Source organism: Petromyzon marinus, chromosome 19 (assembly GCF_048934315.1).
Source record: "Petromyzon marinus isolate PM22_M1 ecotype Great Lakes invasive population chromosome 19, UKy_Petmar_22M1.pri1.0, whole genome shotgun sequence".
Lineage (NCBI taxonomy): Eukaryota > Metazoa > Chordata > Hyperoartia > Petromyzontiformes > Petromyzontidae > Petromyzon > Petromyzon marinus.
This window is the reverse complement of record NC_133685.1, coordinates 2989289-3061377: the sequence shown is the minus strand read 5'-3', so window position 1 is coordinate 3061377 and position 72089 is coordinate 2989289. Positions and strand designations below refer to the sequence as shown.

The 72089-nt window shown below is 53.5% G+C and overlaps 1 protein-coding gene and 1 pseudogene across 2 annotated transcripts; both read right to left on the bottom strand.

Moving 5' to 3' along the window:
* The window catches only part of LOC116943791 (contactin-associated protein-like 2), a 168393-nt pseudogene extending 136759 nt beyond the window's left edge, over nucleotides 1–31634 (bottom strand).
* A 2423-nt stretch (nucleotides 31635–34057) lies between these two features.
* LOC116943760 (uncharacterized) lies at nucleotides 34058–68879 on the bottom strand. Of its 2 annotated transcripts, none has more exons than XM_032956962.2 (14): nucleotides 68580–68879; nucleotides 63300–63380; nucleotides 62913–62967; nucleotides 59595–59689; nucleotides 56863–56958; nucleotides 55007–55114; nucleotides 53274–53359; nucleotides 52603–52678; nucleotides 51937–52031; nucleotides 46793–47207; nucleotides 45949–46092; nucleotides 39686–40591; nucleotides 38526–38627; nucleotides 34058–37118 (listed from the first exon to the last, which is right to left on the bottom strand). In XM_032956962.2, exons 1-14 carry the CDS (start codon nucleotides 68652–68654, stop codon nucleotides 37008–37010), a joined length of 2445 nt encoding a protein of 814 aa, XP_032812853.2. In that variant the 5' UTR covers nucleotides 68655–68879; the 3' UTR covers nucleotides 34058–37007. The 2 variants fall into 2 exon arrangements, with proteins under 2 accessions (XP_032812853.2, XP_032812854.2); XM_032956963.2 differs by having other exon boundaries at nucleotides 39686–40588.
* Between the last annotated feature and the right edge of the window lie 3210 nt (nucleotides 68880–72089).

Here is a 72089-nt window from a genome sequence, read left to right as displayed (position 1 = left end):
CCCACCCACCCCACCCACCTTACTCACCTCACCCACCCGAACACCTTACTCACCCCACCCACCCCACCCACCTTACTCACCTCACCCACCTTACTCACCTCACCCACCCGAACACCTTACTCACCTCACCCACCTTACTCACCCCACTCACCCCATCCACCCGAACCTGCGCCGTATCATTCACCCCACGCATTCATTCGCTCGATTATTTTCCCGCCCCCCCACCACCGTTTTTCACTCCGCCCCACCTCACTCATCCGTTCGCTCGCAGCTCTCGCGAAAGAGACTTGCATCCTGCTCCCTCGGGTTCTTAACGCCGCGGTTTAAAAAAAAGCGACATCAACTTGTACATCCGAGAGCGAGGAAGAGGCTAAGGAGGCAGAATGAGCAAATCCGTCCAGATTCGTGTAGCCCGTGGGGACCAGGGTAGAAATCGGAATCAACTCAAGGGTGCAAACACTCTCAGCAAACACCGAGTGAATTGTTTCATTTCACGGGGCCGCTCATTTCAAACGGTCATCTGCACCTACGTCGCGGGTGGCCAGCAACCACGCCCGGCCGCCTTTGTCACCCCCCCCCCATTAGCGACGTTTACACATCGCGCCAGGTACACTCAGTTGAGGCCGAGTCGATCTAGGGGAGTCCCAGGACCGTTTCAGACACGCGCGCCGTTATAACGCGCGACACGCGCCCCGTTATAACGCGGTTTCCGAGCGGTCGACGGCGAACTACTTTCTTGAGCTGCGCGCGAGGCGGAATGATACAGCGACGCGGAACGACGGAGAAACGTGGCGGCGTGCCCTCAGCTGTTTGTGCCGCTATGGGGTAACCGCAGGCTGTTTTTATAACCGGTCTTATAAATACAGGCAATATTCAAAGGGACCCCCCCTTGTAAGTAAAAAAACCCATATAAAATATAACAGGCGCTGTTTGGAATTGGGTTTCCTGGGCTTCATGAGGTTATCTCGGGATCCATCTCACTCTGAACCTTGACCTTACCCCTCCCAGCTGAGACTCAAATATACCTCTGGGGGCAGAAGGTCACGAAACCCACCAGCACGGGGGTCAAGGCTTTTTATGAAAGAAATGACACACGCAGTTATGTAGACACGAACGCGTGTATGCTGTGCTCCTGCACCAGAGCGAATCGAGAGCGAAGCCTTCAACCGTTTGGGGCAAGTGTCATCAAGCGAGCGCCCAATAAGGGCGGCACCAGCTAACGAAGGGGCGGCCAGCATCGCGCCCGGACGTCTTTGTCTCTCCAGTGCTGATGTTTACACACCGCACCAGGTAGTCGTCGTTTTTTAAGGCTGAGTCGACCTATCGAAGGCCCATGACCGGGTTCAAATATTCGCCTGGGCGGGGATTCGAACTCAGGACGCCCCCGCGTTTGTAGCACGGTGCGCTAACTACTGCGCCACCGCTCCCCACCGTAAAACACGCACTCACCTACATACACCGTCAATGCACAAAGGCAAAGATCTGTGTGTCAATGTTACACATACTCATACACACACTACAGACACACTGACTTGCACACACACACACAATACAGACACACTGACTTACACACACACACAATACAGACACACTGACTTACACACACACAATACAGAGACTGACTTACACACACACAATACAGACACACTGACTTACACACACACACACACAATACAGACACACTGACTTACACACACACACACACAATACAGACACACTGACTTACACACACACACACACAATACAGACACTGACTTACACACACACACAATACAGACACACTGACTTACACACACACACAATACAGACACACTGACTTACACACACACACAATACAGACACACTGACTTACACACACAATACAGACACACTGACTTACACACACACACACACAATACAGACACACTCACACACACACAATACAGACACAACAACAACCGCCATTCGCCACTAAGTGGCGGTGACGTCACCACGACGCTTGTGCCAGGCTATGTGCACCTTGAGGCCACGTGAAGTGTCGAACGCCCGCGTGCAGGAGGTCACGGGGCAGACCCAAGTGCCACGGGTCGACTGACTAAGATGACTGAGATGACTGGCTGATGCACCACCTGTGCCCCCTACTGTGCCAACCTGCTGTGCTTTAGCCACCCGGCGCTCCGCTCGTTGTTGTGAGCGTCGCTCCTCCGCCCTCCGTTGTTGTTGGAGGGCGACTACCTCCAACTGCCCAGTAGCGTCCTTCACGAGCCTCCTCCACAGAGGCCGATCTTGACACCGCTGGTACCAGTCATCGGCAAGTCCACTCAGCTCCACGTCCTCCTGCACCACATCACTCCATCTCTTCTCTAGCCCGTGCCGCGCCCGTTTAGCCCCCTCGATCCGGCCGAACAAAAGCTGTTTCGGCATGCATTGACTGGGCATGCGGGCACATGACCCAGCCAACGCAGCCTTGCCCGCCGGAGGAACTCACCGATGGGACCTTGCCCAGATCTTTCAAGGATTTGTGAGCTCCTCACACAATCCGTCCTGGTTAAACCCAAGATGGATCGTAGGCAGGCTAGCCTAGCCAGGCACAGACACACTCACTTACACACACACAATACAGACACACTGACTTACACACACACACAATACAGACACACTGACTTACACACACACACACACAATACAGACACACTGACTTACACACACACCATGCAGACACACTGACTTACACACACACCATGCAGACACACTGACTTACACACACACAATACAGACACACTGACTTACACACACACACCATGCAGACACACTGACTTACACACACACAATACAGACACACCGACTTACACACACACACAATACAGACACACTGACTTACACACACACACAATACAGACACACTGACTTACACACACACACAATACAGACACACTGACTTACACACACACACACAATACAGACACACTGACTTACACACACACACAATACAGACACACTGACTTACACACACACACAATACAGACACACTGACTTACACACACACACAATACAGACACACTGACTTACACACACACAATACAGACACACTGACTTACACACACACACAATACAGACACACTGACTTACACACACACACAATACAGACACACTGACTTACACACACACACAATACAGACACACTGACTTACACACACACAATACATACACACTGACTTACACACACACCATGCAGACATGCACACTGACGAACGTACAGACAATGCAAGCACGCTGACACCCATATACAATTATATATAAATACACACATGCATACAACCACTGCTCAGCCTTATATTAACGCAGCTTCAATTATGCGATGCAAATTACATTCTGAAAGCGTCTTATATTGCAAAAGATGATTTGCAATTATAAAATTCCCATCATATACAGGCTACACCCATGTTGACGTTGTTGCCTCCCAAGCTCAGGCTGTTTCGTCTCATCCACATTCTTTAAGCACCACCACACTGCAGCTCACATCCACTCACCCTCCCACTCACCCTCCCACTCACCCTCCCACTCACCCTCCCACTCACCCTCCCACTCACCCTCCCACTCACCCTCCCACTGACACACCTCACCTCACCCACCCACTCACACGTGCATCTACTCACGCACCTTTTCACCCACTCACCTATCCATTCACCCAGCCACTCACCCTCCCACACCGTCTCAATCACGAACCCACCCACGCATTCATCCACTCACTCACCTACTCACCCACTCACCTTCTCACTTACCCACTCACTCTCTCACCCACCCACGCACTCTCTCACCTCACTCACTCACCCACTCACTCTCTCACCTACCCACTCACCCACCCACCCCCTCAACCTCTCACACCGCCTCACTCACGAACCCACCCACGCATTCATCCACTCACTCACCTACTCACCCACTCACTCTCTCACCCACCCACTCACTCTCTCACCAACCCACTCACCCACCCACTCACTCTCTCTCTCACCCACCCACTCACTCTCTCTCTCACCCACCCACTCACTCTCTCTCTCACCCACCCACTCACTCTCTCTCTCACCCACCCACTCACTCTCTCTCTCACCCACCCACTCACTCTCTCTCTCACCCACCCACTCACTCTCTCTCTCACCCACCCACTCACTCTCTCTCTCACCCACCCACTCACTCTCTCTCTCACCCACCCACTCACTCTCTCACCCACCCACCCACTCACCCACTCTCACTCTCTCACCCACCCACTCACTCTCACTCTCACCCACCTACTCACCCACCCACCCACTCACTCTCTCACCCACCCACTCATTCACCCACTCACTCTCTCACCTTCTCACTCACCCACTCACTCTCTCACCCACCCACCCACTCACTCTCTCACCGACCCACTCACTCTCTCACCCACCCACTCACTCACCTACTCACCCACTCACTCTCTCACCCACCCACCCACTCACTCACCTACTCACCCACTCACCCACTCTCACTCTCTCACCCACCCACTCACTCTCACTCTCACCCACCTACTCACCCACCCACCCACTCACTCTCTCACCCACCCACTCATTCACCCACTCACTCTCTCACCTTCTCACTCACCCACTCACTCTCTCACCCACCCACCCACTCACTCTCTCACCGACCCACTCACTCTCTCACCCACCCACTCACTCACCTACTCACCCACTCACTCTCTCACCCACCCACTCACTCTCTCACCCACCCACTCACTCGCTCACCACACTGCAGGTCTCCTCGCTTTTCTTTCTGCGTATTCCCTCGCACTGTCCACTCTGGAAGTTCCTCCCTCCCATCGTCGCCTCGTGCTCCACGTCCTAACAATGACCTTGCTCCATCGAAGGAACCTATTACCGCATCTCTAATCCAACATACCTTCGAGCGTGCTGTTTGTTGCTGGCCGCTTGGCACTTGGCCCACTGTGTCCGTCCACTGGGGGTTAACACCCTCACAAAAAAAGACACAGATCCCCCGTATAGCCTTAACAGACTGTAGGGGCAAGTGCTGTAAGCGAGCACCTGTGAATGCCGGCACGGCACACGAGGGGGTAGGTGGCCAGCACCACGTCCGACCGCCTTTGTCTCCCCAGTGGCGATATTTACACACCGCACCAGGTACTCATTTGAGGCTGAGTCGACCTAGGGGAGGCCCATGACCGGTTCAGATAATCGTCACCGATGTTGGCCGTGAACGAGCATTGAACCCGGGTCGCCGGGTTCATAGCGCGGCGCTACCCGCTACACAGCATCCTCAATGTCTCGGAGCCGCAATGCGTCACTCACGGAGGGTTTTGTTGACCAAAACTTTCACCGACGGCTGAAAGTTCCTTGAACTGAGCAAGCAGCTCGGGGAGTAGAGACGACGATGATGGGGAGGAAGGAATTGCAGTATCGAGCAGTGCGAGGGAAGGAGCAGAAATGTGTTGTGACCTGCAGTGTGGTGATTGGGTGAGTGCGTGGGCGGGTGAGTGAGTGGTTGGGTGAGTGTGTGAATGTCTGTGCGAGTGGATGGGTGAGTGGATGGGCGAGTGGTGAGGTGAGTGGTTGGGTGAGTGGGTTGATGTCTGTGCGAGTGGGTGGGTGGTTGGGTGAGTGTGTGAGTGGGTGGGTGGGTGAGTGGTTGGGTGAGTGGGTGGGTGAGTGGTTGGGTTAGTGGGTGAATGTCTGTGCGAGTGGGTGGGTGATTGGGTGGGTATCTGTGTGAGTGGATGGGTGAGTGGTGAGGTGAGTGGTTGGGTTAGTGGGTGAATGTCTGTGTGAGTGGGTATGTGGTTGGGTGGGTATCTGTGTGAGTGGATGGGTGAGTGGTGAGGTGAGTGGTTGGGTGAGTGGGTGGATTTCTGTGTGAGTGGGTGAGTGAGTGTCTGTTTGAGTGGGTTGGTGGGTATCTGTGTGAGTGGGTGGGTGGGCTGGTGAGTGAGTGGTGAGGTTAGTGGTGAGGTGAGTGGTTGGGTGAGTGGGTGAATGTCTGTGTGGGTGGGTTGGTGGTTGGGTGAGTATCTGTGTGAGTGGGTGGGTGAGTGTCTGTTTGAGTGGGTTGGTGGGTATCTGTGCGAGTGGGTGGGCGGGTGAGTGAGTGGTGAGGTTAGTGGTGAGGTGAGTGGATGGGTGGGCGATTTGTGATTTCTATCGCAGTGGAATTGTTCGGAGTTCGAAGAGGCTATGGCACCGCTCTGGTACGGATCTGGCACGGCTGATTGGTTTCACTCATAGGGCAGGCTCAGCCTCAAGCTCCCCATTGCTTCGAGTCTCAGGCTGAACATTCTCACACGACGCACGCGATCCATAGCATCAGCGGAGCATGACGCTAAAGCTGATAGAAAGCGGGCACACGCAAACATACTAATGCACACTCCTGCACAAGGACAAAGGCCCCCCGTATAGCCTTTAACAGATCGTTGGGGGCAAGTGCTCGTAGTGAGAACGAGGGAGTGGGTTGCCAGCACCACGACCAGCTCGTTTGAGGCCGAGTCGACCTAGGGGAGGCCGAGGACGGGTTCAGATAATCGTCGCCGGTGTTGGTGGCCGTGAGCGAGAAGCGAGCTCAGGGCGCAGCGCCCTAACCACTACACGAACGTCATCACAGCGCTCGTACCAGGCTAGGTGCATTTTGCGGCCACGTGAAGTGTCGAAGGCTCCATCTTCTTTGGTTCTTTCGGTAAAGTCACGTAGAATGGGAATAAAATAATAAATTGATAAAATTAAATAACACAATAATAGTGTCGAAGGCTTGCTTAGAGGAGGTCACGGGACAGATCCAAGTGCCAGGAATTTACTGACTGAGATGACCGGCAGATGCACCCAACTGTGCTCCCCATGGTGACAACCGCTCGTTGCTGTGAGCGTCGCTCCTCTGCTGCCCTCCGTTGCTGCTGGAGGGGCGACTGCCTCCAACTGCCCAGTAGCAGCAGCGTCCTTCACGAGCCTCCTCCTACACAGAGGCCGATGTTGACAACCGCTGGAATCGTACACCTTTAACCCTCATCCACACAGACAGCCCCCGGGGGGGGGCGAGGGGGGTGGAGGGGGTGGGGTGGCTGTGTCCGTGATGCCAATGTGGCATCTCGTTCCGCGGCGCGTTTAGCGGCCACTCATCTTCACGGGCAGCGGAGGTGCCTTTGGACCGGAGCGGAACAGGCGAAGTTGTTGCGGCTGAATGGAACGCAGGAGTTGTGGTTGCGAGGGTTGTTGTGGTTGGTGGTGGGAGCTGGGGGAGAGGTGCTCACTGGTGGTGTCGGTGGACTTGGAGATGGCGGTGGTGGCGGTGCTACTGATAATTTGGTGGTGATTGGTTAGCGAGCACCTATGAAGGCCGGCACGGTACACGAGGGGGTGGGTGGCCAGCACCACACTGGGCCGCCTTTGTCTCCCCAGTGGCGATGTTTACACCGCACCAGGTACCCATTTGAGGCTGAATCGACCTAAGGGAGGCCCAGGACAGGTTCAAATAAGCGTCACCGGTGTTGGCCGTGAGCGGGAATCGAGGTTTGTAGTGCAGCGTAGCGCTAACCGCTGCACCACCGCTCCCCACTACCACCACGACAAGCATCATCTGGCTGTTACCCCGGTAAGCGCGTCGAACACGGCGGGTGTCGCGACCAATGTGATTCGTAATTATTGTGTGGGTGTGTGTCGATAAACCTGCTCCACCTGACGCAGTAAGGGTGCCGCGGCGGCTATGAGATGTTAACTCCCTCGCCTGCTGCACAGGAGGTCGTGGGTTCGATCCCGACCCTGACGCCTCAACAATCTCGAACGCACGCGCGCTGGACTTCCTGCACGCCGTGCGTAGCCAATGGCGGCGAAAATTATCGATGGTGCACCTAGCCTGGCACAAGCGCCGCGGTGACCGTCACCGCCACTCCCCGGCTGGTCGTTGTAGCAGTTGTGTTGTGGTGTAGTGGGGTGCGTGTGGTGGTGTAGTGGGTTAGCGCGCTCACGTTCACAAAAACGCCAGTGGTGAACATCTGAACCGGTCCTTGACCTCGCCTAGGTCGACTCGGCCTAAGACGAGTACCTGGGTGTGAGGTGTCAACATCGCCACCGGTGACACAAAGACCCCAGCAATAAAGATACAATTGAGATTTATTTTTTGTTAAAAAAAAAATACGACCCCCAAAATGCATCGATGACATCCATGCAGTCGCGGATTTGTCTTCAGTCATACATTCCAAATGCAATCGTGTCTGTGCGCGCCTCCCTTTCAGACACACAGAGAGTGAAGAGTGTGAACGTGAAACATCGCCGATCTCGTCAAGAAGAATAAACCACCATCACGCGAACCTCCTCCGGTTATCCTCGCCGCAGCAGCGGCGGCGGCGGCTTTTGGCTGCGAGCCATCGAGCAGAAACGGCGGCGGTCACCGCATCGCGCGGCGCTCTTCAGACGCGCTTCTGCGGCCGTCTGGAACGCTCTTCCCTTCCGATGTTAGGAAACCACCCGGTGCGCTATGGCCCTTTTGAAATCTCATATCGAATACTCATTTATTTAGAAACGCTTTTTTTGCGGTGAGTTTATTGTCCTTCACCCGGCCCACCTCCGATTAGCGAAGGTTGGCTACGTCCCGGTGCGAAAGAAGTTCAACACGCGTGCACACCAACGCGGCTTTACTTCCGCACCAAGCGACGCAACACCTCTGGTAGAGAAACCCAAAAAATACAACGCGTGGTGATCAAAGGCGCCTCGCAGCCACCTCGCATCTCAGAGTCCCAACCCTAATGAGTGCGCTGCTCTTAATGAGATCAAAGCCGAGTCTGAATGTTTGAAAAGACTGAAAGTTGTTGGCTCCGCCACAGCAGACCGCCAGAGGCGCAAGCATTCTCCTCGTCCATTTGCGGAGGAGCGGATGATGGTTTGCGGTCAAAAGAATGTACTCCTTGAAGGAAGTAATCAATTGACGTCTCTCATCCTCCTTCGACCGCGACTAACACCCACGCGTAATTTATCCCCCCCCTCCCTCCCTCCCCCCACTCTCTATTCCGCTACGCATCGCAGCAGGTACTCATTTGAGGCCGAGTGGACCTAGGGGAGGCCCCGGACCGGTTCAGCTAATCGAACTCGGGTCGCCGTCACCGCTGCTCCACCGCTCCCCACCTAACATCGACTTTCACTCTCACACGCACGCTGTGTGCGCTGAACTTATTTCGCGCCGTGAGGAGCCGAGAGAGAGAGAGGGGGAGGGGGGGTGGGGTAAGACAGAGATCTTACAACGCTCAAGCCCCAGCGTACCGCCTGGACCACGCGGCCTTGCTCCGATGTCTCTGAAACTCCGTGCCAACGCCTGTACACATCTCCAACGCACCACCATTTGTCAATAAGTTCCAACTCAATACCCACTGATTGGAAGTTGTCCCATGTCAGTCCTTGAAAATGACCCATTCGATTACCCGCACCCCGCCTGCCCCCCCCCCCCCCACCACCGTCTCTCTAATCGCTTCCGTATCTCGTCTAAAACGTGAGAAAATCCTGCTTCGGAAAGATTTCATCGACGAATTTGGGGCGCCGTGGAAAAAACAACGGAGCGTCGATCTTGCCGTCACAGCCGAGCGTATTCCGCGAACACAGCCAAAGCCCTCCCGTGCAGCCTCCTGCACGGACGTGTTTGGGGGCAAGTGCGTGTCGCCGTGGTACAATCGCCGCCTCGCCGAGTCAGCTGTGGAAAAAGCGTGCGTGTGTGTGTGTATATATAGAGACACCTCGACAATGAGGTCATCTTCTTGCTCAGCGGTCCTCGCGGATTTGGCGAAAGGCATTTCGATAGCGGCGATCCGACGCAAGCCAGCAGCTGGATGTGCAACGCGTTTTGATTCGTCTTGTTCGTTTGTCATTTTGGTCACCCAAGGGGGGTTTGACTCTCGCAAATGAGACTCGTCCTGGACTGTGGAGTTCTCGCCTGGTTCAAAGCAAACCTCACACTCTCCGTGCCTGCACTTGAATAAAAAAAAAACATTGCCTATCCGAAGTGGCTACGGCAGGGGAAATCACCTTCAGCCACACTCCTACTCGCGATGATGTCCCGCAAATGTCTCCAGCGGCACTCACTCCAACACAACAGAGACAAAGATCCCCCGTATAGCCTTAACATGCTGTAGGGGCAAGTGCTGTTAGCGAGCACCTCTGAAAGTCGGCACAGTACACGAGGGGATGGGTGGCCGGCACCACGCCCGACCGCCTTTGTCTCCCGAGTGGCGATGTTCACACAAAGGATCAGGTACTAATTTTATGCCGAGTCGACCTAAGGGAGGCCCAGGACTGGTTCAGATAATCGTCACTGATGTTGGCCGTGAGCGGGAATCGCGCCGTGCGCTATCCACTGCGCCACCGCTCCCACCTTACATATATTTTCACTCTCATTTCTTTCGCATCATACGTAGCCAACCGTGCTAATCGGAGGTGCGATGATGTCCCTACAGGCACTCACCCCGACCACACGCCCAAAGTCACACATACACTCACAACTCACACATTCACACTTACACTCACACACTATTACACATACACTGACAACTCACGCATTCACACACTCACAGCTCAAACATTCACACTTATACTCACACACTATTACACTCTCGTAGTCGCGATGGTGTCTCTAAAGGCACTCCAACACAGGGAGGCCAGAGACTCCGCAGAAAACCCACACAAGAGATTCACCTTTATCTGGCGGGCGGTGGCAGCGCATCAATCAGGGGCAATCCGGCGTGAAGTCTCCGAGAGAATTCATTAGCCCAGTTCTATTTTTTGCGTGCGGTGGCCGGGTAGGTCAGTGTGTTTGTGTGTGTGTGCATGTGTGCGTGTGTGTACCTGGATATGTGGCCGTGTAGGTGGGTTGGTTGGGGTGCGGAGTGGTTAGGTCAGCGCGTGCGCGTGTGCGTGTGGCTATGTGGATGAGTGGGTCGGTGGTTGGGTGAGTGGCTGGGTCAGTGAGCGCGTGCGTGTGTGGGTATGTGGATGAGTGAATGGGTGAGTGGATGGGTGTATTGTTGGGTGAGGGGGTGAGTGAGTTAGCGAGTGGGTGAGTGGCCGGGTCAGTGAGTGTGCATGTGTGAATACGTGGATTAGTGGGTGGAAGGGTTGGATGGGTGAGTGAGTGACAGAGTGGGTGATCGGATGAGTGAGTGATTGAGTGAGTGGATGATTGGGTGAGTGAGTGAGTTGGTGGGTGATCGGATGAGTGAGTGGGTGGGTGGATGATTGGGTGGGTGAGTGAGTGAGTGAGTGGGTGGGTGGGTGAATTATTTGGTGGGTGAGTGAGTGAATGGGTAGGTGGGTGATCAGGTGAGTGAGTGGGTAGGTGGGTGATCGGGTGAGTGAGTGGGTAGGTGGGTGATCGGGTGAGTGAGTGGGTGAGTAGGTGCGTGATTGGGTGATTGGATGAGTGAGTGGTGATCGGGTGAATGAGTGAGTGAGTCGGTGGGTGGATTATTGGGTGAGTGAGTGGGTAGGTGGGTGATCGGGTGAGTGAGTGGATAGGTGGGTGATCGGGTGAGTGAGTGGGTAGGTGATTGATCGGGTGAGTAGGTGAGTTAGTGGTAGAATGGCTGGCCGGCTCTGAGTTTGCACGGCTGAATTCGCGTCTCTGTGGCTGAATGCTGGCTGAGATGACGCAGCCCAAGGTATTCATTAGCAGCTATCTCGCTCCGGCCACGGTTGGCTGACGAGCACCTCACACGGAGTGGCGTCCCGAGAAAAGGAAAGGTGCCAGATACCTTTATGGAAGTCAGCCGGGACTATCGCCCATCTCTGAGTCATCCCAGCCGGGGTGAGGAGTCCCGGGGGGGCGGGGGAGGAGCACGGGGTGGGAGCTCTGAGAGGAGGATGGGAGATGAGGGGTGGGGATGGCAGAGCGGGGGAGGGGGCTAGCGAGGGCTTGTGGCTGACAGTAGCTGGGGACGTGTGGCTCGGCTCCAAGGGATGATGGAAATTAGTGTCGCTGCGTAAGCTGGGTTATCGAGACCAGTGGAGCGGTGAATCGCAATTTTGTGTGTGTGTGTGAGGGGCAGCATTTTGCTGAGACGGTCGTAGCCACCCGTTTTGGCGAGGGCCCCTTCGGTGTAGCGGCGTTACAATTCACCCGCCACTCCTCACCCCCCCACAACAGCCCAGCCCAGCCCAGCCACCCAATCACTCCCCCACCAGTGGAGGCTCCTTTCCGCCGGCTGTGGCGTGAGCAAAGGCATTTTCAGTGCTGCACTTTTACCTTTGTGTCTACAGTGTGTGGATCCAGTACGGGTGCGGATCCAGCACGGGTGTGGATCCAGCACGGGTGTGGATCCAGTACGGGTGCGGATCCAGCACGGGTGTTGATCCAGCACGGGTGTGGATCCAGCACGGGTGTTGATCCAGCACGGGTGTGGATCCAGCACGGGTGTGGATCCAGCACGGGTGTGGATCCAGAACGGGTGCGGATCCAGCACGGGTGTGGATCCAGTACGGGTGCGGATCCAGCACGGGTGTTGATCCAGCACGGGTGTTGATCCAGCACGGGTGTGGATCCAGCACGGGTGTTGATCCAGCACGGGTGTGGATCCAGCACGGGTGTGGATCCAGCACGGGTGTGGATCCAGAACGGGTGTGGATCTAGCATGGGTATTAATCCAGCACGGGTGTGGATCCAGCACGGGTGTGGATCAAGCACGGGTGTGGATCCAGCACGGGTGTGGATTTAGAACGGGTGTGGATCTACCACGGGTGTTAATCCAGCACGGGTGTGGATCCACCACGGGTGTGGATCCACCACGGGTGTGGATCCAGTACGGGTGCGGATCCAGCACGGGTGTTGATCCAGCACGGGTGTTGATACAGCACGGGTGTTGATCCAGCACGGGTGTGGATCCAGAACGGGTGTGGATCTAGCACGGGTATTAATCCAGCAGGGGTGTGGATCGAGCACGGGTGTTGATCCAGCACGGGTGTGGATCCAGCACGGGTGTTGATCCAGCACGGGTGTGGATCCAGCACGGGTGTGGATCCAGCATGGGTGTGGATCTAGCACGGGTGTTAATCCAGCACGGGTGTGGATCCAGCACGGGTGTGGATCCAGAACGGGTGTGGATGCAGCACGGGTGTGGATCCAGCACGGGTGTGGATCCAGCACGGGTGTGGATCCAGCACGGGTGTTGATCCAGCACGGGTGTGGATCCAGAACGGGTGTGGATCCAGCACGGGTGTGGATCCAGCACGGGTGTGGATCCAGCACGGGTGTGGATCCAGAACGGGTGTGGATTCTTAACGGGTGTGGATCTAGCACGGGTGTTGATCCAGCACGGGTGTGGATCCAGAACGGGTGTGGATCCAGAACGGGTGTGGATGCAGCACGGGTGTGAATGCAGCACGGGTGTGGATCCAGCACGGGTGTGGATCTAGCACGGGTGTTAATCCAGCACGGGTGTGGATCCAGCACGGTTGTGGATCCAGCACGGGTGTGGATCTAGCACGGGTGTTAATCCAGCACGGGTGTTGATCCAGCACGGGTGTGGATCCAGAACGGGTGTGGATCCAGCACGGGTGTTGATCCAGCACGGGTGTGGATCCAGCACAGGTGTGGATCCAGAACGGGTGTGCATCTAGCACGGGTATTAATCCAGCAGGGGTGTGGATCCAGCACGGGTGTTGATCCAGCACGGGTGTGGATCCAGCACGGGTGTGGATCCAGCACGGGTGTGGATCTAGCACGGGTGTTGATCCAGCACGGGTGTGGATCCAGCACGGGTGTGGATCCAGAACGGGTGTGGATGCAGCACGGGTGTGGATCCAGCACGGGTGTGGATCCAGCACGGGTGTGGATCCAGCACGGGTGTTGATCCAGCACGGGTATGGATCCAGAACGGGTGTGGATCCAGCACGGGTGTGGATCCAGAACGGGTGTGGATCTAGCACGGGTGTTGATCCAGCACGGGTGTGGATCCAGAACGGGTGTGGATCCAGAACGGGTGTGGATGCAGCACGGGTGTGGATCCAGAACGGGTGTGGATGCAGCACGGGTGTAGATCCAGCACGGGTGTGGATCCAGCACGGGTGTGGATCCAACACGGGTGTTAATCCAGCACGGGTGTTGATCCAGCACGGGTGTGGATCCAGAACGGGTGTAGATCTAGCACGGGTGTTAATCCAGCACGAGTGTGGATCCAGCACGGGTGTTGATCTAGCACGGGTCTGGATCCAGAACGGGTGTGGATCCAGCATGGGTGTGGATCCCGAACGGGTGTGGATCCAGCACGAGTGTGGATCCAGCACGGGTGTTGATCCAGCACGGGTGTGGATCCAGAACGGGTGTGGATCCAGCACCGGTGTGGATCCAGCACCGGTGTGGATCTAGCACGGGTGTTAATCCAGCACGGGTGTTGATCCAGCACGGGTGTGGATCCAGCACGGGTGTGGATCCAGCACGGGTCCAGTACGGCAGTTGGTGTAACGGCTCTGAGTGGGTGGGGGTGGGGGCGAGGGGTCTCAAAATTCATCCACCGTGGAACAAAATTGGAAATCAATGAGAAGGCGGCTCCAGAGCTCCACAGCAGCCGGCTCCGATTGCACCCAAAACCCGGGGCATGACGCCCCCCCCCCCCCCCCCCCATTTAAAAGCGAATGGCTACAATGTGATGTGCGCTACGTCCGCTAAATGAATTTTGCATCCCACGTGCAAGCGCGTGCCCACGTTGTCTTCTCTCATTGCCGCGCGCGGGCACCTAAGAGCGGTGGCGGCCGTGGTTGGCGCCGCGCCGTGACCCCGTGGCGGTGACCCCGTGGCGGTGACCCCGTGGCGGTGACCCCGTGGCGGTGACCCCGTGGCGGTGACCCCGTGGCGGTGACCCCGTGGCGGTGACCCCGTGGCGGTGACCCCGTGGCGGTGACCCCGTGGCGGTGACCCGGCTTTGATTTGACCGCCCAGGCACTGTGATAGCAGGCAGCGGTGCCGACGAGGGAGTTATAATAACCCCCCCCCCCCGCTCCTCCCCCCACACCAAACAAACATCCCCCCGTAGAGCCTTTAACAGATCGTCGGGACAAGTGCTGTTAGCGAGTTCCTCCTATGAGCATGGTTGGCTACGTACGGTGCGAAAGAAGTTCAACGTGCGTACGTACCTATGAAGGCCGACAAGCCACGCGAGGAGGTGGGGAGGGGGGGCAGCACCACGTCCGGCCGCCTTTGTCGTCTCCCGAATGGTGATGTTTTTTTTATGTACGTCGTAACAGGTACTCGTTTGAGGCCGAGTTGACCTAGGGGAAGCCCGGTACTGGTTTAGATAATAGTCACCGGTGTTGGCCGTGGGCGGGCTAACCGCTACACTGCCGTTCCCCACACCACCGGGAGGCAATCATCCAGCAGGGGATTGTCGCACCGGGCTGCACGTGCGTGCGCGTCACACAGGGTAAAGGTGCAGCCCGGAAAATTCCGAGCACACGGCGCCGCTGATGGGAAAAGGGCGCTCGAGTAGCCACACGTTACCCCACCACACGTTACCCCACCACACGTTACCCCACCACACGTTACCCCACCACACGTTACCCCACCACACGTTACCCCACCACACGATACCACACGTTACCCCACCTACACGTTACCCCACCACACGTTACCCACCCACACGTTACCCACCCACACGTTACCTCACCACACGTTACCCCACCACACGTTACCCCACCACACGATACCACACGTTACCCCACCCACACGTTACCTCACCACACGTTACCCCACCACACGTTACCCCACCACACGCTACCCCACCACACGTTACCCCACCACACGATACCACACGTTACCCCACCCACACGTTACCCCACCACACGTTACCCCACCACACGTTACCCCACCACACGTTACCCCACCACACGTTACCCCACCACACGTTACCCCACCACACGTTACCCCACCACACGTTACCCCACCACACGCTACCCCACCACACGCTACCCCACCACACGCTACCACCACACGCTACCCCACCACACGTTACCCCACCACACGGTATCCCACCACACGTTACCCCACCACACGTTACCCCACCACACGTTACCCCACCACGCGTTACCCCACCACACGATACCACACGTTACCCCACCCACACGTTACCCCACCACACGTTACCCACCCACACGTTACCCACCCACACGTTACCTCACCACACGTTACCCCACCACACGTTACCCCACCACACGTTACCCCACCACACGTTACCCCACCACACGATACCACACGTTACCCCACCACACGTTACCCACCCACACGTTACCCACCCACACGTTACCTCACCACACGTTACCCCACCACACGTTACCCCACCACACGTTACCCCACCACACGTTACCCACCCACACGTTACCTCACCACACGTTACCCCACCACACGTTACCCCACCCACAAGCTACCGGGCTGGAGCCCCGAATTCTCGCGGGTGAACAATGGTGGAGGGAGGGGTAAGATAAATAATTTAATAAACGTTCCCGTTCGGTTCGGCTATCAACAACCATCAACCACCATCAACCATCAACAACCACCATCAACCATCAACAACCATCAACAACCATCAACCATCAACAACCATCAACAACCATCAACAACCATCAACCACCATCAACCATCATCAACCATCAACAACCATAACAACCATAAACAACATCAACACACAACCATCAAACAACCAAACAACCATCAACAACCATCAACAACCATCACAACCATCAACCACCAACACCACAACCATCAAACAACACCACCACAACCATCACACCCATCACAACCACAACCACCATCCACCACCAACACCATCAACAACCAACAACCATCAACAACCATCAACCATCAACAACCATCAACCACCAACAACCATCAACCACCATCAACAACCAACAACCATCAACAACCATCAACCATCAACAACCATCAACAACCATCAACAACCATCAACCATCAACAACCATCAACAACAAACAACCATCAACCATCAACAACCATCAACCACCATCAACCACCATCAACAACCATCAACCACCATCAACAACCATTAACCATCAACCACCATCAACCACCATCAACAACCATCAACAATCATCAACAACCATCAACCACCATCAACCATCAACCATTAACCATCAACAACCATCAACCACCATCAACCACCATTAACCATCAACCACCATCAACCACCATCAACAACCATCAACAATCATCAACAACCATCAACCACCATCAACCATCAACCATTAACCATCAACCACCATCAACAACCATCAACCACCATCAACAACCATTAACCATCAACCACCATCAACAACTATCAACAATCATCAACAACCATCAACCACCATCAACCATCAACCATTAACCATCAACAACCATCAACAACCATCAACCACCAACAACCATCAACCATCAACCACCATCAACAACCAACAACCATCAACAACCATCAACCATCAACAACCATCAACAACCATCAACCACCATCAACCAACAACCATCAACAACCATCAACCACCATCAACCATCAACAACCATCAACAACCAACAACCATCAACAACCATCAACAACCATCAACCATCAACAACCATCAACCATCAACAACCATCAACAACCATTAACCATCAACCACCATCAACAACCATCAACCACCATCAACAACCATCAACAACCATCAACCATTAACCATCAACAACCATCAACAACCATCAACAACCATCAACCACCAACAACCATCAACCACGAACAACCATCAACAACCATCAACCACCATCAACAACCAACAACCATCAACCATCAACAACCATCAACCACCATCAACAACCAACAACCATCAACCATCAACAACCAACAACCAACAACCATCAACAACCATCAACAACCATCAACAACCATCAACCACCATCAACAACCATTAACCATCAACCACCATCAACAACCATCAACCATCAACAACCATTAACCATCAACAACCATCAACAACCATCAACAACCATCAACCACCAACAACCAACAACCATCAACCATCAACAACCATCAACAACCATCAACAACCATCAACCATCAACAACCATCAACCATCAAGAACCAACCACCATCAACCATCAACAACCATCAACCATCAACCACCATCAACAATCAACAACCATCAACAACCATCAACAACCATCAACCATCAACAACCATCAACCATCAACAACCATCAACAATCAACAACCATCAACAATCATCAACCATCAACAACCATCAACCATCATCAACCATCAACAACCATCAACAACCATCAACCATCAACAACCATCAACCATCAACAACCATCAACCATCAACAACCATCAACCATCAACAACCATCAACAACCATCAACTCGAACGTCGACCCCGCGACTTGGAGTTCACAAATCCCGTGCGCTAGTAATTTTATAACCCCCGCCACCACTACCACCACCACCACTTTGTCGGCATCTCAAGAATGACTGCACACCTGCACGTTAACCTATTATCTTTGTGTCTCTATTGTTTAATTATTTTTTCAGTCATAGACTACATTCTTTTATTTTTTAAATCATATTCATCACCGCTCGACACAATAAACTCTGCACACCCCGAGTCTAGCAACTCCCAACCTCCATAATAACGGGGGGGGGAGGGGGGGGGGGAGCTTCTGGGTTTAAATTAAAAACCTTTTTTGTGGAAAATTTTGGTCGCCAAAGCCTACGCTTTACACTAACCCCACCTCTAGAAATCTCCGTTCCGCCCCCCGACGCCACCCCCACTACCACCACCCCCGCAGCCCAAGAGCAGCCCTCTCGCTCCATCTCTGGGAGACAGAGCGGGTGGGGGCGTGGAGAGGGAGGTGGGTGATGGGGGTAGGTGTGTGATGGGGGTAGGTGTGTGAATAAACGCGATGTTGTGATCCCCACTGGGCGCACGGAATGGCAGGCGAGGGGAACTTTCGCTCGCTCGCTCGCTCGCCGCCGCCGCTGCTGGTGCTAGGGATGTGATTTGCATAAATTTCCGGCCCATTGAGAGCCATTACCGCCGTTGCGAGCGGAAGAAACCAGGAGGGAGGTTTTCGGCCATCAGGCAGCCGCTAATGACAAAAGCCCGGGGTCTGACAGAAGTTCAATTGAATGTTTTTTTTCTTCTATAAAAATAAGAAAAAATATATACCTCCATATTTATTTGAGAAGTTAAATATAATGAGGTGGTCTGTTGGTTCAGGGGTGGGTGGGAAGGGTGGGAAGGGTGGGGGGGAGTAGCGTCGTGATGAGCCGGTGTCGCTGAGCAGTCTGGACTTGATTCCAGGTCTTGGCTGCCCAACTGAAATTATACCAGTGTTGTCGAACGACTGACACATTCACAGAGACCCACAGGCTCAAATTTCCCGCAACTCCAATGAGCACGGTTGGCTACGTACGGTGCGAAAGAAGTTCAGCATACATACGTAGAGACACATATACAGTACTCGCATATATACCCATAGACTCATATATAGAGACCCACAGACTCGCATAGAGACCCACAGACTCACATAGACACCCACAGACTCACATAGAGACTCACAGACACACGTAGAGACTCACAGACTCACATAGACACCCACATACTTACATAGAGACTCACAGACACACATAGAGACTCACAGACTCACATAGAAACTCACAGGGTAAATCTTTTTGCAGATGACACGATACTGATTACTGCTGGCCGCTCTCCGGATGACGTGATTGCTAAGCTCCAGGGTGATTTCAACAAACTTCAACATCAGCTAGTTGCTCTTAAACTAGTCCTAAATACCTCCAAAACCAAGGTGCTATGCTTCTCACCGGGACTAAAGCAGGAAGTTAATTTCCCAAATTACATTCCTTAAATAATTATCAAATAGAGCAAGTCAAGTTCTATCAGTATCTTGGGGTCATCCTGGATGACCCCAAAACTGAATTTTGAAGATCACATTGATTATATTGGTAAAAAGACAAAAATAAAAAATGGTTTTCTGTATCGACACAAGCACTGCTTCCCCCCTATGTTCCGTTTGGAATTGATAAAAGCTACCATACTGCCTCTACTTGATTACTGTGATATCGTGTATAAATCTGCCCCAAGTACTGTACTGAAGAAGCTTGATTCCATCTATCACTCGCCCTTAAGATTTGCATTGAACTGTCCATATAGGACTCACCACTGTGATCTCTACATTGGGTGAAACTTAACGTATCTTAATGTTCGACGGCTTGTACACCAGATCTTATTTATTCACGATGTACTTACAAAAAAATCCGCAGACTACCTGCTGGATCTCCTCTCTGTTTCAAAGAATAAATTTGACCTCAGGTCTTCGCTCATCTACCAGCTTCACATTCCCTATTTCCGTACAAAAACCGGAGGGAGGGCCTTTGCTATTGATGCCCCCAGGGTCTGGAATGCTATTGCCAATAAACTGCAACTTGAATCACTACCTATTAGATCTTCACTCAAAACTGCTCTAGAGGAGTTGTACACCCCTAGCTGCCACTGCTATTCAGTGGCCTAAAATAAAATGAAATGTTTCGCTTTTTAGTGTGCTGATCTTAAAGGTGCATTGAAAAATGTGATACTCCGACTGATGCTCCTGTTGTTTGTGGAGTTACTCATGCAGCCAGCTGTGGCTCTAGGGTTTGGTGTTACATGTTATTTATGTAGTTTATTGTTAAAAAATTCGGTCACAGTTCCTATGATCACTGTTACATTGCATTTATGGCTTTATTTCGGTGATTTCTGAAAGTTTTTTGGTTTGGCCATGTTTTTGTTTATTGTAGTACGGAGTTAGACTGATGGCCTTAATCTAAGTTTTCTTGTTGTTGTTTGACTTGCATCCCACTGGGATTTTTGCACACAGCGTTGGTGTAGGGTGCTATTTCAGGAATAATTTTGATGTTTTTTTCCTGGATTTTCTGTTTGCACATGCACAAAGTCACTTTAAGATGTTTTCTTGTTCATGTTTTTGTTTGTTGTGGTTGCACCCGATTCAAGAGCCGAATGGCTCACAGGGCTATACCAAATAAATGAAACTATGAAAACAGACACATATAGAGACCCACAGACTCACATATAGACTCACAGACATACATAGAGACTCACAGACTCACATAGAGACCCACAGACTAACATAGAGACCCACAGACTAACATAGAGACTCACAGACTCACATAGAGACCCACAGACTCGCACAAAGGATCCACATACTCCCATAGAGGCCCAATGTGTCCACTCACACAGGGACTCAAAGACTGAGTTGCGATGAAACCGGATTCTGGAGTGGAGAGCGAGCGAGCGAACGAGTTGACGGTCTCAGGCTGGCCGCCAGTGTGTGCACAATGAACACTCAGCCTTCAAAAGGTCGGGCAGACGAATGTGCGTGGCTGCCGTATGCGGCCCTGTGCGCGGTGCACGGTGCAGAATGTGCAGTGGTATTTTGCCGCTCACAGCCTCCGAGCACGCGGGGGAGGTGGGGGGGGTGCGTGTGTGGTGGACATCGCCACGAGGCAGTCACAGGCGACCGGGCGTGCGGTGCTGGTCACCAACCGGGCCCCCCTCGTGTGCCGTGCCGGCCTTCGTAGGTTGCTCACCAACAGCGCTTGCCCCCGACATTCTTTTATGGCCATACTGGGGATATTTGTCTTTGGTTGCGGTCTGGAGGGAGGGCACCTGCCATCTGACAGACGTTCAGGACACTCACGACATTCCCCGAAGAATTTTACGTGATGACGCTTCGTCGCAACATCGCTCATGATCGATCCACTGCTGAATGAAGGCCTCCCCAATCCATCACCGTCGTGCACAGTTCTGCGATGCAACCAACCCACCGAGCGGCTGCACAGAAGCCGATCTCATCACTCCGTCTGCACGGTGGACGTGTCTCTGTAGGGCGCGTTCCCTCCTTTGGCCGCCACTCCGCAGTTATTCTCGCGAGGACGACATGTGCTAACCCGAGCCCACTTAATTCACTTCACGATCAAGACTGCATCCCTTTGCCTGCGTACAGAGCTGTCCCCTGGGGTACGGCGAATCGGGGCGACCGCCTCGGGCCCCGCGCGTTGGGGGGGGGGCGCGCTTTGACGTCGGGGAGCCCACACGGTGCGATTTGCCCCGGGCCCCGTACCCCGCCCCCCCCCCCCCGACCTGTGTATGCTCTCAAATCCACGGTGTTTCCCTTTCTGTCTCTCACATATATAATTATTTATCACGTAGAATTCCCTATTGCATCGTCTCTCTAACCCAATTTCATATATATATGACCTTGTTCAATTCAAGAAACATATTTACTCTTATCCATCTCTCTCTCTCTCTCTCTCGATGAATCCCACGTTATTTCTCAAGGACGTGGGCGATCGTGGCCATCCCTTCCATTCCGCTCACTCCGTGTTGTTTACTCGACGATTTTGCATCTAGAGGCTCCTCTCGGTGTGCAACCGAACTGCTCAAATTGCCTTCTGCGGTCGCTTAATTCGCCGCGTTCACCTCCTCCCCGTGCCAGAGCCGGAATTGATTTTATCCGTCGCGATTTTAACGGCGCTTGCTCGCCACTGGCCTCCTTAGTGTAATATCCGGGGGGGGGGGGGCTTTGGGGACCACGTGTGCTCAGCAACTGCGATAAATATTTAAAAAATAATAAAGTTTAACAATTTTTTTTTTTTTAATGGAGAGAAGAATCAAAAAAAAACGTTTAATAAAAACACATTTTACGATATGGGGGAGGGGAGGGTGGTGGGAGTAGGTGCGCTATGCTCCTATCGCGTTCATTATTATACGTTCATTGCCCCGGGTCTGTGGCTGGGATTTTTCGGTCCGCTCGCGCGTGACCGAAACGTTGAGATGTAAAAGTCACGGCGCGTGGTGCCGGCGAAGGCGTCCCGTAGAGTGAACGGCGGCCTCTCCCGCCACTCGCTCGGAGATTACATTGCGGCCAAGATTACATCCGCACAGTCGCTCAGCTGACAAATGAGTTGCGTGTCGGGTCGAGCCTCGCTTCCACCTTACACCAAAGACAAAGGTCGCCCGTGTAGCCTCCACAGATTGTTGGGGCAAGTGCCGTTAGCGGGCAGCGGCCTACGAGGGCCGACACGGCGCACGAGGCGGTGGGTGGCCAACACCGCGCCCGGCCCCCTTTGTCTCCCCGGTGGCGATGTTCACGCACCGCACGAGGCACTCATTTGAGGCCGAGTCGACCTAGGGGAGGCCCAGGACCGGTTCAAATAATCGTCATCGGTGTTGGTGGCCGTGAGCGGGAATCGAACTCTGGTCGCCGGGTTCGTAGCGTAGCGTAGCTCTAACCGTCGCACTATCGCTCCACGCCTTACCTCCCCCCCATCACCCTGCCAACCCCCCACTGAGCGAACGCGCCTCGATCTCGTCCAATCCCACAAGCGAGCGGGGTTGGGAAGCCGGGTAGTTGGTGCGGTGTGACTCTGGATATTGAGGTGACTTGCGCAGGGCAATTGGCCGAAGCATTGCCTAAGAGAGACATTTCAGTCTTCAGCCACACACACACAAGTGTTGTTATTGACGAACGTGTTTAGTGCTGTTGTTTGTTGTTAATTATGCTTGTTTGCAACCGCCAACGCAGCAGCAGCCAATACCAAACAACCGCCATTCGCCACCAAGTGACAGTGGCGTCACCAGGGCGCCTGTGCCAGGCTAGGTGCACTTTGAGGCAACGTGAAGTGTCAAAGGCTCGCTGGCAGGAGGAGGTCTCGGGACAGACCCAGGTGCCATGGGTTGGCTGACTGAGATGACTGGTAGATGCACCAGCTGTACTCACTACTGCGCCAACTTGCTGTATTTTAGCCGCCCGGCGCTCTGCTCGTTGTTGTGAGCGTCGCTCCTCTGCCCTCTGTTGTTGTTGGAAGGCGACTACCTACAACTGCCCAGTAGCGTCCAACTACAGCGGTAGCAAGAGCAGCCATCACCAATATTCTACAGCTTTTCCTTCCAAAATTCTACAGTTTGGAAGCAAAAGCGATTTCAGCACCACGGACAGCAGCCCACACAGCCTACACCACCGCCACAACAATAACGCGCTCGCCTGCGTTGACGCAGCAGTGCGGTTCACCGACACGCACCGCGAGCATCGCTACAATTCAGGATGCAGAACGACAACTGGCACACCCACAGCGGTTTTCAGAATCGGTTAACAGTCAGGATTCAGTTGTTTGGTTTTTACTAGTTGCCGGCATTTCACATGAAAATATGTGTTAACACATCGTAATTACAAGAGGCGCCGTATTCTCCAGATAATAAGACGCACTACCCCCCCCCCCCCCCCCCCCATGTATTCTTAAGCACGCGTTTGGGGTGCGCCTTATAATCCGGTAGGTGTTCGTATGTGTTTTTACACAAAGATTCAGCACAATCGAAGATCGATTCCTGAGTGTAATCGCGACACCAAATCTTGACTATTTCATCGACTCAGCATTGGAGTGATTCGTTATAGTCGCAGTAAATAATACATACCCTGCTGCTGTACATTGCTGTAGCTACACAGAGACCTCCTCCAGCCTCACCTCCCTATAGCCTCGTCTCCCTGTAGCCTCACCTCCCTGTAGCCTCACCTCCCCCTAACCTCACCTCCCCCTAACCTCACCTCCCCCTAACCTCACCTCCCTCTAACCTCACCTCCCCCTAACCTCACCTCCCCCTAGCCTCACCTCCCCCTAACCTCACCTCCCTCTAACCTCACCTCCCTCTAGCCTCACCTCCCTCTAGCCTCACCTCCCTCTAACCTCACCTCCCCCTAACCTCACCTCCCTGTAGCCTCACCTCCCTCTAGCCTCACCTCCCCCTAACCTCACCTCCCTCTAACCTCACCTCCCTCTAGCCTCACCTCCCCCTAACCTCACCTCCCTCTAACCTCACCTCCCCCTAACCTCACCTCCCCCTAGCCTCACCTCCCCCTAACCTCACCTCCCTCTAACCTCACCTCCCCCTAACCTCACCTCCCCCTAACCTCACCTCCCCCTAACCTCACCTCCCCCTAACCTCACCTCCCTCTAACCTCACCTCCCTCTAACCTCACCTCCCCCTAACCTCACCTCCCTCTAGCCTCACCTCCCCCTAACCTCACCTCCCCCTAACCTCACCTCCCCCTAACCTCACCTCCCCCTAACCTCACCTCCCCCTAACCTCACCTCCCCCTAACCTCACCTCCCCCTAGCCTCGCCAAGTTACGCGGCGAGGAATTGCGTTGCCAAAGATTAATACATTCATCCTGCGATGCAAATTGCTTTTAGCTCTTCGTTTTGATTTTAATTTGCGTTCGCTTCTTGTGCGTAACGTTGGTCGTGACCCGGGGTCACTCGTGCAAATTTAGACTTTACCCGCGCCTCTTGAGGTCTCAACCGATTCAAGTCGCCGAGAACAGAACCATGGAAGATGCAACGCAGACTCAAAAGTCCGATTCACGAATACAAAGGAGGTGGAGGAGGAGGGGAAGGAGGAGGGGGGAGGAGCAGGGAGGAGGGGGAGGAGGGAGAGGAGGGTGGGGAGGAGGAGGCGTCACGGCAGCGATCCACTACTCCGCTCCTCCCGACTCCGCAATCGTCTGGTTGCACCACCTCAAAGTAAAACGATAGCCGTTTCTCATCATAAAAAAAACATTCGCCAATGCAAAGACCTGGTTAAACAACATACACTCGGAAATCACTGACTGTCGAGGCAAGTGCGATTAGCGAGCACCTATTAAGGCCGAAAACGGCACGCGAGGGGGTTGGTGTCCAGCCATCACGCCCGCCCGCCTTTGTCTCCCGAGTGGCGATGTTTACACACCGCACCAAAGTGCTCATTTGAGGCCGAGTCGATCGAGGGGGGGGATGATCAAACCCGGCTCAGACGGACGCCACCGCTGTTGGCCGTGAGCGGGAATGGAACCCGTGTCGCCCGGGGATCGTAGCGCAGCGCTCGCCCGCGACGCCTCCGTCCCATTGGTGGATGCTGATGCTGTGGGCAGCACCACGGTGCGGTTTGGATGAAGAACGGGGGGGGGGGAGGGAGGAACGGGGGGGGGGGGGGGCGGAGAGGGCTCTGCTCTCATTATTCCCGGGACTGCACAGTTGTCATCCCCGGAGGTAGATAAATGTATATCCCCCTCTCCTGCCGAATAAAAGATGTTGAATTGACAATGCCAGGGTTCGGGGTTGGTTAGCGCTCGAGTGGGAGACGGCTTAGGGATATCACCCCGCTGCAGGGTTGCGGGGACCGAGCGGGGGAGATTTGCCCAGACAGGGCAGCGCAGCGCGTGTTGTCAAGATTCTTGAATCTATCTGTGAGGAGCTGTGGGTGTCCTGTACGCGCTTGGTTTAATCCGGGTTCTGTAGGGTTCCTTGCCACGCGGGGCCGACAGCTCTTTGTCGGCTGCAAGCCACGCATCCCAATGAGCAGGATCCTCCTCGGAGGGAGCCTTGAGACTCACTGAGACCCCCCCTCCCCCCCACAAGGTAGAATGTATTATTACTTCAAAGTGCGTATAAAACATGAAAACAACATCACCGGTTTAAAAATTCAACAAGCATCAATTTCTTATTGCATTAAGGCATCGTCACGCCCTGGGGGATTTCACCATCATTCACCAGGCTGGTCAGTGCGGGTTGGCGATAACCTTCTAGTTTGAACCCCCCCCCCCCCCCCCTCCACGGGAAATTCAACAAATCGCATCCCGTGCAGCACCACGCCCGGCCGCTTTTGTATCCTCAATGCTGATGCTTGCTCGCGGCATTCTGGCAAAATTCTGGGAAAATCGCCCGATGCTGCTGTAATAAACCAGCGAAACGTCGTGCTCAAAATGTAAATCCCGTGGATTTACTCTCCAATACACTGAAGTAGTAACCGATTGGCACGGTTTGTTTACGTGACAACCCTTTACTGGTTGGCTGTGGCGGGTGGTGGCGGGTTCACGACACATTTATATTTATGCGATCTAACCCCAAAAATGTATTATTAATAATATTGGTCGCCAAAGCCTCTTACGTGTCAAAGTGACACGGTAACGAGTACTCATTTAAGGGCTGGGTGGACCTTGTGGAATCCCAGGACCGGTGCAAATAATCGCCACCGTTGTTATCCGCCGGGAATTGAACCGCTAGTCGTAGCCCAGTGCGCTAACCGCAGCGCCACCGCTCCCCAACATATATACCGACACGCATTCATACAAATTAAAGGCCTCCCCCCAGAGCCACACAGACTGCTTTGGGCGAATGTCACACGAGGGGTTGAGTGGCTAGCACCACACCCGGCCGCCTTTGTCTCCCCAGTAGCGATATTTTACACACCGCACCGGTTAGTCATTTGAGGCTGAGTCGACCTCGGGGAGGTCCAGGACCACACACACACACACGTGCGAACACAATGGCACTGACGCGCACGCACACACTCTCTGTGCCGCGCACACAACGTGGGTTCACAATCATGAATGATTACAAATCAATGGCAGACGCCTGCGTGATCGCGCGCCCGTGATGAACGCAGTGCAACTCGTTATGACGACACCCCCCACTCCTCACTCACCCCGCAAACAACCAGAGGCGAGGCGGGGGGAGGGGGGGGGTGTGCTTCGTTCCACAACCCCCACCCCCAGTATAGCCTTTAACAGACTGTTGGGGGCAAGTGCTTTTCGCGAGTAGCACCTATGAAAGCCGACACGGGCACACGCGGGGGTGGGTGGCCAGCGCCACGCCCGGCCGCCTTTGTCTCCCGAGTGGCTATGTTTTATTTTTACGCATCGCACCAGGTACTCATTTGAGGCTGAGTCGATCTAGGGGAGACCCAGGACCGGTTCAAATGTTTAGCCACTTTTATTGGTCGCGAGCGGGAATCGAACTCGGGATCTCGCCGGGTTCGTAGCGCAGCGCGCGAAAGCGTCGGGCCACCGCTCCCCAGCACTTTGTATCGCAACCACGGCGACCACCGCCAGAGCCACCAATTACCACCAAATTATCAGTAGCACCGCCACCACCGCCATCTCCAAGTCCACCGACACCACCAGTGAGCACCTCTCCCACGGCTCCCACCACCAACCACAACAACCCTCGCAACCACAACTCCTGCGTTCCATTCAGCCGCAACAACTTCGCCTGTTCCGCGCCGGTCCAAAGGCACCTCCGCTGCCCGTGAAGATGAGTGGCCGCTAAACGCGCCGCGGAACGAGATGCCACATTGGCATCATGGACACAGCCACCCCACCCCCTCCGCCCCCCCCCCTCGCCCCCCCGGGGGCTGTCTGTGTGGATGAGGGTTAAAGGTGCACGATACCAGCGGTTGTCAACATCGGCCTCTGTGTAGGAGGAGGCTCGTGAAGGACGCTGCTGCTACTGGGCAGTTGGAGGCTGTCGCCCCTCCAGCAACAACGGAGGGCAGCAGAGGAGCGACGCTCACAACAACGAGCGGGGCGCCGGTGCGGATAAAACACAGCTAAGTTGGCACAGTAGGAGGCACGGGTGGTGCATCGGCCAGTCATCTCAGTCACCTCAGTCAGTCAACCCATGGCACCTGCTGGGTCTGTCGTGTGGCCTCCTGCCAGCGGGCGTTCGATACTTCACGTGGCCTTAAAGTGCACATAGCCTGGCACAAGCGCCGTGGTGATATTACCGCAACTTAGTGGCGAATGGCGGTGGTGGTGCACGGTGCTGTGTGCTGCGAGGGTGGGGGGTGGGGGGTTAGGGGGCTGGGGGGGTTAGGGGACTGGGGAGGAGTACGGTGGCTAGGAGATGTTAACTCCCTCGCCTGATATGCAGGAGGTCATGGGTTTGATCCCGACTCTGACGCCTGCTGTGTATATGGAGTTTGTGTCTCTCTCGCTCTCTCCCCGTGGTTCATTGTCTGGCCCTCCGGTTTTTCTCTCCACATTTCGAACCGACATCACGCGGTTAGAGTATCTGGTTACTGCTATACATTTCCACATGATATGCAGACTTCGATGAACGAGCATTTGTGGCCAAGTTGCTTCTGAAAAAAGAGATCTATAGCTCAGTGGGCTTTACCTGGTAAAAAAAAATAAAAAAAATAGTTTAGTTTATATAGTTTAGGTGATGAGAGGGGTGTGGGAGTGCAGGATTATTCAACATCATCAGCAGCAACATCAGCAGCAGTATCATCATCAGCAGCAGCAGCAGCAGAAACCGCGGGAGGAATTGACCGCCCAGATAAAAGCATGAGCACAGCGGGTTCATCGCGAGTCCACTCGATTGACCATTGACCCCGGTGGGCTACTAACCCGTCAGGTGACCCATTGATATAACAAGTTAGACCACCACCACCTCCTCCCATTGGCTAAGTCATCAATGTACATCGTACAAGATTCACCACCACACCATTAAAATACAATTCGTACATCACATAAATTAAAGCATTACACAGCCAGATAAGCCATAACCTGTGCAATATTTTGGTTCATTAATCCACTGCTGAATGAAGTACCTAGCCCCGTGCCGTGCGGGACGTGGGGGTTGTTATGTTTTTGTCATACTTCACCATTTTGGTCAGTACGGCTCGGTGAAGAATCGGAGCACAAAATGATTGATTTTGCTACACTAACCCTCTGCTGCCCATAAAGTACACCTGCAGCAGCCGATAGCACCTGCGATCCACGGGTAGTCGCCTGTGCAAGCCCGATCCAATCACCTGGAATTTATTCGTAAGCTCCACGGGATCTCAGAAGATAAGCAAGTGTTTGAGCCTGTACATTATAATTCAGTGAGGCCACGGGCCACTAAATTAAGGTACTGATTTATGTTCGGGATAAGCCACCAAACTATAGGAATCGACGTGTGGCTTCAGTTTAAGTAACCCCCCAAACTCGGACCCAAACAACTCACCATCCAGCCACGTTTAACCAAACATTCAAGCGCTCACCCACCCAACCGGCCATCCAACCATTCACCAAACCAACCGCTCAGACAATGAATCACTCAAATAAGCAGCCAACTACACTCAACCAACCCGATAACCTACCAGCCAACTACTCACCCACCCAACCAGTAAAACAACCCCACCCCTCACCCACCCAACCAACCACTCACCCAACCAACCAACCTCTCATCCACCCAAACAACCAACCACTCATCCACCCAACCAACCAACCACTCACCCACTCAACCACTCACCCACCAAACCAACCACTCACCCACCAAACCAACCACTCACCCACCAAACCAACCACTCACCCAACCACTCACCCAACCAACCACTCACCCATCCACCCAACATTCACCCACCAAACCAACTACTCACCCACCAAACTAACCACTCACCCACCCACTCAACCACTCACCCACCCAACCAGTAAAACAACCCACCCCTCACCCAACCAACCAACCACTCACCCAACCAACCACTCACGAAACCAAACAGTCAGCCAACAACGAATTCATCCATCCACCCCACCCATCTCAACCGTCAACCAGCCATTCGCCCGTCCACCACCGGCACACATCGACTCGCTCTCCGATCCGACGACCTTTCTCCCATCCACCTCCCCCTTTCACGCGAACCCCTCGACCCAACCCGACCCGGTCCTAGCCGAGCCGAGCCGAGCCGCGCTAGGGCCGAGCCGAGCCGCGCTAGGGCCGAGCCGAGCCGCGCTAGGGCCGAGCCGAGCCGCGCTAGAGCCGAGCAGCGCTAGAGCCGAGCCGAGCCGCGCTAGAGCCGAGCCGAGCCGAGCCGCGCTATTGCCGAGCCGAGCCGCGCTAGAGCCGAGCCGAGCCGCGCTAGAGCCGAGCCGAGCCGCGCTAGAGCCGAGTCGAACCGCGCTAGAGCCGAGCCGCGCTAGAGCCGAGCCGCGCTAGAGCCGAGCCGAGCCGCGCTAGAGCCGAGCCGAGCCGCGCTAGAGCCGAGCCGAGCCGCGCTAGAGCCGAGCCGAGCCGCGCTAGAGCCGAGCCGAGCCGCGCTAGGGCTTCACCTGGCGAAGCGGCCGGCGCCGGACGTGCACCTGCGAAGAGCGCCCAGAGCCCAAGGAGTGCTCCCCGTGTCCACCTCATCACGACTCCTCCACCTCCTCCTCTTCTTCTTCTTCCACCACCACCCTCTTCACTAGATTATGCTCGTCCGACTGGCAGTGGTGATGCTGCTGTTGCTTGTTGATGATGCTGCTTGCTGATGATGATTAATGTAGATGATGCTAATACGACTGATGGTAATGCTGATGATGCTGCTCTTTTATGCCGATGCTACTGCTGCTGCTGGTGGTGATGATGTTGGTATTGCTACTGCTGATGCTACTAATTCTGATGCTACTGCTGCCGATGCTACGGCTGCTGCTGATGACACCGAAGCTGCCGCTGATGATGCAGCAGCTGATGCCGATTCCGCTGACAATGGAGCGATTATTGCCTAAGCGGGGTGGAGCGAGAGCGCCTATTGTTTGCTAGACGGTGATGGTGGGGGTACTGTGATGCTGTCGATATAGCCGACGGTGGAGGTGAACGTATGCTCTGCCCTGTTTGTGTCTCTCTCCCTCCTCCTCCTCTCCGAGAGCACAGCGAGCAGCCGCCGGGAGAGACAGCGGAGAAATGGGAGACGGAGTGGTTGGTTTGGAGGAGGAGGAGGAGGGGGGGTAGCGATGGTGACGATGTTGGGGGCTGGGATGGGAGTGGGGAGCCGAGAGGTCCGGAGAGGTGGGGGGGGCACTGGGTGGGGATGGCGTGAAATTGAGGATGACGGCATTGGAGTGTTTTGTGACGCCCCTGCATGTGGTGATGTCATAGTTTAGTGGTTGCACTCTGTGTGGTGACGTCATGGTTCTCAATGCTCGAGTCAATATTCCCAGCACCAGAGCAGCACGCCCGTGGTACGCGTGTATGTCATGTTGAACTTCTTTCGCACCGGTAGCTATTACGCAGGTAAGACTCGCCGAGTCTCAGGGCTCGTTTCCAGGAGACTCCTGCGCCATGGGGGTGTCTGGCCAATGTTTGTGGATTTTTTTTGTCTTTGTGTAACGGCAGTGCCGGATTGAGCTAGTGCGGGGACCTGTAACATTTGTTATAAAGGGGCCCTAATTTTTTTTTAAAGCACAAATATTAAAACACAAATTTTTAAATGTGCATAGTAGAGTAATTGTATTTTGTCATTCGCTATACAGCCGGATAATACGACAAATCGCTAACATTAAACACCCAGTCGTTCATAAAAGTTGAAGGCGGTATAGTACTATAGTAATAGAGCAAGTGCAGAATCACTGAACCGGAATTGATAGCTTGAAAGCATTTAGCGCGGGGCCCTTGAAAGCGCGGGGCCCGGAGCACGTGTGTAGCTACTACACGTGTAGCTACTTTTGCTACGAGGATAATCCGGAAGTGTGTGTAACGGCTCAGACGACGATGTGATTGGAGCCACTTTATTGGGACACGGCCACGACACGGGGCCCTTGGGCTTCGTCCTCGCCTGCAGCTCGTCACTTTCTCCGAACGTCGCCACTCCTCGTGCTCTTTAATACTCATCGAGCCCCCCCCCCCCCAATCTGGAACCTACTTGTCCTTGTGTTTTATTATTCCTTAGCCCAATCTCTGCCGTTCCCCTCGAAGGGACCCTCTCTGTTTTCCACTTCATCCCGTTCTAAACGTATCCCTCCAATCCCTTTAAAAGTCTGCCTACCGACCACTCACCGTGGAGGCGCCTTTCGACCAAATCGGAGACCTTTGATAATTTTAAAATCGCTTATTTATTGGACTTTGCGGTCATTTTCGATCATTGCATTCGCACCGGAGTGCTTGAGCGATGTGTGTGTGTGGTGTGGGGAGCGGTAGTGTAGTGGTTAGCGCTACGCTGCGCTACGAACCCGGCTACCGAGTTCGATTCCCTCTCACGGCCAACACCAGTGACGATTATCTGAACCGGTCCCGGTCCTGGGCCTCCCATAGGTCGACTCAGCCTCAAATTAGTACCTGGTTGGGTGTGTAAACATCGCTACTGGGGAGACAAAGGCGGTCGGGCGTGGTGCTGGCAACCCCACCCTCTCGTGTACCATTCCGGCCTTCACAGGTACTCGGGTGTGACAAGTGCTCGCTAACAGCACTGTGCTCGCTAACAGCACTTGCCCCTACAGTATGTTACAGTCTGTTATAGGCTATACGGGGGATCTTTGTCTTTGCTGTGCAAAACTTTGCACTTGTTCCGGCGTGAAATACGAGCAGCGGAGTTGAGAGCGACCATCTCCAACTGCGACCGGGACAGCACCGAGGCTCAACCCACAGGGCCGTTCCATCGTGGGGGGCTCTTCAAGCGAGTAGCCGAGTGGATGATGATGATGGTGACGATGATGAAAACATCGGGTGTTCTGGGCGGGCTATAAAGCTGTAAGGTGGCTCGCAAAAGCACACGAACACGAATGCCAAAAAACAAAGTGCAAACCACCAACATGCACGCTTGTCAATAACTGCGTGGCCTTCAGAGGAGAGCAGATAAATAATCGGCGACGTCCGGGGCAATGTGTGCCTGCTGTACGCCAACGCCGCAGCATCGCCAAATCGTTTGGCTAAAATTTGCAGCCCAACGTTTGGTGGCACTGTTACCCCGCCCCGCTCCCTCCCCCCCAATATTTTCCGTCCATCTTCGTCACGGCTCCGGCCCGGCTCCGGCTCGGCTCTGGCGCGAGTGAGGCGGCTCAAAGCCACGCGCGCGAACTCGAGTCGGATCCGAGCCATACGGCGACAGTCAGTGGCGCTCAGGATTTCCGCGAGCCGAGCCCGAGTCGAGCCACACGGCCGAACCGAGCTCCCTCTATGAGCCTCCTCCTCCGTCTTTGCGAGCTGCAGAGCGGCACGAGCGGAAGCCGAGCCACTCCTTAGAGGTCACGCCCGAGCCACTCTTTAGAGGTCACGCCCGAGCCACTCTTTAGAGGTCACGCCCGAGCCACTCTTTAGAGGTCACGCCCGAGCCACTCTTTAGAGGTCACCCCCGAGCCACTCTTTAGAGGTCACGCCGAAGCCGAGAGCTGTCTTAAGAACGCGGCCCAGAGATCCAAAACTCAGGTGTTCGGATCTCGGGCCGGTCAGAGTCATGGGTGTGACTCCACTCTGTGATGTTGTAACGGCGCTTTAATAAAAAACAAACGCACAAAACAATTGACGCTTAGTTTTATTATTATTTATATTAAAAAAACTTTTTTTATTAAAATGGTTGTTCATTAGTATTGCTGATGGAAAGAGGTCGTCGCAAATCAAAACATTTAACATTTCAAGAAAACGTTGACGTTCATTTGTTGTTAAGGTTTTGAGTGGAAGTCGCCCAATGTTTATTGTAGCCCGAGGCACCATCGCTGATCGCCGTCTTCACATTGACCTCTCGCGACCACACCAATCATCACCACCACCATCACTTTGGTCGTCATCATCATCACTCGTATTAATCATCACCAACCAACAATCGTGTTAATCGTTAGTTTTATAATCAACTTATCTTACATTGGTTATCGTCATGAGCATCACGATCATCATAATCATATAATTATCGCTATCTTGTTAGTCATCACCACGATCATATCATCATCTGACATCAGTCAATACCGTCGTTACCGTCACCACGATCATGTCATCATGATCTCACATTGGTCATCATCATCGTCGCCACCACCACATCGTTCTCATATCGTCATCATCGTCATCATCATGGTCACCTTTATAATCGCGCTCGTTTGACTGATATGATTGACACTCGCGTAGTCAGTAACTCAAGGGAATGAGGCGTTGCTAGCTTAGCAGAATCACTGAACGCGAGGAGGATGAGACTCATATCCGGGCCTCACCGCGGGTTGGGGTAGGGGGGGGCAAAGACCACCCCCTCCCCACCCAACCCCTCGCTCCCTCTATGCTGCTGTGCCCCCTGGCGGCAGAGCGGATAAGAGTCGCTGAACACGAATTCACATTCGCCACCCAGCGGCATGGATTCAGGGTTGTTGGATAAAGGGGTTAAGATTGGGATCATGCGGGAACGGGGGTTAGTGCGAGGGTTACGGTTCGGACAATGTGATGATGAGGGCTGGTACAAGGGTTCGGGTTAGAGCGAGGGTTTGAGTTGTTTGGGTTGGGGTTTTGGGCGAGAGTTTAAATTAGGGTTAAATTACGGACATGATTAGCGCAGATGGTTACGTGTAAGGACTGCAGTTATGATTTGGGAAATGGCTAGGATTGGGGAATACTGTTTAGAGAGAGAATGAGGGGTTCTGGTTAAAATTAACATTCGAGTTAGGGTTATGATTACTATTCGGATTTTGGTTAGACTGACGGTTAGGTTTCGGGTTAAGCTGAGGATTTAGGTTTAGGGTGGGCATTGGGCAGCATTCTGCTTTGTCGGTGACCCTGAGCCAATGGTGGAAATTCCACAATACTTTGGCAGGGTTCATTGTCACAATAAGACGTCTTATTCATTGCGAGCGCGTTTATTAATATTTCCAGTTTTCGCGACCAAGCACAGCCGTTCCCTATAAAATACAAATTTTAAAAAAACAATACATTTTACATTAAACTATGACCTGACAATCACATTAAGGACAATCACATTTCGTGAGTACAATACCAGGCCACCATTCAACTCCCCCCCCCATTACTGCACTCCCCTCCCATTCAGCCTCCCATGTACCTGACGAATGCAAGCATGGCGTGCAAGGCGATGGTGTGACCGGAAACGCTGATGGCCGCCTTTGTCTCCCCAGGTGCTGATGTTCCAGACACCTCGCCAGGCGCTCATTAAAGGTTGGAGTTGACTTGCAGGAGGCCCGGGGATAAGTTGAGACGTCGCTCGTGACTAATATTGTCCTAGGACGGGATTCGAACTCGGGTGTTCTGGTTTTTTTCGCCCAGCGTGCGAAGCACTGCACCGCCAGAGTTTCAATTTAGGCGGAAAATATTTCCACACCCGTCGCACCACATCCAGTATTCAACATCCCTCTGGCTGCTAGTCACGTGCCATTTACTCCAGTCAAAGAGCTACCCGGGTAACATTCAGTGAGAAATTATGCACCGGCTCCAAACACCACCACCATCACCATCTCTACCACCAGCTTCCAACCACCACCTCCCGCCAAACAATAACCATCAAGCGTACAGAGAGGCGGAGAGGGGAGAGAGGGGATGGAGAGAGGCATGGAGATACAAGGGGAGACGTGGGAGGTGGAGAGGGAAATGGAGAGAGACAGACAGAGATGGAGAGATACAGAGGGCGATGGAGAGAGACAGAGGGAGATGGAGAGAGACAGGGGGAGATGGAGAGAGACAGAGGGAGATGGCGAGAGACAGGGGAAGATGGAGAGAGACAGGGGGAGATGGAGAGAGACAGAGGGAGATGGGGGGAGACAGAGGGTGATGGAGAGAGACAGAGGGAGATGGAGAGAGAGACAGAGGGAGATGGAGAGAGACAGACAGAGATGGAGAGAGACAGAGGGAGATGGAGAGAGACAGAGGGAGATGGAGAGAGACAGGGGGAGATGGAGAGAGACAGACAGAGATGGAGAGAGACAGAGGGAGATGGAGAGAGACAGGTGGAGATGGAGAGAGACAGGTGGAGATGGAGACAGACAGGGGGAGATGGAGAGAGACAGAGGGAGATGGAGAGAGACAGACAGAGATGGAGAGAGACAGAGGGAGATGGAGAGAGACAGAGGGTGATGGAGAGAGACAGAGGGAGATGGAGAGAGACAGGGGGAGATGGAGAGAGACAGACAGAGATGGAGAGAGACAGAGGGAGATGGAGAGAGACAGGGGGAGATGGAGAGAGACAGAGGGAGATGGAGAGAGACAGAGGGAGATGGAGAGAGACAGAGGAAGATGGAGAGAGACAGAGGGTGATGGAGAGAGACAGAGGGAGATAGGGGGAGACAGAGGGTGAAGGAGAGAGACAGAGGAAGATGGAGAGAGACAGAGGGTGATGGAGAGAGACAGAGGGTGATGGAGAGAGACAGAGGAAGATGGAGAGAGACAGAGGGTGATGGAGAGAGAGGGTGATGGAGAGAGACAGACAGAGATGGAGAGAGACAGAGGGAGATGGGGGGAGGGACCCAGGGGAAGAAGGTGGATGGGCTCAGGGCAAAATGGGAGTGGTGAAGTTTTGTGGGAAGACCCCGGAGTGGCCGATTACGGTTCGATGCTGGGTCCAGGCCGCCTCCCGCATGCCCAGCAGCCAGCCGTCGTCCTGCAGCACGCAGGGGTCATGGGGCATGCGAGGTCACGGTCATGAGAGGTCAGTGTGGTTACAATCTTTTTTTTTATTTCACCAGGCAAGTGCCCACTGAGCCACGTAGCTCTCTTTCAGAAGCGACCCGGCCACCACAAAAGACAGCTCAAACGAAGCGGCTCATCACGCGGAGAATGTATAAGCAGCCAAATACTGTGAGCACGTATTATTTCCAAACGCGTGTGTTCTCTGAGCGAGCGATCCCAGGTGTGTACACGTGCGCTCACACGTCTCCGGCCGTGCCCACGCGAGCACGGCGGTGTGCACATCGTCGCAGGCGAGTTAACGACGTGGGCACACGAGCGCTTTTCACGGCCGCGTTCGTCATTTTCCCAGCCGTACCGCTTCAACAGCTGCGTCACCACAGCATTCCCCGGCTGGTGCGTTCCTCGCGTTATTATTGTTTTTGTTCAATCATTGTAATTAAGTACGACTTTTGCTTTCCCAGGAGAGGCTCGTCGAGTCCCAGCGTTTTCTGTGCGCCGTTCCCCCCCCCCCCAATCAAGCGATCACCGAGAGGCTTGGAAGAAATTTAACGGCGGCACACGAAGGCCGGCGTTATCGGGTGGCCCTGCAACGCTGCGCTTTGTAGGGGGGCGGGCGCATGTTTGCACGGTTGGCGCCGCGCAGCGGGTATTCACCAGGGCGGCCCGCCGGATTCGAAACGCCGCCGCTCGGCCACGTCACGTGTTCCCTGGTGGTGCGTTATGAAGCCTGACGGCAAGGCCGTAGCCATGGAGTCAACATTGGGGGGGAACCAAATCTTCCAGGGGGTCTAGGGCCCCCTCCCCCCCCCCCCCAGAAAAAAATGTTAATTTGAAAACAAATTTCCTGCCTAAAATATAAAAAAAATTCACTAGCACATGGGATGGACTTTTATTTATTTTATACAATAATGTCTAATAGTGATATTGTATTACGTTGCTCTGTTTTTTCTATTTTACCTTTTCTTGTTTCATTGTATTTAATGGCAGACATTAGGGATTAATAAAGTACAACCATAACCACAATCATATAACCAGAAATCCAAGCATTGTTATATGAAGGCAAGTCTAGATATTGTGGCCAAGGTTTAGCATTTTTTTTTTATTAACATAGCATAGCAATTTTTTTTAAAAAATATTGTTTATATCAATATATTGGGGGGACATTTTGACCGTATTTTAATATATATTGGGGGGGGGATGTGTCCCCCCCCCCAATTTATATTAAAATTACGGCCTTGCATGACGGGCTGAAGGGGGGCGGGGGCGGAGGGGCAAAGCGCTGTTAGCGATACCCCTGTGAAGGCCGGCACCGTACGCACTGGGGGTGGTGTGGCCAGCACCACGCCCGGAGCCCCCCCCCAGTGTGTGAGATGCCCACCTGCTCCTGGCCGTGTGCGTAGTCGAGCACCAGGATGACGTCACCCTCCAGGAAGCTCAGCTCGTCCATGTCGGCGGCCTCGTAGTCGTGGCTCGCGCACACCTGGCGCAGGTGAGGGCAGCGAGCAGGGCCAGGAGAGTATAAGGGGGGAGTGTTGTGTGAGAGTGCGAGTGTGTGTGTGTGTGTCGGGCGTGGTGCTGGCCACCCACCCCCTTTGTGTGTCACCGTGCCGGCCTTCATAGGTGCTACTCGTTAACAGCACTTGCCCCGACAGTCTGTTGAGGCTATACAGGGGATCTTCATGTTTGGGGAGCGGTGGTGCAGCGGTTAGCGTGCTGCGCTATGAACCCGGTGACCCGAGTTTATTTCCCGCTCACTGCTACCAACACCAGTGACGATTGAATCCTTCCTGGGCCTCCCCAAGGTCGACTCGGCCTCAAATTAGCACCTGGTGCGGTGTGGAAAACATCACCGCTGGGGAGACAAATGCGGCCGGGCGTGGTGTTAGCCACCCACCCCCTCGTGTGGAGTGCCCGCCTTAATAGGTGCTCGCTAACAGCACTTGCCCCAAAAGTCTGTTAAGGCTACACGGGGGATCTTTATGTGCGTGGAGTGGTTGTTGAGAGCGTACTTCGCGACCTTGTCCGACGACCTCGGTTTGATTCCCAGTGCCACGGCGAACACCAGTGGTGATATCTGAACCGGTCCTGGGCCTCCCCCTAGCTCGACTCAGCCTCAAAGGAATACCTGGTGCGGTATGTGAACATCGCCAAAGCATTCCCCTGCTGTGATGTGTAAAACGTCAGTACCCGGGGGAGACTGTGGCAGCCGGGCGTGGTGCTAGCCGCACGTCCAACCACGGGACCTCCCTACCACCTTAATAGGCGCTCGCTAATCTCGCCAGGGTCATACCACGTGGAGTGCGCACGACCTGCGCGAGACGTCAGCAGCTGTAGCCAGGGGGTGGCCCAGCCTGGACATCGCTTGGATGAGCGACCAGCAGAGGGCAGTGCAGAAACAGCAATTGTCGCAGTGCTTTATTGTACTGCACTCCTATGCGCTCCCGCCTAACAACCCACCACTGATCGGCGTGGTGAAGTATGGTTAAATAACCCTTTGGGTGGGGGAAGGGGGGACAGTCGAGGGGGGGGGGGGAATACCTTGAAAAGATATCCGGGAGGTAAACTGAGATTCGCGGCATCTCCTTTCCTCTCGCTGGTGACATCGCCATCACCTCCACCCGTGTCTCCATCGCTCCCCCCTCCTCCGTGCTGCCCTTGATCGTCCCGAGCGGCGTCATCTTGAACCCCGACCGTCGTCGCCTGGAAATCCGCGGAAGCCGCCTCGGCGACGGCCACGGAAGTGGCGGCGGCGGCGGCGGCGGCGCACGGCGCGCCCTCGGAAGCTGTGCCGGCCAACCACGAGAAATCCCCGGAAGCTACTTGAGCCACAATGTCTTGCCCGGGGATATCCTCGGAAGCCGCCCGAGCTGCAGTGACATCCTCGGCAGCTGTTTTAGCCACGCTGCCTTGTCCCGGGATATCGTCGGAAGCCGCATTGGGGACACGGGGCTCTGAACTTGCACCGGTCACTTTGGAAGCATCCACGGAGGGCGATTTAGGTTCTCCAGAGACACCCTGGGAATCATATTTATCTTGGATAGAGACATTCTCCGAAGCCGATTTAGTTTCTCCAGACAAATCCTCGGAATCCGCGGGGATGACGACAGAGACATCCGTGGAAGCAGGTTCATCTTCCCCAGAGACATCCGTGGAAGCAGGTCCATCTTCCCCAGAGACATCCGTGGAAGCAGGTCCATCTTCCCCAGAGACATCCGTGGAAGCAGGTCCATCTTCCCCAGAGACATCCGTGGAAGCAGGTCCATCTTCCCCAGAGACATCCGTGGAAGCAGGTCCATCTTCCCCAGAGACATCCGTGGAAGCAGGTCCATCTTCCCCAGAGAGATCCGCGGAAGCCAATTTCGGCCCTCTGCATTCATCCTCGGATGCTGCGTTTGCGTTCTCCGTTCCGTTTTGCGTGGAGTTGGGTCTGGTCGCGTCTCCCTGCTAACCGCACGACAGCAACAACAACAACAACAAGAAACGCAAGATCAGGAGTTGATGCAGAACGATAGAACTGTTACCGTACTTACAGATCGTGTCGCCGCTTCAGTCAGGCTCACCCCCAAACCTGTGCCCGGCGTCAAGAGAGCGATTACAAATATTGCCCCGCTCGAGTCTCAGGACTCCTTATCAGGAGGATGTTGCGACATCATTTGGCCAGGAATGCCATTAGTGGGAGTTGGAGGAACCGGCAGACAGCCCCAGCACGCATACGATGCGGGTTGGGGGGTAACATGCAAAGCTCCGTACAGATGGATTCAGGAATTGCTGTACCGCCATCTACTGGCCACCTCGCAGGCCTGTGTTCAGGAGGAGGGTGGTGGTGGTGGTGGTGTCATCTCCGCCTCAACAAAGGGCGTGTGCACGTGCTTGAGAATGGCAGCAACATTTACAACAACATTTACAATGCAACAACCACAACAACACTTACAACAACCGCAACATTTACAACCACAACAACAGACTGGTCAACGTGATTGCCATCATGTAATATGGATTGTCATCAATACGATCCCATTGGTTGTCATAATAATTGTCTTCATCACCATCATCACTACAATTTCATTTTCATGTATGTACCGTATGTTGAACTTCTTTCGCACCGTACTTAACCAACCGTGCTAATCGGAGGTGCGGAGGGAAGGAAATTTTGTGTCATCATCGCCATTGCTATCGGAGCCGCATTCCTACTGGGACGCCGCTTACCCAGAGTGACTTCACCTATGACCGAATCGGTGCGAGCTGCAGTTCACAGCCACAGCGTAGCCCCCTTCTCGTAGCACCCCCAAAGCCCCCCCCCCCCGCGCCCCCCGGGTCACGACCGCCACGAACTATCGCCGATTCGGCCGCGTGGCGCTGCAGACGATTTTCCCTTTGCGGTTTCATTAGTCGGCTGAAGCGGCCTTCCGCTATCGACAACGCCCCCCCGCCCGCCCCCCGAGTCTTATCGCATCGCCGCAGGCGCATCAGCGCGCACCGGCCGGGAGGGACGGGGCTTGAGCCATGACGGTTCAGTGGCTTCTGAGCAGACGCGCCGCGTACGCTCCTAATACACAGGTGCAGACAAAGATCCCCCGCGAAGCCTCGGCAGACCGCTGGGGCGAGTGCTGCCGGCGAGAAGCACCTACGAGGGCCGGCACCGCGCACGCGGGGGCGGTGGGTGGCCAAGCGCCACGCACGAGTGGCGATGTTTACTCCACACCGCGCCGGGTGCTCATTTGAGGCTGAGTCGACCTAGGGGAGGCTAGTACCGGTTCAGATAATCGTCACCGGTGTTTGAGCGCCCTGGGCTAACCGCTACATTTCCGCTCCCTACCGCCAGACACACATACACGATACAGAGACAAAGATCCCCCGTATAGCCTCCACAGACACTGGGGCAAGTGCTGTTCGCGAGTAGCACATATGACGGTGAACACGGCACACGAAGGGGGGTGGGGGGGGGGCAGCACCATGCCCGGCCGCCTTTGTCTCCCCAATACTGCTGCTTACGCACAGCACCAGCTACTAATTTGAGGCTGAGTCGACCTAAGGGGAGACCCAGGACCGGTTCAGATAATCGTCACTGGTGTTGGCCATGAATCGGGCTCGTAGCACAGCGCGCTAACCGCTGCACCACCGCTGCCCCGCAGGCGGAGAAACGCACACAAACACTGAATCAGGTGAAGAGATGCACAGATATCCACAGAGACCCATCACCAAAAAACTAGCACACACGCGGACAAGTCGCGGGCAGACACTCGCACTTAAAGAAGCACAATACGAGTTACACACACAATAGTCACACACAACAATAGAGTTACACACACAATAGTCACACACAACAATAGAGTACAATAGAGTTACACAATAGTCACACACACAATAGTCACACACAGCAATAGAGTACAATCGAGTTACACAATAGTCACACACAATACGAGTTACACACACAATAGTCACACACACAATAGTCACACACACAATAGAGTTACACACAACAATAGAGTACAATAGAGTTACACAATAGTCACACACACAATAGTCACACACACAATAGAGTTACACACAACAATAGAGTACAATAGAGTTACACACACACAGTAGAGTACAATAGAGTTACACACACAATAGAGTTACACACACAATAGTCACACACAATAGAGTTACACACACAATAGTCACACACAATAGAGTTACACACACAATAGAGACACACAATACAGTTGCACACACAATAGAGTCATACACACACAGTAGAGTACAATAGAGTAACACAATAGTCACACACACAATAGAGTTACACATAGGGCCGGATTAAGGCACGGGGCTTCTGCCAGCTGAAGGGCCTCCAGAGATGAAGTGAAAAGTTATTTAATTTGTGAATGCTGAATTTTATTCGTTGTTAGCCTTGTAAAAAAAAAATCCTTTTCTTTAACTTTGTTTTCCTTTTGAAAATATTACTGGGGGCCTCACAGTACCTGTAGCCCAGGGTCCTACACAATCTTCATCCAGCCCTGACTACACACACACAATAGAGTTGCAATAGTCACACAATAGAGTCACACACGCAACAGAGTTACACACACAACAGAGTAACACACACAACAGTCTCACACACACACAACAGTGTCACACACAACAGTGTCACACTCACAACAGTCACACACACAACAGAGTTACACACACAACAGTCACACACGCAACAGAGTCACACACACAACAGAGTAACACACACAACAGAGTCACACACACAACAGTGTCACACTCACAACAGAGTCACACACACAACAGTCACACACACAACAGAGTCACACTCACAACAGAGTAACACACACAACAGTGTCACACTCACAACAGAGTTACACACGCAGACGGAAACAAAGATATATATTATAGCCTATAACAGACTGTTGGGTCAAGTGATGTTAAGCGAGAAGTAGCACCTTACGAATGCTACCGGCACGGCCACACCAGCCCTTGCAGGCCAGCACCACGGCCGGCTGCCCTTCTCGCCCCCCCAGCAGCAATCTTCACCACACACCGCACCAGGTACTCATTTGAGGCAGAGTCGACCTAGGGGAGGCCCAGGACCCGTTCTTACGACGACGATGACGGTGACCGATGGGGCTTTTCCCGTCACCCCCCAGGGATTTGAGCAAAAGCATCGGACGTGAACATGTTGCGGGCGGAATTAAACGTGAAAGGGTGACATGACCGGCCTATATAACGCGATCCGCTTTCCGGTGATGATTATATTCTTCTTATTGCAACCGCGGTGCAAGAGTCAAATTGCCGGCGCCTCGCTTTGCCGCTCGAGCAAGCTAATGAGAGTAGCAAGAAAAAGATGCAAATCACCACTCATCGAAACGTTCTTTAAGTAATCACAGTCACAACAGCAACACTAATACCAATCTCGGCAACTACGTGGACTCACAAAAGGCAAGCACACGCATCATCCTTCGTCATCCAGCAGTGGATTGACATCACGCGTTTTACATTTAAATAAGTAATCGTGTCCGGGGGTGTTTGTAGAAATTGAGGATTTGACAGAGCAATGAATGAATCCTCCTGGCAGATTAACCCGGAGTTTCTTATCGGACTCGCTCAGCCGAACGTGGGCCCCGGCTGTGCTTTTCTTTTTTCGCTCTTGGACACGGGGAGCGGTGGCGCAGCGGTTGGGCGCACCGCACTACTAATCCCAGCCATCGCCACCAGAGTTCACGTTCCCTGCGGCTACAGCGGACGGGAGCAACCGGCTCCATCGGAGACATCACAGTCGTTCCCACACCTCCACAAGGGTGGAGTTCGTGTGTGTGTGTGCGTGGGCATCGCCAGTCTAGTGTGCCACACCGGCCCTCATAGGTGCTACTCGCGAACGGCACTTGCCTCCAACAGCCTGCTAAAGGCTACCCTGGGGATCTTTGTCTTGTGTGTGCTTGTGTGGGGAGCGATAGTGTAGCGGTCAGCGCGCTGCGCTATGAGCCCGGCGACACGGGTTCGATTCCCGATCACGGCCAACACCCAGTGACAGTTATCTGAACCGGACCTGGGCCTCCCCTAAGTCGACTCAGCATCAAATTAATACTTGGTGCGGTGTGTAAACATCGCCACTCGGGAGACAAAGGCGGCCGGGCGTGGTGCTGGCCACCCACCCCCTTGCGTGCTATGCCGACCTTCATAAGTGCTGGCTAACAGCACTTGCCCTAACAGTCTGTAAAGGCTACACGGGGGATCTTTGTCTGTGTCTTGTGTGTGTGCATGTCGCGACTGAAACCGCAGTCCCTGGAGGCGAGAGGCGTTTCCTGTTTTGTTGGCTCCAACTTTTTTTTGTTCAAACTACTGTAGTGCTTGCAACGGCAAGAGTAATAATATTAATAATAATAACACATTAACACAAAAAACGAACACACGACATTCAAGAGAAATGCCTGTTGGCGCTCGCTCCGTGGTTTGCAATTTGCATCTTCGGGGACAAATCACGATCGGTGTGTCACCGTGACCCCTCGCCGTCGATGTTACCGCTAAACCATCTTTTTATTTCACCAGGTAAGGCGCCCCGCTGAGCTGTCCCACAGCTCGTTTTTTACAGAAGGGCACCTGGCCACGTGCGATAGCTCAGCGAGGAGGCTTATCGCGTGGAAATTGACTGCAGCCAAACAATGCAAAGGCACGTTTCTGAATGTGGGGGGGGGGGGGGAAACCGGAGAACTCAGAGAGAAAACGTAAGCACACGCGACCACGGGGAGAATATGCAAACTCCAAATATGCAGGAGTCAGGATCGAACCCACGGCCTCCTGCGTTCATAATCAAGGTTTTTGGGTTTGAATGCGTAAGTATAAATGTGTCGTAACGACGTTTCGCTGGTAATTACATCGAGTAATTGCATCCAGCATCATCAGGCGAATCTGTAAAAATCTCCCGATGATGCTGGATGTCATTACCAGCGCAACGTCGTACTACTCAAATTGTGAATGTTGTGGATGTATTCTCAAACACACCGGTGGGCTGTAGTAGTAACTAACCGGCACGTTGTTTACGTGACAAACCTCACTGGCTGTGTCGGGTGGCGGAGGGTTACGACACAACATTTATACTAACGCGATCTAACCCAAAAAACATTTATCATGAATAACATTAGTCGCGAAAGCCTACCACGTGCTAAACCGACCTCCCTCCTGCATACCAGGCGAGGTAGTTAACATCTTCGCCGCCGCGAGACTGCTCCTGCCGCTTTGCCCCCATCGCACCTCCCACCGCACCGCGGCCGTGCGCTCACCGCTGACAACGTCCGCGGTGTGGGGCGAGGGCGAGGACTCACCGGGTGAGCGGCGGCGGCGGCGGTGGCGGCGGCGGCGGTGGCGGCGGGCTCCCCGTTGGGGGCCCCCCAAGCAGCGTCGCCCGCGCCGTGCACCACCAGGGACCTCCTGGGCGGGGGTCGTGCCGGAGGGGTCTTCTTATCCCCCTGCCACGCACGCGCGGTGTGGAGGGCGCAGCGTCGCAAACCCGAACGTCGCAACATCCGCCCCCGGCAGTTCACCGCACGGCGCACACCGTGTTTGGCCGCCGTGTGACTCTCATCCCGACGGCGTTACGTTTCCACTCGCTAAAAATATTGAGCTGACCTGCACCTGCGCCGAACTTTGTCCGGCACCGCTCGCTCTCACGTTACATCCGCGCCGTTTCATTTTAATTTTACGACCGTTAAATACTGAAGAGTTGTGCGAATATTCCTTAAGGACTCTGTGACTCGTTCTCCGCAAAATATCGATGTTGTTGCTGCTGCTGCTGCTGAGCTCACGCACCACGGATCTCCCGCATAAAATACCCCAGGCAACTGGCTCAATGGGACCGTTATTCGTGTAACAAATCAAAATAAACTTAATTCTCACACACACACACACACACGTAGGAAGGTGTTCCTCATCTCACGAATATATCAGAACCGGTCCTGGGCCTCCCCTAGGTCTACTCAGCCTCAAATGAGTACCTGGCGCAGTGTGTAAACATCGCAACTGGGGAGACAAAGGAGGCCGGAGGTGGTGCTGGCCACCCACCCCTTCGTGTGCCGTGGCGGCCTTCATAGATGCTCGCTAACAGCACTTGCCCCAACAGACCGCTGGGGCTATACGGGGGATCTTTATCTTTGTTGATTTTTTTTTTACCTGGATGGCTGTCGATGATGTGGACCACCTTGGACGAGGAACGGGAATGGCTGCGGGGGGCTCCGTCGTGGGGGTCTCCATTGGGGTCCCCGTGGGTTGCACTGCTGGGGTCCATGTGGGGGTCTCTGCGGGGGTCTCTGTAGGGGGCACGATGGGGGTCCCCGTGGGTTGCACTGCTGGAGTCCCTGTGGGAGTCTCTGCGGGGGGCGTTGTGTGGGGCCGTGTGGGGGGCCGTGTGGGGGTCCCTGCGGGGGTCCCTGCGGGGGTCCCTGTGGGGGTCTCTGTGGGGGTCCCCGTGGGAGGTGCTGTGGACGTGTCTCCATGAGAGGGGTTCCGCTGGGGGCGCAGTGGGGGGGTCTGCCCCCCAGGACTCGGAGCTTCCTTCAGGGATCCCTGAGACCTCCTGTTCGATTCCCTGTGCACAACAACAACATCATCATCATCACCAGCATCACGCCACCGCCTAAATACCATCTTCAGCAGCAGCTAACCGCATCGCGCAGCGCTTTCAGATGCGCTTCCACGGCCGTCTGGAACGTTCTTCCTTCCGCTATTAGGAAGCCACTGGGGCTTTGCACTTTTAAATCATCTAGACCGAAAACTCATTTCTTCAGAACTGCATTAAGTGTTTAGTTTGTTGTCCTTTCCCCCGCACCTCCGATTAGCACGGTTGGCTACGTACGACGCGGTATAAGTTCAACACACAGTAGACGCACCCTCATTACGATTCCATTGTAGGAGTATCATCGTCATCATTGGATTCCCTAAACATCATATCCCATCATCATCCACCACTGTGGACTCTGCTCCATTGCATCATCATTACTCGATTGTAATCATAACCAAAATCTCAATACATTTGTAGATTACACTGTGGGGGGCTTGCAAGGAATATATCTGTCCGTTCTGTATTTACGAAGGCAGTGTTTTTTTGTGTTGCATTGCTGTTGTTAACTGTGCTTGTGTACCACTACCAACGCAGCAGCAGCAATCACGAAATACGTTATCACCGTCGTTATCAGCGGTCATCATCGTCTGTAACAAACCGTCATCGTCCATCACTCAATATCCTAATCATCCACAACATCAACAATGTCAATAGCAGCAGCAGCACACATATCAGCATCGTCAACCACCGGATCAATATCTGTCTGTGAGGGCATGGGGGGGGCATGTCTATCAGTGAGCCACTGTGCTCGTGTGTGTGTGTGTTGGTGTGTGTTGGTGTGTGTATGTTGGTGTGTGTGTGTGTTGGTGTGTGTGTTGGTGTGTTGGTGTGTGTGTTGGTGTGTGTAGGTGTGGGTGTGTGTGTTGGTGTGTGTTGGTGTGTGTGTGTTGGTGTGTTTGTGTGTCCGGAAAAACAACCCCTACCTCCTCGCGGTGCTGGACGGGCAACTCTGTCGTGGACAGTGCTGTGGGGGGAGGGCCAATTCCGATTGGCTCCTCCCCTCATGGCGTCTGTGACCATCAAAGTGGCTAAACGGGGGCTCTGGACGGGTGCGAGGGGCTGGTAACCCCTCCACCTTCCAATTAATTACCACTCAACTACAACTAAAATATGTAACTAATAAGCTTGTGCCGGAGGCCCCGGGGGGACAGGCGTCTATGACGTCTCCTGGCCAAACCCCAATTGGCAGAGCCAGGAGATTGAATCTCTACCCTCGGGGCTCCTCCAGAAACAACGAAAAGCCACTACGGATGGCCACGTGGAATGTTCGAACGCTCACTGCGGAGGAGAGGCTGCCACTCCTCTGTCGGGAGCTGGACCGGTACCGCCTGGATCTCTGTGGCATTCAGGAGGTCCGGTGAACCGGTTCTGGCTCCTGCCACCATGAGGGGTGGACAGTCCTCTACTCGGGGCAGCAGACTGCCAAACAGCAGGGTGTGGCTCTTCTTTTGAACAAAAGAATGAAGGGGGCGTGGGAGCGTGGCGGTGAGGTGTGAGAACCTGTAAGCCCCAGGTTACTTATGCCGCCACCGAAGACGAACATCCGTGGAGGGATGCAGGCAAAGCCGATGAGTCAGATGCCTTCTATGACCTCCTGTCACAGGTGCTGGCTAAAGTGACCCCTCGGGATAGAGTCATCTTGTTTGTGACTTCAATGCCCGAGTTGGTCATGATGCTGGCACCTGGTCTGGAGTGATTGGAGGGCATGGGCCAGATCAGCTCAATAACAACGGTAGGAGGCTGCTAGATTTTTGTGCAGCCCATGGGCTTGTAATTACCAACACGCTGTTCCGGCATCGGCGCATCCACACAACATCATGGATGCATGCCGGGTCCAAGCAAGAACATCTGCTGGACTACATAGTGACGGACCAGCGGATGCGAGCCCATGTGCTTGACACCAGGATCTACCGTGGAGCTGATCTGCCCTCTGACCATCGACTAGTCATCTGTAAAATGCACCTGCCATTCTTCCACTCCGGTGGTGGGTGTACACCCAGGACCCCATTGCAACCTAAAGTGGCCTGGTCTCAGTTATCTGATGAAAGTTGCAAGCGAGAATTTCATCATCACTTGCGGCTGGGGTTGGCATCTTTCCCCACTCCTCCTGTTGTCGAGGGTAAATGGGCGAGGTTTAGGACTGTGACTCATGCAGCAGCAATGGCTGCTTTGGGTACGCGGTCCAGACCTCCCCAAAGACCCTGGCTGACAGAGGAGGTGTTAAGGATGGTTGAGAAAAAGCGACAGGCCCACTGTCATCGGCTACAGAATCCCACGTCAGAGACTTACCGCAGCCTTCGCTCAGAGGTTCAGAGAGCCGTGAGGTGCTGCAAGGATGGGTGGTGGTCGCGGCTTGCTGAGGAGATGGAGTCTGCCTCAGTGGCCCGTGATCACAAATCTCTATTTAACTCCATCAAATAAGTAATCTGCAGCGCCACACCTATTACCATCATTAGGGGAAAAAACGGTAATCCAATCTCTGATCCCCATGAACAGGTTTGCAGATTTGCTGAGCATTTCTGTGAGGTCCTGGGGGAGGGGAAAACCCTCAGCCAGGAAAACATCGTGGCACAAAGTGGGGATGACTCTGCTGAGGCTGCAGTGCCTCAAATATTGGAAGAAGTCACCCCCTGTGAGTGGCTGACTGAGGTGCCATCTGTTGAGGAAGTACTGAAGGCGATCTGGAGTCTGAGACCAGGAAAGTCACCGGGTAGAGACGATCTCCCAAGCGAAATGCTGAGAGAGGGTGGCGTTTGTGCACAGACTGCCCTATATGACATCATAACAACAATCTGGACCACTGGACGGGTTCCGCAGGATTGGAAGGATGCCCTGGTGGTCCGCCTCTTTAAGAAGGGGGACCGCACAGACTGTAACAACTACAGGGGAATCTCACTCCTCAGTGTGCCGGGAAAGGTCCTGGCAAGAATATTCAACATCGCCTTGCCAGGCACGCTGAGGAGAGGCTTGCGGAGCCCCAATGCGGTTTCAGGAAAGGGAGGTCCTGCACAGATGCCATTTTTTTTGTCCGTCTGCTACAGCAGAGGTGTAGGGAATTCCAACAAGACCTACATCTCTGCTTTATTGACCTGGTCAAGGCCTATGATACCATCAGTAGGCCTGGGCTCTGGGTTGTTGTTCGTGCTTTTGGAGTCCCTGATCCTCTGCTCACGATCATTAAGGACCTTCACGATGGTGAGCGAGCCTGGGTAAAACTACGTGGCCGGGAGTCAGAGCCATTCCCTGTACACCTTGGGGTGCGACAGGGATGTCCTCTGGCTCCCACATTATTTAACATCTATTTTGACCACGTAGTTCGTGAAGCTTTCAATAGCTGTACCGGGGGAAACTCCATTTGGTACAGATATAATGAGAGGCTGATCGATGCCTGGGTGCGGTCAAGGGATGGCTCCCTATTGCTCAACCACGTTATGTATGCCGATGATTTGGTAATAGCTGCACATTCAGAGGCGGAGTTGGAGATGCTGCTGCTGAGACTGGAGCGTGCCACTAAGAGATGGGGCCTTACCATCAGCCCCACCAAAACTAAGCACCTGCCTGGGTATTTTGTACCATCGGACACTCCACCCCCACAACTCCCAATCGGTGATGGGCCAGTTGTGGAGAGAGTGGAGAGTTTCCAATACCTGGGCAGTCTCACTCTGAATCAGTCGAGCGGCAATATCTTTTCATCAGTTGCGTAACGCTGTGTGGAAGCTACCTGGTCTGTCGCTCCGCACTAAGCTTCAGGTCTTCTCGGCCACGGTCATTCCCTCCCTTCTCTACGCTTGCGAAACGTGGACCCCCTTAATGGAGCATCTTCGCCGGTTGGAAACATTTAGGCTGGCCTGCCTACGATCCATCCTGGGGTTAACCAGGCTGGATTGTGTGAGGAGCTCACAAATCCTTGAAAGATCTGGGCAAAGTTCCATCGGTGAGCTCCTCCGGCGGGCAAGGCTGCGTTGGCTGGGTCATGTAGCCCGCATGCCCAGCCACCGCATGCCGAAACAGCTTTTGTTCGGCCGGATCAAGGGGGCTAAACGGGCGCGGCATGGGCTAGAGAAGAGATGGAATGATGTAGTACAGAAGGACGTGGAGCTGAGTGGACTTGCCGATGACTGGTACCAGCGGTGTCAAGATCGGCCTCTGTGGAGGAGGCTCGTGAAGGACGCTACTGGGCAGTTGGAGGTAGTCGCCCTCCAACAACAACGGAGGGCGGAGGAGCGACGCTCACAACAACAAGCGGAGCGCCGGGTGGCTAAAGCACAGCAGGTTGGCACAGTAGGGGGCACAGGTGGTACATCAGCCAGCCATCTAAGTCATCTTAGTCAGTCGACCCGTGGCACTTGGGTCTGCCCCGTGACCTCCTGCCCGCGGGCGTTCGACACTTCACGTGGCCTCAAGGTGCACATGGCCTGGCACAAGCGTCGTGGTGATGTCACCGCCACTTAGTGGCGAATGGCGGTTGTTGTTGTGTGTGTGTTGGTGTGTGTGTGTTGGTGTGTGTTTGTTGGTGTGTGTGTTGGTGTGTGTGTTTGTTGGTGTGTGTGTTGGTGTGTGTGTTGGTGTGTGTGTGTTGGTGTGTGTGTTGGTGTGTGTGTTTGTTGGTGTGTGTGTTTGTTGGTGTGTGTGTTGGTGTGTGTGTTTGTTGGTGTGTGTGTTGGTGTGTGTGTTGGTGTGTGTGTGTGTGCGTTACCCTGAGGGTGCAGGGCGAGGCGGGCGCGTGTTGCTCTGGGACGCGTGGTGCTGACGAGACGCCTTGTGCATCACCTCATACAGCTGCTTACTCAGCTACAAAGACAAAAACAAAGATCCCCCCTGTAGCCTTTGAACAGACTGCTGGGGCAAGAGCAACTATGAAGGCCGGCACGGCAAACTCAGCTAAAACACACACACATACGGACACACACACACATGGACACAACCACGGACACACACACACACACGGAAATATACAAAGATATGCATGCACAGATGCACAGATACAGACAGCGATGAACACAATCATACTCAGACTGCAGGGAAGATGAAGATGATGCAGTGGAGTGACAGGTGATGATTATTTATAAACTATAATGATGACTATGAAATGGAATTAATATTAGGCAATGGAGTGATGACGATGGTGATTACGGTGATGACGATGGTGATTACGGTGATGACAATGATGATGCGGATGATGATGATGCGGATGATGATGATGATGATGATGATGCAGATGATGATGATGATGCAGATGATGATGATTATGATGATTACGGTGATAACAATGATGATGCGGATGATGATGATGCAGATGATGATGCGGATGATGATGATGATGCGGATGATAATGTGGATGATGCGGATGATTGCCTCCTACCTTGCTCAGCTCTCTATACACATTCTCTTCCACACCAGCCATGCTTTGCAGAGTGTTCACGTACACACCGACACGACTGCAACGACAAAGGCAAATATTCCTCCGTGTAGCCTTAACAGAATGTTGGGGCAAGTGCTGTTAGCGTGCATACGAGGAGGTGGGTGGCCAGCACCACCCCAGCCGCCTTTGTCTCCTTAGTGGCATACAACAACCACCATTCGCCACTAAGTGTTGGTGATGTCACCACGGTGCTTGTGCCAGGCTATGTGCACGTTAAGACCACGTGAAGTGTCAAACGCCCGATGGCAAGAGGTCACACGGGACAGACCCAGATGCCATGGGTCGACTGACTGAGATGGCTGGCCGATGCACCACCTGTGCCCCCTACTGTGCCAACTTGCTGTGTTTTAGCCACCCGGCGCTCCGCTCGTTGTTGTGAGCGTCACTCCTCTGCCCTCCGTTGTTGCTGGAGGGCGACTGCCTCCAACTGCCCAGCAGCAGCAGCGTCCTTCACGAGCCTCCTCCACAGAGGCCGACTTGACACCGCTGGTACCGGTCATCGGCAAGTTAGTGGCACACACACACACACACGCATGCGCGGGCGGGAACGGGAAAGGGATCGTAGGGTCACAGCACGACAGCAAGAGGATGATCGTGGTTGTTGTCTCCACCTGGTAAACAACGCCGGCAGCTCGTCCTGGAGCTCCGAGTTGATCTCTTCGAAGACTCGCTGAGCCTTCTGCAAGTCCTCCTCAGCCTGGAACGAGCAACAGCAGTGCACCTCGTCACGAAGGTGCAGGCAAAGGGCGCAGCCCTGCAACTGCTCCTTCGTGCAGCGGCTGGCGGAAGAGCGTCCTGCTTGGAGGCGGCTCTGGAGATCCCCCTCTAGGCGGTACTTTGGCCTGTTCCTTGAGACATTTTGGAAGAGGTGGGAGTTACCCACACTTTACCCCACTGCACGCGACCGGCCGATCGAGTGTTGGTTGAACCCAATTACACGCTGGGTGGAGGGGGGGGTATTTAATAAACTTGCACCATCGTGCTGTTAGCGAACACCTATTAAGGCCGGCACGGCGCACGAGGGCGTGTGTGGCCAGCACCACGCCCAGCCACTTTTGTCCCGCAATCCTGATGTTCACACACCACGGCAGGCACTCATTTAAGGCTGAGTCTACCTAGGGGAGGCACAGGACCGGTTCAGATAATCGTCACTGGTGTTGGTGGCCGTGAGCAGGAATCAAACTCGGGTCACGGGGTAAGTAGCGCGTCGCACTCGCCGCTGCATCGCTGCATTACCGCTCCCCCCTGCGTCATACACGGACAGACGCACAGAAAACCAGGACCTTGTGAATGTCGTGGCATGCCGTGGTCTCCTTCCTGTCTAGCCCCTGTGATTGCGACACATGCACATCTTGCCAAAGCTGCCAAAGATTAGCACGGTTGGCTACGAAAGAAGTTCAACATACATACAAAGTCCATCTCCTTGGCATTTGACGCAAATACATCCCTGTCTGTTTATATCTTTGTACAACAGGCAACCTACATCTGTTTCATGTGTCTGTACCTGCATTTTTACTGTGCTATCATCGGTCTGAAAATAATCTGCCACGAGCCAACTTACACTTACAGGGACTATTAGTATTTATCACCGATTTATATTTTTAGCGAAAGGTGTTTAATTTCTCAAGCGAAACGGCCGACTTTGTTGCGTTTCGCTATTCGCTTCATTGCCGCAACTTTAATTCGCTCTCCTTCTTGCCACTTCTTTGACCCAGGGTCGCTTCACTCGAGCGCGACCCCTCCCGGTCGTGCGTCCTCACGTGGCAACGCGAATAAAAAGCGAAACCTAAAACTGACCTCGCTTGCTCACTCGCTCGTTCGTTCGCTTGCTCTCTCGCCGTCTCCGACCGCTTACCCACTCGCCCACCTACAACGATGTCACTGTCGGCGCCGGTGGCGGTGAGAGTCGCGCCGGCAAGCTTTGCGAATGCCTTTATTTGTTCATGGTGAAGGTTTCTTGGGTTGGATCACGTAAATGTGAACGTGCCGTTAACCCCGCCACCACGCGACACGGCCAATTAGGAAGGTTTGTTGGTTACTACTTCAGCACACCGGTGTGTTGGAGAGTAAGCCCACAAGATTGACTAATTCACTCTCAAACACATCGGTGTGCTGAACTAGTAAGTAATTGGCACGTTTTGTTTACGTGACAAAGCTTACTAATTGGCCGTGCCAGGTGGCAATGGGTTAACGACATACTTATATTTACCTGATCTAACCCCAAAAAAATACCTTTATCACGAATGATATTGGTTCGCGAAAGCCTACTGCGTGTTAAACCGTTTTGTTTGTTCGTTAATTATTCACCAAGGCCCCACCGAGGCGCCCCCCCCCCACCCCCCACCTTGGATATCTTGGCCTCGTCACGCTTCTTGCCGGCCTGCAGGGCCTGCAGGTGATGCCGGGCTCCGTCGACATCCACCAGCTTGCGCGCCCGTTTCGACATCCTGGCCTAAGCCGCACGCAAACACCGAGGGAGACGCCCGTGCCAAGCCCGTTAAGCCCCCTCTAACCGGACAAACGGGAGCTGCTTTGAGCGTGCGGTGGCCGGGCACGCGCGACACGTGACCCAGCCAACGCAGCCTCGCCCGCCGGAGGAGCTCGCCGATGGGACGGTGTCCAGATCGTTCGAGAATCTGTGAGCTCCTCGTGCTGGTTAAACCCAGGATGTCTCGAGCCGCCACGCCGCGTTCCTCAAAAAGGGGGTCGCGCATTTCGCAATGCGCAGATAAGAGAGGGCATAATTGTTGCCAAATAAACTCGGAGCTTCGCCACAGCTTCCTCACCGGCGTTGCAGTGTCGCCGGCGAGACAATGCCACCCCGCCGACTGAGTATGGGCTCACTGCCCATGTATGGGGAAACTCCACCACCCCCCTCTCTACAACCACACTCCGTTACTCATGCAGAGTCGAGGGGTCGGAATGTCGAATGCCACAAAGTGTCCAGCCAGGTGATTTGTTTTGGCGAGGTTGATGGTAAGGGTCCATCTCTTAGCGGTGCAACCCAGGTTCGGAAAACAAAATCTGCAACGGCTTTTCAGAGCGAGCTGCAATTTACCGGTTCATCAGCATACATAACACGGTTCATCAGCATACATAACACGGCTCATCAGCATACATAACACGGCTCATCAGCATACATAACACGGCTCATCAGCATACATAACATGGCTCATCAGCATACATAACACGGTTCATCAGCATACATAACACGGTTCATCAGCATACATAACACGGTTCATCAGCATACATAACACGGCTCATCAGCATACATAACACGGCTCATCAGCATACATAACACGGCTCATCAGCATACATAACACGGTTCATCAGCAAGAGAGCCATCCCACGACTGCACCCGGGTATCGATCAGCCTCCCACTGTACCCGTGCCAGATGGAAATTCCATTGGCAGAGCCACGGAAAGCTTCTTTAACTGTGGTTGAAAAAAAAAACAAGTTAAATAGTCCAGGGGCCAGAGGACATCCTTGTCGCACCCCAAGGCAAACAGAGAATGGCTCCGACTCCCAGAAGAAAATCAATGATCACGCGCAGCACTCACTCATGCACACATTCTCACACATACACACATAGCCATACACGCGTGCTGCCTCTCTCTCGCTCTCACACACACACACAAAGACAAAGATTCCATGTATAGCCTTAGCAGACTGTTGGAGCAAGTGCTGTTCGCGAGTACCTATGGAAACCAGCACGGCACACGAGGGGGTGGGTGGCCAACACCACGGCCGGCCGCCTTTGTCTCCCTAGCGGCGACGTTTACGCACCGCACCAGGTACTCATTTGAGGCTGAGTCGACCTAGGGGAGGCCCATGACCGGTTGAGATAATCATCACCGACGTTGGTCGCGAGCGGGAATCGAACTCGGCTCGGCGGATTCGTGGCGTGGTGGCGGTGCGCTAACCGCTGCACCACCGCTCCCAGCGCGCCGCCTGATGTGGAGGAACAGATACTCTAAACAACTTTTTTATTTTACCGGGTAAAGGCACACCGAGCTATATAGATGTTTTTTTGAGAACCGACCAGTAGCCAAACACTCTTAAGCAAACACTCCCTAGATGAGTGAGGACGGCATATCATGTATCCGCTTATAGTCATTATGCAACTATAATTCATGCACTGCTCGATACGAGGCGAGGGAGAAGCGGTGAGAAGACCACGGACGCTCACGGACGGGCACCTTGACGTCGCCGAACGGAGCCTGGTGGGTCTCCAGAGCGGGCAGGGTCTGGTCCCAGAGCTTCTGATGGTAGTCCTCCCATAGCAGCTCCGTGGTCTGCGCGCAAAGACGAGATCATCGTCGTCATCGTCGTCATCGTCAACATCGTCACCGTCGTCAACATCGTCGTCATTGCCATCATCATCGTCGTCATCGTCGTCATCGTCATAATCATCGTCAACATCGTCACCGTCGTCAACATCGTCATCGTCGTCACTGTCATCATCATCATCGTCGTCATCGTCGTCATCGTCATAATCATCGTCAACGTCGTCAACATCGTCAACGTCGTCATCGTCGTCACTGTCATCATCATCGTCGTCATCGTCGTCATCGTCATAATCATCGTCAACATCGTCACCGTCGTCAACATCGTCATCGTCATCATCATGGTCATCATCATCGTCATCGTCACCGTCGCGACCTTCGCAGCCATCGCTGACGTCATCGTTATTATCACCATCGTCATGATGGGTTTTTTGTTTGTTCTCATGTTCGCCACAAGTACGTGTGGTCGATGCAGACGGGATTCCTTGCAAAAGGTCTAACATCTTAACACCTACATTTTGATTTAAAGCTTTCGTGACTGCAGGGATTCATATTCTTGGTTCTTTCGGTAAAGTCACGTGACTTTACCGAAAGAACCAAGAATATGAATATCTTAACACCTGGTTTATTGCCAGAAAGGATTAAACCTTTTCTTACATCGTCAATCTTAATTTGTTCAAAGCTAGCCTATCGCTCATCTCAGAGAGGATGAGACTGCTCCGTTTCGAACTTGACAATGTAGCGGGTTCAGCAGTTACACTGCGGGATTATTATTTTCCCGCCTGAGGACGACCCGCTTGTGTTGCGATCGAAACGTCGTGATTTATTTTTCTACCTACGTGACTTTGCCGAAAGAACCAAAGAGTATGTTCTTGTATCGTCGTCATCGCCCTGATCGTCGCCATGCCCTGGTGACCACCGCGAGGTGCATTCACCGTACGAACGCGGCGCGCCGTCCACTCCGCTCACAGCGGTGGACGCTGGAGATCCCGTGACGTCGTCTAGAAACAGGTCGAGGGTCTGTGTTGCGTGACTGCGTCATGGCCCAAACTGGGCAAATTTGAACGTTGAGCTAAGAAATACTCGATTGGGATTACACGCAGCAGCAAAACTCTGTGAAACAGTGTCCTTTGTCATAGCCTTGCGCAATAAGCATGCCGCGGATACCAAATGTGCTAATGATTTTATTTACTGATCATCATCAGCAGTGGTAGCAGCAGTTGCAGCAGCAGCAATAGTAGCAGCAGCAATAGTAGCGGCAGTAGCAGCGGCAGCAGACTTTAGACATAGCTAGAAATGTATATTCTTTGGTTCTTTCGGTAAAGTCACGTAGATAGAAAAATAATAAAAATAAATGAACTGAATAAAAATAATAAAATAAAACACTAATATAAACTCTAGCCTGGTTCTTAACCTCGGTGAGCATACTGGCAGTTTACAATGTAGACTGTAGCCTGGTTCTTAAACTGAGTGAGCGTACTGGCAGTCTACAATGAAGACTTATTCTCGGTTATTTCAGATTCAGGTTAAGAACCAGGCTTCAGTCTACATTATAGACTGCTAGTACACTCACCAAACTTAATAACCAGGCTACAGTCTACATTATAGACTGCCAGTACACTCACCAAACTTAATAACCAGGCTACAGTCTACATTATAAACTGCCAGTACACTCACAAAACGTAATAACCAGGCTACAGTCTACATTATAGACTGCCAGTACACTCACCAAACTTAATAACCAGGCTACAGTCTACATTATAGACTGCCAGTACACTCACCAAACTTAATAACCAGGCTACAGTCTACATTATAGACTGCCAGTACACTCACCAAACTTAATAACCAGGCTACAGTCTACATTATAGACTGCCAGTACACTCACTCTGATTAAGAACCAGGCTACAGTTTACATTAGTGTTTTATTTTATATTATTTTTATTTACTTTATTTTTATTATATATATTTTTTTCTATCTACGTGACTTTACCGAAAGAACCAAAGAATATGAATTCCTGCAGTCACGAAAGTTTTCAGTCAAAATCCAGAAATGTAACCCAGGTTACTGGATTCATAGCGCAATGCGCCAACCACTGCACTGTCACTGTTGTTATGCGAGAGGTTTTTTAAAAAAACAACAGCATTTGAGGTATGTGCAATGTCAAAGGAATGGGCTTACAAGATAAACGTGTGCTCTTCGAAACACAAATTCTGGGAACCTCATGGCAGGGCACGTAAACAACTTGGACATTTGTAACAGCAAGTGGCAGGAACGTGTTGTTGATATAATCAGGAGGAGGAGGAGGTTGTGATGGGCGGGACACGTGGTGTGCTGGGTGGGGGAGGAAAGTTGGCGACCGAGGAGAAGATTGAGAGTGGTGGTGGTGGTGATACTGTACGAGCGGTACTTGAGGCATGTGTCATCTGCAACAAGGCGAAGACCTTAATGCAGATGAGAGTGGTGGCTGAAAGAGTGCAAGATCGGACCTTGAAAGGTCAAGTGTCAACGTGACAAACAAGCACGGGATCCGGCCGAAGGAAGCAAGCAACTGTGGGGCGCGGTGACATCATCATTGGAAGTGGCCACGATGACCTTTTGACCTTGACCTGATGAATGTGCTAAAGTGGCGGTGCGCTCCGCATACCTCGGCGATGCAGCTGAGTGTTTCGCGCTCGGGCCAATCCTCCTCGCTCAGCAGCAGCAACGACTCCCAGAGACGGCCGCTCGATTCGTGCAGCGCTACTCACACATCGCACACACACACACGCGGACCGTCGACTTGCACAGAGACCCATCAACACGCATAGAGACCCATCAACACGCACGCGGACCGTCGACTTGCACAGAGACCCATCGACTTGCACAGAGACCCATCGACTTGCACAGAGACCCATCAACACACACGCGGACCGTCGACTTGCACAGAGACCCATCGACATGCAAAGAAGCCCATCGCCTTGCATAGAGACCCATCGACTTGCAAAGAAGCCCATCGACTTGCATAGAGATCCATCGACTTGCATAGAGACCCATCGACTCGCATACAGACTCATCGACTTTCACAGAGACCCATCGACTTGCATAGAGACCCATCGACTTGCACAGAGACCCATCGACTTGCATAGAGACCCATCAACTCGCATAGAGACCCATCGACTTGCATAGAGACCCATCGACTTGCATAGAGACCCATCAACTCGCATAGAGACCCATCGACTTGCATAGAGACCCATCAACTCGCATAGAGACCCATCGACTTGCACGGAGACCCATCGACTTGCACGGAGACCCATCGACTTGCATAGAGACCCATCAACTCGCATAGAGACCCATCGACTTGCACAGAGACCCATCGACTTGCATAGAGACCCATCAACTCGCATAGAGACCCATCGAGTTGCACAGAGACCCATCGACTTGCACAGAGACCCATCGACTCGCATAGAGACCCATGGACTTGCACAGAGACCCATCGACTCGCATAGAGACCCATCGACTTGCACAGAGACCCATCGACTTGCACAGAGACCCATCGACTTGCACAGAGACCCATCGACTTGCAAAGAAGCCCATCGACTTGCACAGAGACCCATCGACTCGCATAGAGACCCATCGACTTGCATAGAGACCCATCGACTTGCACGGAGACCCATCGACTTGCACAGAGATCCATCGACTTGCATAGAGACCCATCGACTTGCACAGAGACCCATCGACTTGCACAGAGACCCATCGACTTGCACGGAGACCCATCGACTTGCACAGACCCATCGACTCGCATAGAGACCCATCGACTCGCATAGAGACCCATCGACTTGCACAGAGACCCATCGACTTGCACAGAGACCCATCGACTTGCACAGAGACCCATCGACTTGCATAGAGACCCATCGACTCGCATAGAGACCCATCGACTTGCACAGAGACCCATCGACTTGCACAGAGACCCATCGACTTGCACAGAGACCTATCGACTTGCACAGAGACCCATCGACTTGCATAGAGACCCATCGACTTGCACAGAGACCCATCAACTCGCATAGAGACCCATCGACTTGCACAGAGACTCATCGACTTGCATGGAGACCCATCGACTTGCACGGAGACCCATCGACTTGCACAGAGACCCATCGACTTGCATAGCGACGCATCGACTTGCATCGAGATCCATCGACTTGCATAGAGACCTATCGACTTGCACAGAGACTCACAGACTTATATAGAAACCCAAATACCCCTCTTCCACTGGCACATCCGAACCGAGCCAGTGCAGTATCCTCACGGTACGGGTTTTGTTTCCACCGGCTACTTGCCGTGCTGAGCCGGAGCCAAAACAGTGTGATGCTGGCATCACCAAGAAATCGGATTGTGGATCGGGGGGGCCAAGCAGGGCCGGGGTGCGGTGCTGATGTCGCGTTCGTTTCGCGCCCCGTCTGTCGGTAAAACTCGAGCGCTTTGGTGAAAAGGCGTCGATTGCCTCAACAGTGAACCCTAAGAATCCCAGATGTATATTCTTAGTTCTTTCGGTAAAGTCACGTTGAAGGGAAACAACAAAATAATAAAATATATATAAAACAATAAAAATTCTCACGACGTTTCGACCATAACACAAACGGTCGTCTTCAGGTGTGTTATGGTCGAAACGTCGTGAGAATTTTTATTGATTTATATATATTTTATTATTTTGTTGTTTCCCTTCAACGTGACTTTACCGAAAGAACTAAGCATATGAATTACTGCAGTCACGAAAGCTTTAAATGAAAATCCCAGATGTGTTTCCGCCTGGCTCGTTGCGAGCTCCTCGTGTAATACGGCGTAAAAGTGAAACTGCAATTTCCTCTGTTGGCTGTGACAGTGGTAGGCCTGCGATGACTGCCTGGCTACGTGAGAACCCCACTCATAGAGGCGTTGTGTGCGTGCGTTTGTGTGTTGCACGGTAGGCGGCACAGGTGGTGCATCTGACAGTCATCTCGGTCAGTCAACCCATGACACCTGGGTCTGTCCCGTGACGGCCTGCCAGCGGGCGTTCGACACTTCACGTGGCCTCAAAGTGCACCTAGCCTGGCACAGGCGCCGTGGTGACGTCACCGCCATTTGGTGGCGAATGGCGTTTGTTGTTGTGTTATGGGGAACACCTGGTGCGGTGTGTAAACATCGCCACTAGGGAGACAAAGGCGGCCGGGTGTGGTGCTGGCCACCAACCCATCGTGTGCCCGGCTGGCCTTCACAGGTGCTCGCTAACAGCACTTGCCCCAACAGTCTGCATGAGCTCAACGGCCACTCCCGGTGACGATCATCTGAACCGGCCCTCGGCACCCCCTAGGTCGACTCAGCCTCAAATGAGTGCCTAGTGTAGTGTTTGATCATCAACACTGGAGAGACAACGGAGGCCGGGGCGTGGTGGTGCTAGCCACCAACAAACTCGTGTGCCCATGTACCGGGCCTTCATAGGTCCCTGCGAAGAGCACTTGCCCCAACAGTCTGTTGAAGGCTACATGACGAGGGTGGGCTGGGGTGGAGTGGGGTGGGGGGGGGATTTGCGCATTTGTTTGTGAATACGAGCTGCCCCGAGTGCGCCGTGACCGCAGCGAGTCGTGGAGGCGAAGCAGGCTTGAGCCGCATGGGGGCGAGTGCTCGCCTGGGTCTTGCGTGCTCGGGGTACGATGTGGCATCGCGAAGGTGGCAGCACCAGCGATGGATTCCCGAATCCGTCGCGGGTGCTGCCGTCAGCAAACGGATTCCATTTGCCGTGCAGAGTTTGGCGCGCAGTTTTTTTTCCCGCAAACTTATCGGGGCACTCCGGTTTCTTCCCACGTGAGGCCACACAATTGATAACGGAATTGGGCAAACAAGGGAATGCAGAACCCTCACGAGAGAGAGAGAGTTTTCAGACTCAGTAGATACATCGAGGGCACTATGATTATAATTATTGTTATGCCGGTCATGTGTCTCATCATCTCACCTTTGATAGAGGCCAGGTAAGCCCGGAGGTCCCTGTTCAGTCTGCTGCTCTCTGTCTGTAATGGACCACAGCATCAGGATGTGCTCATAAATGCCCTCTTGCCTGGAAACTCGGAGAAATTGCTTGTGTACGTATTCACGTGTGTGTACGTTTGTGTGTCTTTGTGGGGGGTGAGGGAGGGGGTGGTGTTTAGCCGCCCGGCGCTCCGCTCGTTGTTGTGAGCGCCGCTTTTCTGTCCTCCGTTGTTGCCGGAGGGCGGCTGCCTCCGAGTGCTCGGCGGCAGCGTCCTTCACGGTCCTCCGCCTCCTCCACAGAGGCCGATTTTGTCTGACACCGCCGGTGACGGCCATCGGCGAGTCCCGATCGCGCGCTCACACACACGGTTACCTGTTGTTGTGCAAAGTTCTGTGCCAGCTGCTCAAACTGCTCGTCCCTCGTCTCGTCGGCCTTGCCAAGTCTTTGCAAAACCTTCCACCGGGGGGGGTGAAACATGATGGGTTATTAGGAGAGTGGCGACTGAGAGTGACGATTGAGAGTCAGAGATCGAGTGGGATTTATGCTCGAAAGGCGTGCACCAGGGGGGATTGAGTGGTGGTGAGATGTGGAGTGGTGGTGGCACGTGGAGTGGTGGTGGCACGTGGAGTGGTGGTGGATGGAGTGATGTGGTACAGGAGGATGTGGAGCTGAGTGGACTTGCCTGGTACCAGCAGTGTCAAGATCGGCCTCTGTGGAGGAGGCTCGTGAATGACGCTACTGGGCAGTTGGAGGCAGTCGCCCTCCAACAACAATGGAGGGCGGAGGAGCAATGCTCACAACAACGAGCGGAGCGCCGGGTGGCTAAAGCACAGCAAGTTGGCACAGTATGGGGCACAGGTGGTGTATCAGCCAGTAGTCTCAGTCAGTCGACCCATGGCACCTGGGTCTGCCCCGTGACTTCCTGCCAGCGGGCGTTCGACACTACACTTCACGTGGCCTCAAGGTGCACATAGCCTGGCACAAGCGTCGTGGTGACGTCACCGCCACTTAGTGGCGAATGGCGGTTGTTGTTATTGTTGGTGGTGGATGTGGTGGTGGTGGTTAATAGTGGGTAGTGGTGGTACAGTGTGCAGCGGTCGTGAGCGGTGTGGTTGGGAAGTGGTGAATGTTGCGTACCGGTTGGCGAGTGGCGAGTGGCAGTTATCAGTTGTACCTGGTGAGCGGTGGCGAGTGGTGGCGAGTGATGTCAGACAGTTGGTGACATCGGCTGTGGATTGTGAGCGGTGCTGTCAGTGGTTAGCGCAATCCACGGGTGGCAAATATAAAACCCGAGTCGTGAGTGATAAGCGTCAGACGCTGGCGAACATCGGTTGTGGCTGGTGTGGGCAGTGAGCGGTGAGCAATGGCACTGGCGTTCAGTGCTGTTTGCTGTGGTCACTACAGGTGGTACGATAACTACTGCGGCCAGCAACACAGTCTACATTTGTAGCGCCACGGTGGCTAGGAGATGTTAACTGCCTCGCCTGGTACACAGGAGGTCGTGGGTTCGATGCAGACCCTGACGCCTGCTGTATATTTAGAGTTTGCGTGTCTCTCTCATCATCACGGTGGCTAGGAGATGTTAACTACCTCGCCTGGTATGCAGGAGGTCGTGGGTTCGATCCAAACCCTGACGCCTGCTGAATATTTGGAGTTTGCGTATCTCTCTCCCCTGGTCACGTGGATTTTTCTCCGGGTCCTCTGATTATTCTCTCCACATTTTGAAACGCGTTTAGAGTATTTGGCTGCTATAAATTTCTACGTGACAAGCCACTCCGTTGAGCCATCGCTTGTGGTGGCCAGGTCACTTCTGAAAAAGAGCTACATAGCTCAGTGTGCCTTACCTGATAAAATAAAAACATAAAAAATTTAGTTTAGTGCTGTGCTCAGGCCCTTTCCTCATGCAGGAATGTTTGTGTGTTTTATGGCCTTGAACCGCCACTCTTATTAAATTCTCCACCCCATGCGGTGTGCCGGGCCGTGCTGACTCGGCCAGTTGGAACGACCGACCCAGAGAAAAATAAGATAACAAACACGCCCATTGTTGGTGCCCACTCCCAACGACTTTCGCCGTCTGAATCATCATTTATCGTCACGACCCACATCGTTCGGCGGCCGTATCGCGACGCCCACGGTGGTGCAGCATCACGGGAGGCAGGGTGAAGCAGGCTGAGCATTTCAGATAATCGCCCCGGCAAAGAAGTAACGACCCAATCCCGCACCGCTCTGAGACACGTAACGTCGCGTCGGCAATATGCCGCGGGCAAACGAGAATTAACTAAATTGAAGAAAAAAACGAAAGGTGGACTGGTAATTGGGAGACTACACTCTCTCGTTTGAATCGAACAACTTTGAGATTCGTGAATTTCAGGATTGTGGAGGGGGGGTTGCTAAAAAGCAACGTAATAAGAACACAACGACACACCAACGACGATAATCACCACCGCTCCATAAACCCATAATCGCCGGCCCGCGAACGAACCGCGGTGCAGTGAAAGAATTTGCGAGTTGACCCGCAGCCAAGTCGGCACAATTCAAGGCATGCGGATAGCCCCAGGGCCAGCAAGCTCTGACCCCCCTCTCCCACTCTTCTTCCCTCCCTCCCCATCTCTCCCTCTCGCCCACTCTCGCTTGTCATCTCTGCCACTCTCCATCCCCATCTTCCGCTCCCTCTCCCACTCTCCCTCTCCATCCCTCCATCTCTCCCCACTCTCCCTTCCAATCACTCCCACTCACCCCTCCCCATCTCTCTCTCCATCCACACCCCCCTCTCTCTCGCTCTCTGGGCGCAGTGTTTTTTGCTTTATATCTGCGAAGCCAGAAGCCAGGGCCCCATCCTTTCGTGTCAATCACGCCCATTCGCCACGCTCGCCTCTGAATGGTTTATTTATTATTATTTTTAGGGAGAGGCGCCCAGAACAATGAATTTATTTACAAGAAATTCAAGTTACAGCTCTTTCCAGTGGACTGCGAAAATACTTGCTCCCCCCCACCCCCCCGTGTCATAAGAATGTGGAATTTCCAGAACGGACATACAGGTAAATCAGTTGTTGCCCAATCTGATGGAATATGAATATACTTGCCACCGTCGTAGGAATGTGGAATTGCTACAAATGTTACTGCAGGAAATTCAGCACCTTTTTTTGTCCCATGGACTTTGGAAAATACTGACTCTCTGTCATAGGAATGTGGAATTTCCAGCAATGGCTCGGGGCGGCCAAATTAATGACCCCTCCCACGCCGCCCGTTTAAGCTGGGAGACAATTACAAGAGTTAAAGGCGCAGCCCTGCAATTGCGTCCTCACATCACTGGCGGTGGAAAGGCTACTTGGGGGGATATTTGGCCTACTCTTTCGCGTTGGTCAGGTGTCTTGGAAGAGGTCGGAGTTACCCACACTTTGCCGCATCTCACGCGGCGTGCCGATCGACTGACTGTGGCGGTATAACCATTCATGCCGCTCATTCGACTGCCGCGCCGGGAAATCGAACCGGCACCCCCTCGCTTAAAAGGAAAAAAAATATTTATAAAGGTGACCTTTCGGGCCATAGCCTTTATGCCATGTACATTTTAAAACAGGAATCGGGAAAATATATGTAGCTTTGGCTTATGAAAAAAGTTGTGATGCATCGTTCTGTCGCTCTGGGCAATCCAGCTCAGGGTGGTGGTTGGTGAGCAATCTCTTTTTGGAGTTGTGTAATGGAAATTCCACGTGTCTCTGGGCGGGGACAGTAGGCCCGGCCTGACCACAATGCTCCATGAACCAGACGCGGAAACAGAAGCACATTTACACACACAGGATGCGTGACCACCCAATGACATCATGATCATACAATGACAACGTTGATGACACACACCCCCCCCACATATCGATACAAAATTCATAGACGTGTGTGTGTGCGTCCACATGTACACGTGATTCCTACATATACCCATCGTGTTCGTACGAGCAACCATATATACAAACCCCCTTCGCCCCCTCCAACACACACACACCAACACACAAAGATCAACTTAACATACTGTAGGAGCAAGTGCTATTAGCGAGCACTTATGAAGGCCGGAACGGTACACGAGGGGGTGGGTGGCCAGCACCACGCCCGACCGCCTTTGTCTCCCCAGTGGCGATGTTTACACACCGTACCAGGGTCTAATTTTGAGGCTGAGTCGACCTAGGGGAGGCCCAGGACCGGTTCAGATAATCGTCACCGGGGTTGGCCGTGAGCGGGAATGAAACTCGGGTCACCGGGTTCGTAGCGCACTGTGCACTGATACACAAAGACAAAGTTCCCCCATATAGCCCACGTAGACTGTTGGGTCAAGTGTTAAGTTAGGACCGGAACGGGACACGAGACGGTGGCGTGGTCGCCATCGCCCTCGGCCGCCTTTGTCTCCCCGGTGCTGATGTGTCCACGCCGCACCAGGGAACTCGTTTAAGGCCAAATCGACCTAAGGGAGGCCCAGGACTGGTTGAGGCATGGCCGCGATGGAGAATTCAACTCAGGCGCGCTGTGTTCGTCAGGCAGCACAGCTGACTCCTGGCGCGCCACCCGCCCCCGTCCAAGCTTTAATCTCTCACAAGCACCCAATTCACACTTTCACACACGTGTGTGTGTAATCAACCAATCACTAACTCAACCACCCACATACCCATCAACTACCCATACACACACACAGCAGGGAGCTGTTTTTACTTGTATTCACAAACCCATGCAGAGGCACCCACAACCACTTACCCAACCACCCACTAATTCACCTACCACTCAACTATCTACCCATCCAACTACCCATTCATCCGTCCAACTACCCATTCATCCGTCCAACCACACACTCACTCCTACCTACCCACCCACCTACCCACCAACCTACCCACTCCACCTACCCACCCCACCTACCCACTCCACCTACCCACCCCACCTACCAACAACCTACCCACCCCACCCACCCACCCCACCCACCCACCAACCCACCCACCAACCCACCCACCAACCCACCAACCTACCCACCAACCCACCAACCTACCCACCAACCCACCAACCTACCCACCAACCTACCAACCTACCCACCAACCTACCCACCAACCCACCAACCTACCCACCAACCCACCAACCCACCAACCCACCCACCAACCCACCAACCCACCCACCAACCCACCAACCAACCCACCAACCAACCCACCAACCAACCCACCAACCCACCAACCCACCAACCAACCCACCAACCCACCAACCAACCCACCAACCCACCAACCAACCCACCAACCCACCAACCTACCCACCAACCTACCCACCAACCCACCAACCTACCCACCAACCCACCAACCTACCCACCAACCAACCCACCAACCCACCAACCCACCAACCAACCCACCAACCAACCCACCAACCAACCCACCAACCAACCCACCAACCCACCAACCCACCAACCAACCCACCAACCCACCAACCAACCCACCAACCTACCCACCAACCCACCAACCAACCCACCAACCCACCAACCTACCCACCAACCCACCAACCTACCCACCAACCCACCAACCTACCCACCAACCCACCAACCTACCCACCAACCCACCAACCTACCCACCAACCCACCAACCTACCCACCAACCCACCTACCCTCCCACAAACTCGACGGCGCCCCCCGTCGCCTACCTTCTCGTGAGCACGACTCCAGTGCTTGTGCACGTTCCTGGCGAAGAGAGCGGCACGCGGCGAGCCCTCCGCCATGGCGCGCGCGCGCGCTGCGCTGCAGACGCAGGGAGCGAGCGGACGCGCCGCTGAGACTTCTGCTGCTGCTGCTGAAGCTGCTCGCCTTTGCTGCCCGCGCTAGAGGGGGAGGCGTCTTGGTGGTGGGATGGGTGGACCGTGGGGAGGGCGGTGAAGGCAGGAACAGCGTTTCCTCGAAACGGCCACCACCACCACCACGAACCACACGCTCCTCCCCACTCGTCCACTCACACCCCCTCGACCTATGCTGCTACCCGCTCCCAATCACCCTCCACTGCCACCACCACCACCCACCATACCCAGCAGCCACTACCACCGCGAGAACCACTCATCAACACTCCAGCCAACGCTGTCACTACCGCTATACCGACTCATCAGGCCACCCACCACTATGCCAACTCACCAACACTCCAGTGACTCCACCCACCAACACTCCACCCACCACTATACCCACCCACCAACACTCCAGCCACCACTATATGCACCCACCACCATATCCACCCACCACCATACCCACCCACCAACACTCCACCCACCACCATACCCACCCACGAACACTCCAGTCACCACTAAACCCTCCCACCAACACTCCACCCACCACTATACCCACCCACCACCATACCCACCCACCAACACTCCACCCACCACCATACCCACCCACCAACACTCCAGACACCACTATACCCACCCACCACCATACCCACCAACACTCCACCAGCACTCCACCCACCACCATATCCACCCACCAACACTCCAGACACCACTATACCCACCCACCGTTCTGTGTGGAGTGTGTATGTGTGGAGTGTGTATGTGTGTAGTGTGTATATGTTCTGTGTGGAGTGTGTATGTGTGTAGTGTGTATGTGCGGAGTGTGTATATGTGGAGTGTAGTGTGTATGTGTGGAGTGTGTATGTGTGGAATGTGTATGTGCGGAGTGTGTATGTGTGTAGTATGTTTGTGTGGAGTGTGTATATGTTCTGTGTGGAGTGTGTATGTGTGGAGTGTGTATGTGTGGAGTGTGTATGTGCGGAGTTTGTATGTGTGTAGTATGTTTGTGTGGAGTGTGTATATGTTCTGTGTGGATTGTGTATGTGTGTAGTGTGTTTGTGTGGAGTGTGTTTGTGTGGAGTGTGTATATGTTGTGTGTAGTGTGTATGTGTGGAGTGTGTATGTGTGGAATGTGTATGTGCGGAGTGTGTATGTGTGTAGTATGTTTGTGTGGAGTGTGTATATGTTCTGTGTGGATTGTGTATGTGTGTAGTGTGTTTGTGTGGAGTGTGTTTGTGTGGAGTGTGTATGTTATGTGGAGTGTGTTTGTGTGGAGTGTGTATGTTATGTGTGGAGTGTGTATATGTTATGTGTGGAGTGTGTATATGTATGTGTTTGTGTGTAGTGTGTATGTGTGGAGTGTGTATGTTATGTGGAGTGTGTTTGTGTGGAGTGTGTATGTTATGTGTGGAGTGTGTATATGTGTAGTGTGTATGTGTGTAGTGTGTATGTTCTGTGTGGAGTGTGTATGTGTGTAGTGTGTATGTTCTGTGTGGAGTGTGTATGTGTGGAGTGTGTATATGTTCTGTGTGGAGTATGTGTGGAGTGTGTATGTGTGGAGTGTGTATGTTATGTGTGGAGTGTGTATATGTTCTGTGTGGAGTGTGTTCTGTGTGGAGTGTGTATATGTTCTGTGTGGAGTGTGTTCTGTGTGGAGTGTGTATGTGTGGAGTGTGTATGTTATGTGTGGAGTGTGTATCTGTGTATGTTCTGTGTGGAGTTTGTATGTTCTTCCGCTGTTCTACAAACCCGGTGACCCGAGTTCGATTTCTGGCTCACGACCAATAACAGTGGAATTTATCTGAAGCGCTACTGGACCTCCCCTTGGTCGACTCATCGATGTGTGAACATCGCCACGAGGGAGACAAAGGCGGCCGGGCGTGGCACCGGCCACGACCCCCTCTTGTTCCGTGCCGGGCCTTCATAGGCGCTACTCGCTAACAGCACTTGCCCAAAGAGTATGCGAATGTTATACGGGGGACCTTTGCCTTTGTTGAATGTGTATGTTCTCTCCCTGTTCTGCTTGAGTTTCCACCGGGTACCCCGGTTTCCTCTCAGAGCTAAAACAAAACCAATGTGGCAGATGTTTGGTCAATAGGAGCGCAGAACAAAAATATTCAGATGACTAATCTGGAATTGCACATCGCAACGTCTCCTCCTGCGAGACCTTGGCAGGAGCCTCCTGACAAAGAGCCTTGAGACTCAGCGAGGCTTTCTTGAGATAGAAAAAAAAACCCACGTGCATGCAAATAACTAAAGATATTTATGATACTAGCTGTGCCACCCGGCTTCGCCCGGGACTTGGATCCACCACGCCCGGCCACCTTTGTCTCCCCAGTGGCGAAGTTCACACACCACACCAGTTACTCGTTTTGAGGCTGAGGGGGTCCAGGACCGGTTAAAATAATCGTCACCGGTGGTGCCGTGAGCGGGAATCGAACTCGGGTCTCCGGGTTCGTAGCGCGGTGCGCTAACCACTACACTACAATGCGTTACGCGTCCACACACAGACACACACAGACACATACACAGACACACACAGACACATACACAGACACACACACAGACACACACATACACACACATACACACACACAGACACACACATACACACACAGACAGACACACACACACAGACACACACATACACACAGACACATACACAGCGTGCTAACCACTACACTACAATGCGTTACGCTTCCACATGCGCGGGTCACGTGACAGATTTGACGTCACAGCTCACTTGCCGTGCAAAAAAATAAGCATTATTGAGCTCCCCCCCAAAAAAAAAATTTAAGTGTATTTTTATAATGTTTGCATGGTGTACAGTCTGGAAAGTACCCACATGGCAAATTTCAAGCTTGTTGCATGCCTTTTATATATGGAGACAAACGGGTAAATGTTCCGTCTCGTTTATTATAACCATATTTTTAGTTCATAGTTTCCGTTTTAACCAAATGGGGTACAGTGCTTTATGTGCCATAGGAAAAAAAACAGATAAAGGCGCAGCCCTGACAATTGACTTGGTCGCCCCAAGCCAATTTGCACGGTTGGCTACGTACGGTGCGAAAGAATGTCAACATAATACATGAAAATGAAATTATAGTGATGATGATGGTGGTGGTGATGATAATATGATAGCGATGATGGTGACAATATGATAGTGATGATAATATTATTGTCATGGCAATATGAGTCCATGACGATGACGACGATGGAGACAATTATTACGATAACTAAAACAACAACAACAACCGCCATTCGCCACTAAGTGGCGGTGACGTCACCACGACGCTGGTGCCAGGCTAGGTGCACCTTGAGGCCACGTGAAGTGTCGAACGTCCCGCTGGCAAGAGGTTACGGGGCAGACCCATGTGCCACGGG

Excerpts from the sequence above, each read along its gene's own strand:
- LOC116943760 (XM_032956962.2), bottom strand. The coding sequence starts at position 68,654 with ATGGCGGAGGGCTCGCCGCGTGCCGCTCTCTTCGCCAGGAACGTGCAC. Across the intron at positions 55,115-56,862 it reads CTCCGTTCGGCGACGTCAAG|GCCAGGATGTCGAAACGGGC; the intron begins GTGCCCGTCCGT and ends CGTGCGGCTTAG. Across the intron at positions 46,093-46,792 it reads CATCATCGACAGCCATCCAG|GGGGATAAGAAGACCCCTCC; the intron begins GTAAAAAAAAAA and ends CGTGCGTGGCAG.